General features: G+C 41.9%; 3 protein-coding genes across 16 annotated transcripts in view; 1 reads left to right on the forward strand and 2 right to left on the reverse strand.

Moving 5' to 3' along the window:
- Positions 1-5238: 5238 nt before the first annotated feature.
- KIAA1210 (KIAA1210 ortholog) lies at positions 5239-57070 on the reverse strand. Of its 8 annotated transcripts, none has more exons than XM_027645472.1 (12): positions 56872-57070; positions 28980-29056; positions 24289-24457; positions 19896-20025; positions 17806-17964; positions 17160-17225; positions 15737-15949; positions 15146-15248; positions 12513-14093; positions 11604-11752; positions 11012-11117; positions 5239-7375 (listed from the first exon to the last, which is right to left on the reverse strand). In XM_027645472.1, the coding sequence occupies exons 1-12, from the start codon at positions 56883-56885 to the stop codon at positions 7203-7205; spliced, it is 2940 nt and encodes a 979-aa protein (XP_027501273.1). In that variant the 5' UTR covers positions 56886-57070; the 3' UTR covers positions 5239-7202. The 8 variants fall into 8 exon arrangements, with proteins under 8 accessions (XP_027501273.1, XP_027501279.1, XP_027501270.1 ...); XM_027645478.1 differs by lacking the exon at positions 56872-57070 and adding an exon at positions 44783-44973 and having other exon boundaries at positions 12513-13988; XM_027645469.1 differs by lacking the exon at positions 56872-57070 and adding an exon at positions 44783-44973.
- Positions 57071-63552: 6482 nt separating this feature from the next.
- On the forward strand, positions 63553-69874 carry PGRMC1 (progesterone receptor membrane component 1). The gene is made up of 3 exons (XM_027645407.1): positions 63553-63898; positions 65709-65864; positions 67935-69874. The coding sequence occupies exons 1-3, from the start codon at positions 63580-63582 to the stop codon at positions 68033-68035; spliced, it is 576 nt and encodes a 191-aa protein (XP_027501208.1). The 5' UTR covers positions 63553-63579; the 3' UTR covers positions 68036-69874.
- A 2073-nt stretch (positions 69875-71947) lies between these two features.
- Positions 71948-72089, reverse strand: part of LOC113948113 (A-kinase anchor protein 17B) — a 10304-nt gene continuing 10162 nt past the window's right edge. For all 7 annotated transcript variants that reach the window (XR_003528000.1, XR_003527999.1, XM_027645441.1 and 4 more), the window contains one exon: positions 71948-72089. This exon is cut by the window's right edge and continues 1817 nt beyond it. The gene's annotated coding sequence lies outside the window, so the exon portion shown is untranslated.

Consider the following 72089-nt stretch of genomic DNA (forward strand, 5'->3'; position numbering starts at 1 on the left):
ATGTCAAGGCTCTGCGCCTGCAAGACGCAGCCGCCTGCAGAGTGTCTGCAGGAAGCCGAGACACTGATCCTGGCTGGGAAGGGCACGAGTGGCTCCCGGTCAGCACAGGCACTGCCGCGATCCTGCAGGAGGAGCTCGAGGCTGGCTCAGGCCGTGGGACTCCGGTACCTAGAGCAGCCTCCTGGTTCACCCCATTGCACCCAAGCCAGGTTTCAGGTTCCTGGCCAGGGCAGAGAAGGTGAAGCAGGAAGGGGAACGGGCTCTGGTACACCTGAAGTCCCCATAAAGAGTTCCAGGCATCCCACCCCTCCATCCCAGCCCCCTGTGTTATGCCATTAGCTTTTCAGAGATACAAACTGTCTTTCTAAAGGAATGGAGTGCTCTAAAAAAGAAATAGGCATGGCAGTTTCTCTATATGCTCTCACTTTTGAGTTACTGCCTTCAAAGGAGAAATCCACAAGAAAAAGGATGAAGTAAGATACAAACTAGCATAAACAAATTACATTCCCACCCAATTCCTGTCAATTCCAGTGACTTTGGTGAAATTGAGACCTTTGCTTCACTGGGCCAAATCAGTGTCTTGCAGTCATAAGGACACCTGTGTTGTAGGAAACCCACTGAATTAGATTAATTAAACATTCCATGGAACACACCAGAGGTCCCATCTGGACAATGACTGGCTGCAGCTCACTCACCAGAGTCCCTAAACTCAAGCTGCACAAACATTTCTTTCTCTGAATTGCAGGAGGGAGCCTCTGTCCCAACATAAAGCCAAATGTACTGTGGAGCAGGATGCCTGCTGGCATGGATGTAAACACACTGCGTGGAGCAGCTACTCCTCATTTGGATTTAAAGGACTCTCAGAAGTAACTTATCAAACTTGGCTTTAGAGAAGATGCATTTGCTTGGAACTTCTGACTGATGTCATCAGATCCTTCAGATAACACCATTTTGGGGTGCATTACCTAGGAATGAGTGAAGACCTTCACACTCAGCAAGTCTGAGCCAAACACACCTCCTAGAGGTGTTAGACCAATCACAGCCCCAGAGTCACACAGACCTGGTTACCAGACCTGGATTCCCAGGACTAAGGGGTAAGACCCAACTTTCCCCCCACTCAAGGGTAGTTGGACTTGAGACTGCAACATTACACTTTGTCACATCAACCCATGCCATTTCAACCCCCAAGTTATATTGTTTAAATTTGGATGACATGGTTGATTATCAAGAAAAATAACATATTTTTCTAGAAGTTTTTGTTTCACTTTGTTTAAACATCTCTTTAAAGGAGCCAAATCCAATTTTCAGTGTGTCCAGTCAAGAGCAGGACTAGACCTGCAGTCTAACATTTTACAGGCCCCACGGGGTCAGTCCAAGCCCCACCCCATACTGATCCATGCTAGAGGACTTTGCAGAATTTGTGCTTTAGTAGCAAGTCATACTCTGAAACTATAAAATAAATAGCAAATAAGAAGTGATGTTGATTCTCCTAGCATTTTACATGCAATGTGCATATTCCCCATAATTATTCTACCACCATATGTAGTACTTCTAACAGCCAAAGCTCCTATTTTGTAAACAATGCAAAGTAAGGAGACAATTATTTTTTAAAAGGGATCATAACACTAAGGATGCTTATGTAATAAATTGTTCAGTCAAAATGGAAATTAAAACATAAAATGAGACACTTCTGATTTCTTTTCATGCAACTACAGATCAGGTCACTCATCTTTGGGTAGAACTACTTTTACAAATTAAATGTTCTACTGAAACAGATATTTATTCCTCCTCTTTGAAATATGTATGACTCAGAATCCAAACTGAGTAAATGCCTCTTGTGTTTAAAACACAGCTCTAGTTTAATGTAGATATATCCTAATTTGTACATCTAGCTGTGACAGAAATGTCACTTTATTTACTCCTGTATGAATAAAACATACCTCCTCAGCTCACAAAGTCCAGTGAAGTTATTTCATCCCACAGGCACAACTGGTAAAATGCTGCACCTTTGGGGTGCACGTCACCCTTCCACCTCTTCTCTGTGACTGTCACTTTACCCCTCAGCCCACGTCAGCAGTGATGCTGGCATTTAGCACAGCCTGAACGACACACAGAGCCAGCCAGCAACATCTCCTCCTGCTTTGTCAGCTCTCAGCGGTGCCAATGACACCATTAGGGAAGGCTGCTGCATGGAATTTAAACTCTATGGAAACACAACACAGCCCCAGGACTTCAACCCTTTCCCATACATTGCTGCCGTTGCTACAGTGAACTTATTGTGTAACTTGGAAAAAGTTACCTCAATGCCACAGAAACATATTCCTAAGCATTGTGTACTGGTTCTAATTTTAAAGCAGCCAACCTCATCCTTCTGTGTTGGAAAAATACCTGCAAATCAAAACTAATTTGAGGTCTGAATGGTATAATAGGGAAAATGAAGCTTAACCATGGAGGTTAGGATGAACTTTGAACAAGACACTGTTGCCAGTATTGACAGGTATGTGATCATGGGCTTGTCAGCTTTTCATCCAAATTCTGTAAAATATGGCTGACTACAAAACAGGTTGAGTAAAAATCGGTTTTGATCCCACAAATGAAAAGTAAGAATGTTTAGAGAGAGAAGTGAACTATTGTGAGGCAGAGAGAAGAAAGGCTGGAACAAGAGTTTCAGATACCAAACAACCTTTTCCATGTAGGTTATTTATGTCAATCAATCCCTTCCTGCTGCCTTTTCATTTCTACATCATACAAAATTATATAAATAAAATACTCCACACTTCAGCCATTTCCATACCTGCTTCTTGTTTAGCAACTAACTTGGTTTAGACCAGTCTAAGAATTGACAGTTAATAATCCTGTTTAGATAATCTGCCTCTAGATTTTTCTTCTTTGAACTGCCTCTAAAAAATAAACAGCTATTAAAATAGCTTCTTTTTAAATCACTCCTAGCACAATAAGAATAAAAATAGCATCTCACATTTTCCAGTCAATAATCTGCCCCTCAAGACAGAGAAAGCTGCTAAACTTTGGCTTAGCTCACTCCTGAGAAGCTGCATTTTTAACACATGGATTACACAGAAATTCCATTTAAACTGTTGTGCTGCTGTGGACTTGACCAGCAGGTCAAAACCAGTTTTGATCTGCAGTGCAGTCATGGTGCTCACCTGCTTAATGTGGTCCAGAGCAAGGAACAAGGTCTGGTAAAGAAGTGTTACCTCTCCTGGGCCAAATGAAGTGGAAGTATATGGGCTGCATCAAATGAAAGAAGGAAAAAAAAAAAAAAAAGCCAACTCTGGATGGCAGTGGGCACCTCTGATGTATTTCTGCTCTTCACAAGAACACATCACATTCTGCTGCCTCATGTGCAGGGAGAAGAGATGCATGAAGAGCCACTACTTAAAGTCCTCTTTCATTACCTTTCCTTGGGCTTAGATCCATCCCACTATGGAAGAATAGTTGGAATTGCAGCTTCCCACTCTAAGCCTGTTGTTTCTCAGCTTGAACTGTCATACACTGCAACCCAGCCATGCCCCTTCAACCATCCAGCTGGAAATACCTGAACAAGCTTTTTGTTCTGGGCAGAGGAATGGGTTTGTGTTCCAAGTCCAGAATTTACAGTTTATTTCACCTGTGTACTTCCAAAAAAGACATAAAATTCATTTTCAGTGAAAAACAGAGGTTTCAGTGAACCTCTGCATCAACAACTAACTGAGGCTGTAGCCTGTAACACATATTGATACTTTGGGTGCAATACTTCCTGACAACATAGAACAGGCAGAATTCAACAACTACAAGCAAGGAGTCAAGGTCAGAATCCTAAACAGGTATTCCCCAAATACAAGAGGTTTGACATAATTATTAATATTTTGGTGATGGCTGATGAGACAAGTTTGTCAAATCTTATAACCTGATTAAATCTCTAACAAAATTGTAGGTAGGTTAACACACCCTGGAGGAAAAGACAAAGGAAAATGTTTGCTTTCTTCAGTAGGCTGCTAATCACATCTCTCATTACCTGTATCCTTCATATGTATCATCTTCCAGGAGAAGTTCTAAAGGATAGAGTATCTCCACAGGCTAATATCCTTCCTGTATTGATCTCAAAAGCACTTAGCAGAGCAGGTGGCACAAACTCAGGAGTCACAGCGTCGCTAAGCTTAGAATTTCTGCTGTAATGGTTCAAAACAAATTACATTTGCTATTTTAGACTGCAGCCCTTAAAAAGACATAACATAGCATGTTAGGGGGGCCCTCTCTATCCAAACTTTAACATGAGAAGGGCCAGTGTTTAGTGCTTTCCCCTTACTTTAATAGTGCACCTACAACCACACTGAAATCCGCCTTCTCCAACACTGAGCAGCCTCTGCGCCGCTCGGGGAAGGCTCCAGCACCCTCTGCTGTCACACAGCAGCACCAAAGCCAAGCCCCAGTCGCTGGACTGTGCACAGGGAATTCCAGGGACAGATTTCTACGTCCTCTGCCAGAGATTCCGAGGCACAAAACCTCACAGTGACATTCTGCAAAGAACTCCCCACTTCAACACAGCTCATTTTCAAAGACGGTGACTGTGTCTAGAAATAACCACCCAAAGGGTGCTTGTTATATTGGTTATTTTTACTGATCGAACACCTGAAAATCACACTTGGAAAACAGGGAATCAAAACCCTGCTAATAGAGTTACCAACTTTTATAAATGCATCAATAAATCCCTGATACTCCGGAGACTCAGTTTTGATGTTTTTGCTACGTGCTTTGTGTTCCCTCAGTTGAAGAGAGAAACTTGAAAACATTAATTTCAGAAATCCAAAATGCAAGTTAATTTCAAATGCAATATCACATGATTCTCTTGTGTTTTCCTTCTTTTATAAAGCACCTCCAAAATATTTTAGAGCAGCTTGTTTGAACACATTTGAAGAAGTATTTTCAGGGCTTCCTACAACCATGAGTGCTTGCCTTCAAACCAACCCTTCACTGGAGGAGCAATAACTCCAGAACAAAAGGAGAGCCATCAGCTCTCTGATGATAATTTTAAACTGTTAAATAGCTAGATTTAGAATAGTTTCTTAGTCTGACCAGCCATGTTGATCAGTCTTAGGTTACACAAAATCACCTCAAAACAAAATCTGTGCAGTATATCCATGTATAGAGTCTATATTGACCAAAGACCTCTTTTTTATTTTTTTCCTTAATGAATGAGGGTCATTCATCCCTCTTTTTTTCCCAGAAATTATACCATCATCACTGGCAACAGCATTTAATAGTAAACCAAATATGGGAATGGAATACAAACAGGGTTCCTTCAAGACAAGGATTACAAAAACATATATACATACCAAACATAAAAGACAGAAACAGTATTAAGATCAAAAGCAAACACAGGGAAAGAGAGATTATAGTATCATTTGCAGTACTTTGGATGAAGGATCACAATCCATATTAATAAAAAGAGAAGAGAGTTTACCGAATATAGAAACGCCCGTATTTCACAGGGTCAGTAAGCTTGTGATGGGATGGCAGCTGTAGAAAACTTCAGGAATCAAAGCTGAGTATGTTCATTTACATTACAGTCAAAAGTTTCAGAGAAATACAAATGTTTCAGTTCTTTGTAAGAGAAGATATGCTTCCTAAAGCAGAGAAAAACAAGTAATAAAATAGGCATTGATTACCAAGCCAACGTGAAACTCCTACTCTTTCTGGTGCTAATTCCAGAATAAAGAGTATCTATAGATTCTGAGCCTACTTGGGTAAGTTTTCACCTATATGAAAAAAAAAATTAAAAAATCACTGTCTACCTCATAATTAATACTGTTTTCAAATTGCTACTTATTAAATTCAGGCCAAGACTGGAAGATTAAAGTCTTGTTTGAGCTGATCTGAAACCAATTAATTTCATTTTGCAGTTAATTCTATCAATAGATATTATTATCCTTAAAAATATCTACCAGCTTTCCAGCTAAAAACAGTCCATCAGCCAAGTCAGCCTTCAAATCTTGCACTGACTGTAAACAAAAGCTACATAATGTGCAATGCTGTAACTGAATGGACCATTAAGTGCTACTGCCACTTATGCCACTAACATCATTTTACAAAGCTTCTTTTTCAAATGTCTGTGTCCTTCAAAGCCAGTAGCAAAACTTTTGTCAGTTTAAGTGACTGCAAGGCCAGGCCCTGAGAGAATAATCCTGCCCCAGCTGCACATTCTCAGACTGATGTTGAGTTACAGGTTAAAGACTGAGGAGACAAGAAGGAAAGCAGATGCCCCTTGTATCACTAATATTAAATACAACTGACTAAATACATATCCATATGAACATGGAGAGTGGCACTTCTTGAAAACAAGATGCCACCTTCTAAGGAGCGGAGTTCTCATCCCCAACACACTCTTTAACAGAGGCAATTGGCCGAGGAATCTCACACACACACAAAAAAATCACTGTTTGCCATAATTAAAGAAAGGATGGATTCTTTTAGCAGAATGTCTAAATTACCCCAGACTTCCAAAGGTGGAACCAAAAGCAGAGCATACACTACAGTGTGATGGTTTTCCAGTGCATGGGAGAGAATGGATGTGTGGCTCTGGGCCATTCCACTGGGTATCTGTGAGCAAAGCACCAAGACTTCAAACCACACAAAAGCCAGAATTGCTCTAACTCATAATATGTTTAGATCTCACAGCTATCACAAAGCAGATCCATTAACAATCTGAAGCAAAGTCAGACTGCCCATCCCAGAGCATTAGAGAAAGAAGTGTGATGACATCAATGCCCATGAGTCATGATGCGTCAGTGCCCAGCATTGTATCTATTTCATAGCATACATTAATTTCTTAGCTCAAAGAAACTGCACAAAATACTGTATGGTCTTTAAAAGAAAGAGTTTCTTTAAAAGAAACTTTAAAAACATATTTTGCTAGAGAAATGTTTCAAAAGCCTGAAGCATGTCCTCTTTGGAACATCACCATCAATGCATAAGGATATAAAAATTAATCAAGTTTTCCTAGTGTTTGGTAGTAGGAAATGTTCAGCTTCCTAATACATCAAATTAAGCCTGCAATGGCATTTCTTCATCATGTATTTACATACAACAGTCTGATCAAAAGCTTTAAGGCTCTAATTTCTCCAAAAAATGGTCACAGTAAAGAAGGGATTAAACGGAGTTAATGCAGCTATTGGCAATACAAAGAAGGATGCTCCTGTCATTTGCTATTGTACAATCTGGGGCATTTCACTCCATGCTTTGGCTTTCTTCTTGGCCAGGGACAGCCACGGTGGTTCAGCAGGACTGCAGGGTGTCATTGGCAGGTTAGAGGAGTGCCTTGCTTCCTTTTCAACAGCAGGAATCACAGATGCTTCCTGAGAAATAGGTTCAACTTTACCTGCCAACAAGAAGATATCCATCACTCATCGGAAGGCTAAAGACTCCATTTGTGCCAGTAATATTTCCTCATCTCTAAAGCAATTGTTTTACAGTTCAAAATGCTTGTGAATCACAAATAAGTCAGAAGATTTGCTAAACTGGTTATCTCTGGCACTATCTGGTCCAGCTACAGCAATGGCAAGGACCAGCTACTGTAATGGGAAAATCGGTAGCAAGCTGCTAGTGAGTAATATAACAATCTTCTCTTCAGTCCCAACAGCAAGTGTCTAAGCCCTGATAAATGAAGAAATTGTTCAAAATTCTTCAAATATGTGGAGACTATAGCACCAGTTATTTTTCTAATTCATATTCTCAGCTAATTAATTTCTTAATCTTTTCAAACACTTGACTTCCATTAAAGTGCACAGCAAGGAGTTCCACAGACTAATTCTGCTCTGCAAGTGCAAGAAAATCCAGGAATAAGACTCCTGAGTACACAGGAAAATGGAAGCAAAATATCTGCAGGATAAGGATCACCCCAGGCTTGCTGTGGAGTTAAAAGTAACTGGTATATGTTTTTCAACACTGAGAAGACTTAAAGTTTTTTTTCAGTCCTCACTGCTGGCACAAATATTGCTGCAGCAATATTATTAAATACTAGGTAGGGATCAAACCAGCGCTTTATATTCTTGGACTTTTAAGCCAAAAAGCTGGGACTAGGTGTTCCTCTTGATGCAGCCTAACAGAAGCCTGTCATCGTCACAAAGGAATGAGGAATACAGATAATGCTCCCTCTATGGCTTTGAGTGCCTATTTAGAAAAGGCCTCCTCCATTCATCTTATTTGAAATTTTTCAAAATTAATGCCTTCAGACAGACATCCCAGAATGGGGCTTCAGGGAATGCAGCTCTCATTCTTGAGGTATGGTTCACAAGTCTTTTCATCATCGTGCTCTCTCCATCCATTTCAATCCAGGCAGTACTTCATTTCTGCATCAGTCAAACTAAGAAAATTCAGACTTTTTCTCATACTTGACTAGTCTGTGTGTGGTGTGAGGCAGGTATGATTAGGCTGCTGTGCTCCAGCACAACAACAGAGGCCACATGTGGACTTAAGCCATGTTAAGTGCAAGAAGCTTGAGTTTGCTTTAGCAGAAATCAATGGAAAATATCCGTCAGCTCCATCAGTCACACTCCTGAGCAGAGCCAAAGTAGTTCCCTATTTCCACTCAGGAGGTCCCTTGTCTTTCAAAAATTCTGGCTGGTTGGTAGTTCTTGTGGGAGGCAAATTGTACTTAGGAATACTGGAGGAAGTATACTATTCATTAAAAACAGGCTACAGTTCTACATACATACACAACAGACTTTCAGAAGTATCTAAGAAGATGTAGGAATTTAGGTGTTACTGAAATTTTTTTTTTTGAAAATTAATTTCCACATTTTGGAAGACCTCCTTCTTTGTAATAAGCAAAAGTGACTCTAAAACTGTTTGCATGGTCTCAACAGTGTAAGGTAAAACAAAATCCCAAAACAGTGGCTCACTCCTGTTTGCAGGAAGACAGGCTTTGAGACCAACCTCATGGGGCTTAAGGTGAGGTGGGAGAGCAAGAGGAAACTTCCCTTGGTTGTGACATGGGCTGTCATGCAGCAGTGACAACACTCATTAAAGTAAGGAACTGATGTCTTGGAATTCTCTTCCAAACTTAGCTGACCTTGAGCTGTCCTGGCTCTTGCTGTTGCATGCAGCTTGTGTGGATCACACAGAAAACTTCAACCAGTCATTAAGAAAACTGCTAACAGTTAACATATGCCAAAAAGCATGATCCAAATTAATAATTCCTCTGGATATTAAATCTACATCCTGTTCACCACCAGCACCTTCAACAAGCCAAATTACTGGCTGTGCTAATGGGAATCAAATAAAGGGGAGGTTACATTTGGGATTCCCAGTTTCCTACTCACACATGGACAGTGCTGAACATTTCCTAAACAATAGGGCATGGTTTTGCAAGCAGCAGAGGAGCAGTGTTTTCCATAAACATCAGCACTAGTCAGAGCTTTTCATGATGTTCAAGGTGTGGAACACTAGAATATGCCTATAAATAAACACTGTCTCTGGAGGCAAGGAAACAGTTATCAAATGTCAGGAAACTAGGCCAATTCTTAGGAAGAGGTGATGCACAAAAACTTGTAATTCTGCTGCAAGGACCACAAAGAGTGCAAGTTCTAGTAAAGGAGTAGCAGATTTGTTTGTGAAGTTCTGGATTTTGACTGAAGGCTGCTGGCTTCCAAGGTTTAGATGATTCAACAAACAGAAATCCAGTCTGCTTGTGCCAGTCTTTCAAAGGAAGACCTAATCCAAGCAAAAATCTTGGCCTGTTTACATTTCATCTCTCACTTTGCACTTAAAAGCATAAGACAAAGCTGGCTTGTAACAGAACCCTTTCTAAAAGCTATAGTATGTTAGTCACACAGAGTTAATTGGCAACTGCCATCAGAGCTTCTGTGTTGGTGCACACATCCTGAGCCAGCCAGATATCTGTAGCAAGGGAGAAAGCTTATTTTGTAGAATCTGTAGATTCAGAAATGGATAACAGCTCTAAAAACAACTACTACAGGGAGCAGCATAGAGCTACCACCTAAAGTCTCTAGCACAACAACTCTGGATGCTGGCAGATTACAAGGGAAAAGTGGCCAGGTGCATGTGCTCTCTCTAGACAGCATCTCCTACTGTGTCAGCAACAGGAATCTGGAACAGAAAAGCCACAGCTCTGACACAGTGGGGCATTTCTCATCTTCTTAGGCAGTATCTGAAATCAATAGCTTTCAGCTGGCACAATATGCTTTTACAGCTGAAGAACCAGCTTATCTATATGTAGCTGGAGGTTTGGCACCACACTGAGTAAGCAGGGAGGGATAAGCTGCAGCCCAGCAGAAGCCTTGGAAGAGGTAATGTGAGTCACGATGTCTGAGTCACACTCTTCCCCTGCATCTTTATTATCCAGAAACTCAGCTAACAGATCAGGAGAGGGGGCATCAAGCCTCTGTTCACCTGAGGGTGAAACTCACTCTGCCTAAATTATTCTTGATACGTGTTTATCTCTTCAACACATCCAGCAATGGAAACTGCATACACTCCATATGCAAGCCACGCTTTTCTGCACTTCACCACTCTTATTATTAGATGGTATTTTCTAACATCTAAGCTAAACATCCCCTGGTGCATTTTAAGCTCATAAAGTCTTGGCCTCTACAGAAAATTCTATTGTCTTTTCTAGACTAAACAAATCCCCTTCTATCAGTATTTCCTGGCTGACTGGAGGTCTAGAAGTCCTGACCTTTTTTTGCTGCTCTCTTCTGGACAGTCTCCAACTTCAGCTGCTATTCTTTAGTACTGACCTTGGCCAGTAATAAATCACCAAACTGTTTATATGCCATTCTGTGAACTGGCAGTGGAGATAAAAGTTCCTCACTTGCTTTCTCTGCTGAACGAGCAAGCCATTATGTTGACTTATACACAAAGTACACTCTGAACGGGCCTTATGTAAAGTGTGCTGATTATAAAAATGGGTCTATCTTCCCCCATCACCTGCCACCCACACCACTTACTGGTATAAACCATAGCCACTATGTAAAGATGTAAAGAAAAAGAATACCTGTTGCTGCAGACACACTGGTCTTCATTTGCATTTTCTTCTCCTGAGAGCTCAAGCTGGAAGGCAGATTCTTCTTCGGTATGTTCTCACTAGCACAGATCCCTTGCTACAGCATGAGGGGAGAAGAAAAGAATGCAACTGAACCACTAGCCACTGGCATTCATAAAGCTCATCCTGGCAACATCCCAAACCCAACTGTGGAAAGGCAGCAAAAGCCAGACAAGGATGGCTGGGGACATCCTGTGGGAGGGAGGGAGAAGGCAGTGAGGAAGCTAATACAGCTCAAAGCAGCTCTTGGGCTACATAAATACATTCTGGGCAATAAGCAAGCTCAGAAAATGTTTGGGTTTGAGTAGTGCAAAGGAACATACAGGAGCTCTGAAACTAATCACTGGGATAGTGTAGGCACATGTGTGTTTGCTCACTTGCATCAGTTGTCTGTCTCAGTGTTTTTAGAGGCCAGCCCTGCAAATCTTTCTTTGGGTAGTGCTCACAACACACCTCCCATGAAGATGACATTGAACAGTTTGCAAAAGCACCCAGGCAACCTACGGCAGGATTCACACCCATGCAACATTACTTGGTACTCTACCTCCTCCTGATCCACTTTGGACAAAGCTTTGTCTTCAGCTTTATGTTCTTTGGCAAGAGGGTGGTCCTGGAAACCCTTTTGTTTTAGCTTTGCCATGGAGACCCAAGCTGGCTCAGAGGAAGCAGTTTCCAAATATGGAGTGACTTTTTCTACAAAAGAAGCATTTTTGAAGTAAAGAAGGGATTTAGGTCAAGTCAGACTAAAGCTAGTGTTTCATGTTTTAAATCCTTCAGCATCTGTAATACTCTTTGAACACTGTGGAGATGAAATTACCTTCCCTGATGATTTTGTCCTTGGCAATAACTACTTTTTCCTGTTTATTCTGGAGTTTTTGACCTGACTCCGCTTCCATTTAAGTCAATGGCAGAACTCCCACTAAGGTCATTGTGAACTGGATTTTGTCTTTGAAACAAAATCCTTATATTGCAGACTAAATTAACATGCTAAACATGATTTTTTTTCATGTAGGCAGTAAAATACAGGCTGCCTTGTCACTTTTTAAATATTTTAAATTAAGTCATTGTAGAAAAAAATAATCACACCTAATGCAACTTCTAGTTAAGGTTTGAGCAGATGCAGTCTGAATTATTAACTACCAAACAGTAGCAAGTTTTAAAAAACTGTGTTAAAACTCTGACTATATGCACAAGTACCTCGTACCAGAAATGTTTCAGATATAGCCCTCGAGCTATTGTTGTTATTCTTGCTGGAACACACTCCTCATTAAGATAAACCAAGAATTCTCTTGACTGGCCAAATCATCAAGCCAATTAAATTATAGTTCTGACAAACTCAAGGCTTAATTTGGTCCTCATCAAGAGGATTTTTATCTTTTGTTTGCCACTCTGCCAAGCCTATTACATGACCACTGTTTTCTACAGTGTCTGGTTAAAAATACAGCATAAATACCTGAAGGTTTATGACCATTTTGCTTCTTTGCCACTTCTTCTGATCTGGTCTTGGGGGGATTTTTGTCTTCTAGGAGATCAGGCTTTTTAACAACTGATTTTGTGCTGACAGGAAGGCCTGGAGGTGGCTTCCCGGTTCCCATCAATTTCTGATCCTCCTTGGTTGAAGCAGAAGAAGAAATGGGAACAGCTGAGGGGATCAGCTTTGGAGACTCTACATGGCTTTCACTCTGGTATTTTAGTAAAGAAGATGTTCTCCTTAGTCTGACCCCAAATGGGTTCTCAGCATTTTGTGTTTCATGGTCAGCCCACTCCATAAAAGAATTCAAATGCAGATCTCTGTCCTTACAGTCTCGATCAAATCTATCTGAACTGGTTTTTGCTGATTCCTGGATGACTGCATCAAAACGTGTGTGCTCTTTTGTCGTTCCCTCAAAGAATTCTGGTCTTATAGGGGATGTTGGGGAACTTCTGGAATAGGAATCTTCCTTTGAATTTGAACCCCCTGAGAGAGATCTTTGCCATGCTGGTGCAATGGTGAATCGGACTGGTTTAGCAGAAGGAGTCTTCAGTGGAGTTTTCATATTTTCATCTGAAGACTGATTGCCTTCCACTGTTTTTCTGTGAGAATCTGTACTGCTTATCTGGTACTCCCTACTGTCGTCATCAGAAGGTATATTACTCTTCAAGCCAGCCAAACTCAAAGAGGCAAGACACCCAATGGAAAGTTTTTCAGAAATGCATGATGTGCTGGCCTGTTTGTTACCCTTTGAAACAGGAATAGTTTCTGCTTTAAAACATCCTTCCAATTTACCACGAGGTAGCACGCAACCTGCTTCCGAGACAGATGCAGCAGTGTCTATTTTTTTTTCTGCATTGCCTTTGGGTGACTGAGATTCCATCATTTCACAAGTTTCTTTCTTATTTCTTGTTACTGAACTGTTTTCAGGCTCCAAAACAGCCACTGTCTCAACGCCACCACAAGACTCTGAATCAGCTACTGCAACCTGTGAAGTGCTTAGTGCAGTACCTGGGACAGCAGGGTTGGAATGGTTCTCAGCAGTACCCAAGCAGGTTTCTACTTTGCCAGTAAACAGCGGATCCCCCTTTTCCTGGGCTTTGATGTTTGGGTCCACAGAATTTAGTGAGGACACATTTGCCAATATATCTATGTCCTCTGTTTCTGCACCACTGCTAAACAAGTCAGCTGCTGGTATTTCTGGAGACACAGCAGCTTCTCCTTCGAGTTGTTGCAGCTCTGGAAGTGGAAGTACTTCAGTCCCAGTACTTTGCTGGTGTTCTTTCAATTCATCAGCAGACTCATCTGAAGAGCGCAACACTTTTGCACTGTGGTGTTCCTCCAGATTGACTGGGGAAGGCTCAGGTCTCAGAGGGAGTGTGGCTGCTCTGTGGTGATGGTCCATGCAGGGAAGGCTTGCATCCTCCTGCAGCAAAGCACAGGAGCCTCCTGCCACAGCTGTGGAATCACAAGAGTCACGGGCAACATCAGTGGGAGTTTTTACACCCAGTGTCTCCACAGAACTGCCTCCCTTTGAAAATTGTCCCACCTGGGCTGATAATCCTGTATTAAACAGAGAAGAGTGTGCACTTAAAGGTTACAATTCAAACACCATCTGTATGACTAATTCATTCCATCTGTATGACTAATTATCATTAACTGATAAATAAGGCTGTTAAAAGCATGTTTAGAAAAGGGCTGTCCAAGTGAAAGACTAATAAAGTTTTTAGTTTGAACATACCTAATTCAGAGAATCCTGGGAATGACTGAAAGTTGCTGGCTGCTTCAGGTATACCAAATTAGTTGCTGTTTAGTTGTTTTTTGTGCATATCCCTAATCGTAAGACTACTAGCTAGATTTCCCTAGACATTTCTTCATGCATATACCTAGAAAGGCTGCCTACAATGACCTGGAGAATTCTCTGTATATAAGCATAACACCTCAACATCAGGTAGCTCTGCCTCCTGCAGCTTCAAGCAGGGTTGTTGATCACCTGGATAGCTTAGATGTGCCTGCACACACAGTAACTGATGCCTGATAGCACTGGGCTTGCCCTGAGTTTGCCCTGACAACAAAGTGCCAGCATTCCCACAACACCATTGCACTACCATCAGCCAGGTAAGGCAGTGCTACAGAGAAAAGTCTTTTGGTGCTGTTTGGAGAAATTTCATTTGTTTTACAACTTACAATTGCGTTACTACTGGCAATTAGCTGTTACTCAGTTGATAAGGGGGTGAGTAGCAAAGGAAGCCCTAGTAAACACAAGCCAGTCAAAGTCACCTGTTACACATAATAGGTATAATGCTGAGGTTAAGGTTTTTCTTAGTGTTAAGGAACTCAGTTTGGTAGCCAATGCGACCCAAGCAGCTGTGTAGGAGAGGTACTTCTGAACATGGTGCTTTCACTTTATGTATTTTTTAATGCTGCCCTCAAAGTTCACCACTTCAGCACCCCTGTGGTAAGTGTACATGACTTTTTCCATCATAACACTTTAGCAGCCAGGATTGATTTTATGATATAAAACCAAAAGATAACTAGTTTTAAAAGACTTAAAATTCAAATAGGTCCTGTCAGAGTTCAAGCACCTAAAGCAGCAACAATTAAGTCTTTATTACCTTCCCAATCACTTTTATGTTTGTCACTCTCAAGTAATTCTGTTGAATTTTCCTTCTTTTCTGGAGTTGCAGGAATATATGCTTCATTTTCCAGCTGTTCCACCTAATGAAGTCCAGTAAGATCTTTTAATTAAAGAATCACGCACAAAGATTGTATTTTATACACATGAACTTGTATGAATACTCAAAACATAGACACAAAACCTCCACCCTGTAATTTACCAACACTGTGGTTAATGTACTACTCCAGTTAAGAACTAGACTTGTAGAAATAGACTTAAGCCTCTTCAAAACTGACAGCTAGCTTTTCAAACAACAAGAATGTTTTTACAAATGAAGCATAGCCCCCACCTTTTTGGCTAAATAATGAAAACCAAAACTTGCACTTTCTTCAGTTTCCATGATACTGAAGTTTTCTGAGGCTTTTTTTGGTTAGTTGGTTGGTGCTAAATAGGTGGTTTCCCTTCCTCCAACAGAAGAAGTAAATGAACATGGATAAGAAAGAAAAAAATTTAAAACTATTTAAAATAGTAGTTAAAAATTCCCATTGATTTCCTTCTGCTGAGCGATTCTTTTCCAGAAAACACTTACCTGGAGGGGTTGCTGATTCTTGTTGGTAAAGCCTTTCTGTTTCCGAGGGTTTATGGCAATCCTGTGCCTGGCTGCTGAGGTATCCAGGCAGCCCAGGGGACTGGCAGGGGTGGTGAAGTCAACAGGAAGGAAGCTGCTGCCTCGTGAGATGGAGACCCCCAGAGTGGCAGGGGAGGAAGGACTGATGGGCCTGGAGGAAGCTCCAGAAGGTGTCTGTAAAACACAAACACAGTGCTCTACATTCTGCTTGGCTTCCCCACAACTCTGGAACAGTTCCTTTGCTACCTCCTTCCATTTCAGAAGTCTGAAATGGCTGTGTTTTGGGGCATAAAACCTCTTTTTAAAATACTTGCCTAAAGTCATCTTTGCACAGATTACTCAGTTCTGTGTGTTCAGCCGTATGTTACACAGAGTGAGAAACAACTGTCTCTTACTTTCCCACAGTAAGAGCCTCAGCTTGCCTCCTTCCCATTTCTTATCTGAAAACCCGTTTGCAGTACATGCACACACCAGCAGGAGACACTGGTGCCGTTTGTATAGCTGCATTCCCATATCAGTTATGTGACAGTACAGGAAAACAGTATTAAAAAAAAAGTACAGAAACCACCAAAAGTAGCATGGGTGATTGTTTCTCTTTATCTCTAAGAAATTTGTCATAGCCACTTTTCTCTTTTAATATCCACTTTCAGGAGAATCAAATGCCTCTGTCCAACGAGTATCCCAGAACCATCTTCCAGACAGGGATGTGGATCTCAGCCTTGCAGCAATGCTGCTCTGGGGAACTAAAGAGCAGTAACCTTAGATTAGGCTATCAAAATAAAGGGTTTACACAAGTGTTCATAGAAACCCCCCTAAACATGCAGTTTAACTGGTTTTGCTACTGTTTTGAAACGTGGACCAAACTTTCTGGAACATCTGCGAAATGTCACAGACGTGCCAAACAAGCTTCATTCATAAAGCAAGGTGACACACAGCCATTGCACTGTGCCTGGCATTCAGATTTTAGTTTTGTTTCGGCTTGGGATATAACACAGCATTTAAAACATGTATGCTGATGAAGTTTTAGAGATAATGAAAATATCTTTCCATCCAATCTACAGAAATTGTCAAGGTTCATTTTTTTGTGTGTTTAAGATAGCTAAAATTTTTGTTGTGTAACTTTGCAGATACTTTGTCAAAGAACTGACTATGCTGTTCAAACAAACCACTTACCACTAGATTTCTGCCTGACTTTATTTCTTATTCAAAACTCAAAGAGGTACATTTTCATTGCTTGCCTCACTCTTGAGTGCTAAAGAATTGTTTCCTGGGATACACTGTACCCAGAATAAATTTTAAAAAGTAAAATGATTGTACTGGCTCCATACAGACACCACACATGCCGTCTCAGGAAAGTTTATTAGCAGGAAAAGTAGCTCTTTACCTGTTCATCTTCACTGTCTGTGCCGCCTAAACTCAAAGAGCTATGACGCTGAACAGGGTTGGAGGACTGTGGGATAAAATGAGGAAGAGGGTAAGTCAAGGGAAGTATCACACTGAATTATCTGGGACTGGATATCCAGTGCTAATTATGAGAAAACACAAGAGGAAAGATAAAGGAAGGGTCACTGAGTTCCTGCCTTACACAGTAGCTTTCATTTCTTTATTGGGATCAAACAAAGTAGGGGAGCTTTCTCCTGCTATGAGATTTGCCATGAAGGCTGACCACATGAGACAACATATTTTATAAAATTATTTTGGCTTATTGTTTTAAAATCTTCAAATTTACAAATGCTCACCTGTTCTCTGAAGTCCAAAATCATTCATTTGCTAATTATGTAGGTCACAACTATCTCAGTACTGGTCTACACAATAGCATGGAACATTTTACCCAGAAAGGGTATTTGTAAGGTCACTTTCTAGATATCCCTCAGAGTGACAAGTCCACAATCCACCTAGTTAATTTTTTCTGGTTCAGACTGATCCATACCATCACAATTTATCACAAGCAAGCAAAAAGGTCTTCCCCTTCTCCAGGCAGATTTTCTCTTTTCTTACGGGTGATCATCAAGGTGACGTGACAATTATACCTTGTTTGGTGAATCTGTCAGAACTTCACGAAGGGTTGAAATTTCAGGAGGGCTTCTAGGTAAACCATCATCCTCAGAAACAGCACCTGCATCTTCCAGTTTCTTTCCAGTTATAACAAGAGGAGGTGATCCAAGTCTGACATTCTGCTGCAGCTGAAGCTGTGGTTGAAATTTAGAATATAGACTTTCAATGGCATTATTTATAGGGAACATTTTGGACACTTTTAATGCAGTTGCTCCTATTAACAGCAAGAATGATAACAGCAGCCAGGAACAGCTTTGTTTGCAAAGGGATATGGGGATTCTTTTCCAAGATTGCATAAAAGAATGCTCTGGCAGACAATGAACCAAGAAAAATAAAACAAAGTCTGCAAACTCACAAGCAGCCAGATGTTCCCTCAAACTAAAAATGTTCAGATTTCAGGAAACACCATTACTAAAATTCTTGGCTTAAGTCTGTCAGCCATGTCAAAGCTGGAATAGAAACAAGGTCTGAACAGAAACTTTGTCCTTCAACTGAAAACATCTCTACAGAATATTCCCAAGATAAACATGTAGACTTGTTTTTTTTCCATTTCTTTGCTTATTAAACCATATTGGGAAATTCTAGGCCTAATTCTGTGTATTCTTGCAAGATATGTATTCATTTACATCTCTGTAAAATAGATCTAAATAGCTGCAATTCTTATTCAACAAGATTAATATTCAATGTAATTCCTCAAGATCTAACAGCCACACAGGGTAGCACAATGTCACCCTTTAATGCACCAGTCCTCCAGTTCAAACAGATTTCTAGCCCTTATTGCAATATATGGGCAACACAAGACATACAACACACCTGTGCACTTAATGGGAAGGAAAAGGCAGAAAGTCAATTTGCTTTGGTGTATTTGCACAACTTCCTATGTTAGATTTATTAAATTTGTCACATGCAGACAGCAAAGTGGTGTGGGGGAAACTCTGAATTTACAGTCCGTCTTCTAGTGGTAGAAGTTAATTTAGATTGCTAAGAAAGTAACAGCTTTTATTAGCGCTTGGCTTTTATTCTGACATGAGTCAAGCTCACAGAAAAAGGCTGTCTCTTACAGCTACAAAAATAGTGCTGGCAGTATTACATTACCTTGCAGGATGATGGATGGATGAGGAGAGGGCACAGTGGACTGGAGATGGCATGAAAAGAGCTTTTTTCCCCCACAACAAAGTTCTGTCATATATAAACATGATTTCTCCTGCTACTCCTATTGTTGTGCAAAAAATGTCCTGGACTATTTTGCAGTCTTATGGATGAACAAGCCCCTCCGTGCATCTTCAATTACTTACCATGTGATGCAATTGTGTTTGCAACATGAAGCTCACACTGAGCAAAAGAAGAATTTCAATGGCCTTTGGCTGCTTTATGAACCATTTGTATTTGGCCCCTGGAAAAACCTTAAACTTTTACCTCAGTGTTCCAAGCTGGGCAGTTACTTAAATGCATTTAATATAACCAACAGTTCATAAGGGAGCTGTCAAGGAGGGTTCAGTATAGCCTTGGAAGAAGGAAATGATCTAGCAGAGTACAGTATCCTTTGCTGGCAAAGACCAGAAGAATAATCATATAAATAAAGCTGTCAGAGCACCCTGACATATCCATCATCCCACACACGTACACAGTCACTGGTGATAGCATGTACAGTGAAAACATCAGAGCCAGAATTGCCAAAAAAAATAACATAAATAATATTTAAAGAATAACAGTGTAAGGGACACACTATAGTATAAATAAATGGCCTTAACCCAAAAGCAGTAGCTATGAAGTAAAGAATATAAATCCCACTGAAAGAGGACACGCTCTATAAGGAAAGTTTCCAAGAGTCCATGAACTGGATTCATGTCACTCCAACACTGTGAGATCTGGGCAAGGCTGAAAGCACCAGCACTGCTCAAAGATGCAGCTTCCAAGAGGCAGAATAGATCCAAAAGTAGTAAATCTGCCTTTGGACACTTTAGTCAGCAAAATCTAAAGGCACACAGCAAAGGAATCAAGAAACAGTTTCCTAGGAGACAGCTCACACAAAGCAGCACCACGAACGAGAGGATGATGTTCTCACCTGCAAAGTTTTCACTCTTCCAGGTATGTTTTCCCGAGACAACACATCACCTGCCACATTTCCTGGTGCAGATTCAAAAATGAAGACACTGTCATGGGACAAGGCTTTGTTTCCCATGCTTCCTTTGGGCCTGGGAAGGAAGGAGGGAAGAGTGGTCAGTGCACTGGGTACCTTCCCCACACTATTTCACCAGGGCAGAAGGATCATAGAGAGTTCCAGGGCAGGATGCATCTCACTTAACTTCAGATTTGTGCTTGTTAGTTGTTTAAGGTAGTCACTGCTAGCTTCTTTTATACTCAGAAGGGAGGAGAAACGCTTTTTAGGATGATGATTGAATGCAGATGTCTGTTTTCAGACTACTCGGCATCTGCATTGAACACAGATCAGTCTGTGTGAACTAGAGAGGGAGCCCAGGGTGATTAGTCTGATGGGATTTAGGTGGATGCACACCACCCTGAGAAATGTCTACAGTGCAGAAGGGGGCAACAGAAATCCCCTGCCCTCCTTGGCTGGCAATGGGCCAAGCATGAGACATTCAGGATACAACCTTTGCATCCTGGTGTGTGTCACACCTGCCAAAGATAGGGGATTATTTTTCTGCTTCTCACAAATGTGGGCAGAAAATTAAATTTTGTTACATTAAAAAACTTTATTCAAATCCTCTCATGTCCAGCAATAAAACCAGTTGTGTTCACCTGTATCTGGAACATCTCCAGATCCCAAACATATTAAAAAATATAGGTGGGACAAATGTCCATGTCCATATTTACACACCCATCCGTGGCCAAGTTAAAGTACCCAGGTAAGATATTCCTGCTCTGTTTCTGTGCTCACTGGGTGTTCAGCCCAGTGAAGCAATGATGAGTTCCCACAACAACTGTTAACTGAGTTGTAACAAGTGAGATTGATTTGGTTTGAGCTATTAAGTTGGCCAGGGAAAATTTGCCCTTGGCTGGCACGACAAGGAAGACTTCGTGTCATTTATTCACCAAGTTCCACCATCATAGGCAAGCACTATCTGTACGTTACTTTGTTCAGAAGACCATAAGGATGGCCTCTACCAGGATTTCATCCTAGCTTTTAACTAATATTCTCTCATCGTAGGCCATGAGATCAATAACTCAAGTTACAAGGATTCCTTGGCTCAGGAAATGCTCACTGCCTCTGGAAGTTTGATTCTGGGTAACACAGGATGATTAGGAACACAGCTCTGACAAGAAAAATCCAGGATGTCAAAACTGTTCTGCAAGAAAATCAAATATTTCTCTGTTATTTGCCCAATCACAGATTCTCTATTTAGAAGAAAGCCCTGAAGGACTGTGAGCTTTCATAAAGTAAATACACCATGCAAAAACACCCCAAAAATTACTCTTTTTCCTCCCACATCTCCCTTCTTTAAGTCTCCAGAGACATCTCCTTTAGCTGCTTGACTAACCCTCCTGTTGCCACAAAGGTATAGTCAATCAGTTTACACTTATATCAAGTCTTACAGAGGGCAAAATAATTTTGCTCCATGTTTACGTTGTGTCAAAGGCAATCTGAGGTCTTTCTCTCACAGCACAGGTCAGAGTTTGTGCTTCCTCCCATTACAAATGATGGTTAATGTCTGTGTTAGTCTACAGGCCAGCAGTCCTACACACAAGCAAGGCACTTGCCTTACTCCATGATTAGAGTTAATGAAGCCATCCCATCCTTTTGTGTGCTTGATTTTATAGTCCTTTTCAGCATGAAAGATACTCCATATGGGCAAGACATAATTTTACTGCATTCAGAAAAACAGTCATGCAACTTTTATTTACTGTAATGTATAATCATTATTACTTAGCATATTCTATTTACTGCAAAGAATGCATGTGCATTAGGATGTATTAACCTTTCCAGTGGGGGATTTCCTCACTTCCTTTACTTGGAATTCCTTAGCAATTGGAGGTAAGGTTTCCTTGTTCTTTAGACTGCCAGTTCAAGATCTGTTTCTTTTTTCCTCTCTCTGCATTGTTTATCATATGTGTTTGCAAGAGAATGACTGTATTTTCTTCTGGCAGTCACAAAAAGAGCATTAGATTAAACACAGAATTAACTGCAGCTTTAGTACAGATGAGTCGCTTATGTGCAAATCTGCATTCCTGTGTAATTCCAGGCAGTGTATTTACATTTGCACTGACGCTAACGATGCACTACCTAAAGCCCAGATGTTTTAACCACTGTGTCTCCACACTGATTTCCCCATACAAATGCTCGATTCATTCATGTGCATCTCGACATTTGAGCTGCCATGACTGAGGAATTGATGGGACTCTACAGGCAGCAGTAAAGCAGCTCCTAAACCCATTGTGGTCTGTGCTGTCTTCCCTTTCTTGTTGCTGTCAACCCTTTCTTGTTGCTCCTTTTATTAGTGTTTGAAGTAGGGGGATGAAAAGTGGTGGTAATTGGTGAGTGATCTCTCCCTGTCTGTATCTTGACCCACAAGCCTTTAACTATATTTTCTCTTCCATGTCCAGCTGAGGAGGAGAGTGACAGAGCAGCTTTGGTGGGCACCTGGTTTTAAAACAATGCTCAAAAAAAAAAAGAAAGAAAAAAAGAAAACCAGTACTTCTGCCTCAAGAACAAGCAAAGAGCAGCATTGTTCTAGAACTGGGTTTTATAGCCTGCATGCCAGAAATTGCAAAGCTCAGGGTTCTGCTATAAACCCTCCACAAGCTGTATTTCCATGGGCTTTCACGATCAGGTTTTCCATAGGATTACATGGTTCAGTCTCTTTAGGTAAAGTGTGCTTATGCCATGCAGGGTCTGGGTATAACAGGGTTTTTCAGTAGCATAAACATATCCCTAAGTTTTTTGATAGTCCATCTAATCCTATCTCTAAGGGAAAAAAGCAGAAGGGTTTTACTCATTTCCTGATCTCTGATCTTGCAAAACAGTTCATAATCACTGGAGGATAGCACTGAGGTAAACAGCAATTGGACTTGAAATATTTGGTTAAGGGCAAGAGAAAGAGTTTGCACCGACTGTGCCTCTGGAGCAGACAGCTGCCTCCTATGGGCTGATGGGGTAAACTCAGCTGTCTCTAAACTTTTTGGACTGGGCTGAGTCACTCTAATTCCCCTTACCCCAGGAGACTGGTTGTGTGGTCACTTACTCTGTTGCTGTTATGCTAACAAACAAAACAAAGAGATTGTTGTTTAGTTCCCAGATCATTTTCATGATACAGTTGCATAAACAAAACCGAATGAGTGGGGAAAGGTGGGGCAAGGAGGAGCCAGCACCCATGAGAAAGTAACATCTGTAAGTTTTCCACCAGAAGAAATGCAGTGTCCAGCTCCACCCAGTGCCCTATTTGATGATACAAAGCATCTGGCAGCAGTGTTGATTTCAGTCATGTCCCACTCTAATCACCTGTTCATGCCCTCTACCAGTGTCACATCTATCCAGTGCTCCCTCCAACAAAACACTGCAAACCATTGGACGTGGCCAGTGTTTTGTCACACTTTGTTAGCCTGTAGCTCCACAACCCGAGGTGTAGAGTAATCCAAAGAGAGACCTGGTTTAGTGGCTAACAAGGGAGGATGAGGAGGGTGGGGGAGCTGGAAAACAGCCAAATTTACAGGTTACCCGATACTGTTCCACGACACGCCTGGCAAGAGACACGACCATGCTCAGAGGGTTGTCCCAGCCCAGTTCAGTCAGAGATTTGCAATGTTGTGTAGTTTGGTGGTCTAACATCAGTGAAGCAGTGTTAGCAGTGCAAGCTGATAGCTTGTACAACACCAACTGAAAAAAGGACAAGGGTTTGAACTAACATCACTCAGGGGTCTGAGAACTGCTCTGGACACACCTTATGGACTTGTAAACCTCACTCACATGACCAGCCCTCTGGGGGTGGTGACACAAAACCAGGGGCCTTCAGTCATTATCTATGCCTAAATGGCTAGGTAAGAAAGTTAAAGAAGCAACCACATGCTGATAATATGCCAGAAATACTTCTTTCTCTTTACTGCAGCCATGATAGAGGGCACTGATGCTAAAAAAGCAACTCCACATGTGTTCTCTGTATTAACACTACTCAAACATCATCCTCTTGTAAAGCTGCTGATGATCAGGCCTTCCAAGACAGATTTCAAACACTAAAACCAATCAAAACAATCTGGGCTATCTGCAGTTCTAGACTAAGAGGCTGGATCACCCCTGCCCCTGGCTGCCCTCCCCCTCCTCTCCAGTCTGACTTTTCAAGCACTAGCAAAGAAAGAGGAAATTCCTGGAATTCCTTCATCAGCATTAGGGCTTGTTTTGCACAAACTTGGACAGAGGTTGCTCCTAAGGGGCCAACTCATGCTTTCATCCCACTGCTCTGAGAGGCCTGCTTTTATTTATTTATTTTCCTTCCTTGCCAGCTTACCCAGCCTCCTTCGGTGAATGAAGTGCAGTAGCGTTGAGCACAGCGATGCTGACATCACTGCTGGACTGGCAAGGTTTTAAATTACTTTCCCCCCTGGAAGGTGGAGGCTCTTTCCTTTTCTTCTTGGAAAAGAAGTTCTTGAAAGTCTGAAATTTGGATTTTTTCTTTCCTGCAAGATGAGAAAAATGAAAATTTATGAAAGTTGGTGGTATTGCTTAGCTTGGAGAATGTTATCTCTTAAATTCTGGAGCAAGCCTTAAAGCTAAGGCAGCCCATTCAGTTTTAGTCAGCTCCTTTTAAATTATTCAGTGCTAGAGTCCAGTGAAAGGTGAAGCTGCAGTTCTTACATCTGCTGCCTCTAAAGCAACACTGGCATTAAGCTGATAATAGTGGTGCCTACTTAGGTTCTAGTTTATGCAAAAATACCCCTTATATAGAGAATATATCCTGAACACCGATCATAATTGCTGTATTTTTAATAAAAAATTGCTGTCAATGTCTTTAACTCTTAATGTTCTTTACTTAGCTTGGTTTAGTTCTGCTTTCTCTTTGCTCAGTGCAGTAAGGAGACAACACCTGTAGGACATTCAAATTTGGCAAAAATATTAAAACTGGCAAAATAATTTATAAACTCTAAAACCAAAATATCTGTTTCCACATTAAACCACTGTCCCAGAATAAAAGCAAGTCCTTCAAGGACGATGGAGCAAACTTAAATTAAGACATTGCCCTGCAGGACACGAAAGTCCCAAACACAGCAGCACTAAGAACACAAATAGAAAACTGTTAATCTGGTTTCAAATTTTCCATTGTCTAAACAAAAATAACAAAATAAACCATATGAAGCTTCACTGACATTTCCTTTTTAGTAATCTAAGATACTTTAACATTCTTAAGTCTGCTTTCTTTCAGCACACAAGTACTGCATTTTGTCACTGACCCTTACATTGAGGGGTCACTTTAGAGTGGTTTGGGCCAAACTATTGTACTAAGACCCCCGTGATTGACTAAAATACATAGGCAGAGCAATAACATCATTGCAGATCTGAGCCAAGTTCTTCGTTCAATAATACTTTACAGCAGTTGGCATAATAAATGCCCACAGCTGGAGGATTCCTTCATAAGCCAGGCATTATTTCAACACAATTATTGTCTTCTCCCAGTAATGATTTAGTCGCCGATGCTCTGTCTCAGCGTGTGCCCTGTACGTGTAGGGACCTCTGCCAATGGGCCTTATCTGGGCTGAAACTGTGCCACTGCACAGCTGCATCAGACAGTGGCCACTTTGAGAAATAAACAATGATACTGAGGTCTACTCACCCTGTCTCCTCCCTGCTCTCCAGACCAGTGCCAGCACCACACGTCAGAACATGCAGGACACTGTTGCACTGTCCAGCGTGGACTGGCGACACGGCAGAGCAGCAGCAGCCAGCAAAGACCTGCACGTTGCTTTCCAAGGGACTTGGGCTGTCTCTGAGACCAAACTATCTTTCAAACTATCTGGAGCAAACCTGTCACTGGAGTCCCACTCATCTGAATAATAATGGGATGTGGCGCTTTTACAGAGGGTTTGTCAGTGGAAGGCCCTTCCATCTTCCATGGCTGCTCATCAGTGAATGAGACAGTCACAGCAAACATGCAGGTCATATTGCCTGGATCAGACTACAGAGCGGATCTCAAGGCTTTTGGATTTGTTAAGGCTCTCATGGGACTCAGTGAGCTCCACGCTGCACCCATAGCAAGAACTGGTAAGAGAAGAGAGGTCACACAGCAAGAATAGACCACAGAGCCTCTCAAAGAAAACAAGCATGTTGAGGGTGCTTTAGAGAGTCTTCAGAAACACTTCCTGACCATTCCTGTCTTTCATATCAGGAATTAAGACAATGTGCATGGTATTCTTCCAGGAAACTTGTCAAAGCTGATCTGGTTTATTTTAGATAGGCAAAGCAAAAGTTTAAAAAGTTTCATGAAAGCAGTTCCCCAAACCTATCAATTCAGCAATGTCTGCTAACACAGCCCAATGACTCAAAGAACAAAATGGCAAACTTTGATACAGGCAAAGAGCTCTGCAACTCAAAAGCTGTCTAAATGAGAAACAAGGACATTGTCACGTACACTGGTCAGATGACAGTGGTACAGACAGAAAGCAAGTTGGATTTTAGTGCAAGTATTACTGAGCTTAATTAGGTGCTGGTATTTCGGGAGAACCAGAGGAGTGTTAACAAAGCAAACCAAAAAACCACAACACAATAACAAAAAAGAAGTGAATCCATGGACATTTAAGAGAAACAGACATAAGTCTTACCACAAAGGCTAACATTGCCAAACACTACTCCAAATACTTGTCTAGATCAGAAGTGGTGCTAACTTTAAAGTGAAGCCTATGGAAAGGATTTGCAAAAACTGCCAAGGAGCAAACTTCAGCTGGCATGGGGCAAGGTTTGGGTATCATTGTGCAACAGAGAGTCCTCTGATGCAGACACATCAGTTACTTCAGTGCCTTCTCTAAGCCTCTAATTTATGTGATGTGCAAGGTACATCCCCTCCAGCAATAACTCTTCTTCAACCACGCTCTGTTCAGCCCCAAGCCTTCAGCTGTCTCAGATGAGTGAGAAATCAGTAAGTTTCCCTGGAGTTCCAGAGACTGGTGCTCGCCATATTAATATATTTAAAAAAAAGATAAAATCAATAGTAGACACTTAGTGCTGGATGGAAACTGTGGGGCTGCTGTGTGTGAGAGCATTTGGCACAAAAGGCATGGTTCAGAAGGACAGCACTCATATTTGCTTCCTGCTGTGAACAGCTGTGCACTGGTTTTGCACACCATTAAAAGGATGCTACATTTAAGTAACAATTCAGTGCACTGTGAAGCTGCTCAATATATCACTGAATTGGTAGAGTGCTCTCTGATACTTGAACTAATAATATAGAGAGGATCTTATTCCTTAAGATGGAAAAATGTCATTGCATAACAAAAATCCAAGCCCAGACAACTACATCCATTTCCCCTTCACCCACTGATGAACAATGACTCATGATTTTTGAATTCTTATGGTTACTAATCTTAAATTTCATGGCATTAAAAATAAATGACTAAACTTAAAGGTTACTGCCCTAAAAAGTAAAAGCCTTCCCAAATATTAGTTGCTTATGTTAACTATGATTTAGCCAACTATAACAGAAAAGGAGCAGGAATAACCATCTTGCTTTCTCTGTAAAGTTTGTATATTCTGTATTTTTTACTGTTTGTGTACTGCCTATTTCATTGTGTCTTCTGTGCACAGAGAATTAACACATGAGTTTCTGCTCTTTGAATCATTCTTTCCTATAACAGGATAGAAAAGATAGATGCTTATTCCAGTGCCAGACTGAGACTGTAAAAAGCATAAGAAGCATCTGATTTGGGAGTTCAATGATCATATTTAAATTAAACAGTTAATTTAGGGATCTTCTATGGTCTCTGACTTCCTAAGGTGCGGTCAGGATAGACTTTCTGGTTTTTTCCCTCAAATTCAAGGACGGGATACTTTCAACAATAAAAACACATGAAAACAAAAACCCTAATCCATAGACAAAATTTTCAGAAAATACCATTATTCTAACTCCATAAAAAAACACCTGATATTGCCAGACAGGCATTAAAATAATGGAATTCAGCAAGGGTAACATTGGGTGCTGACAGGTTTTGGTCAGTGACCTGGTTACTGCCATCAAGAAGGAGCAGCATGCACTGGAAGCCCTCTGCTACTAGTCAGAGAATAAGGCAGACCTCAAGAAATCAATTTAATTGACAGGACTGTGAAGGCTGAGGATTTTAGCCTCCTGGAACCTTTAGATCACAAACCAATTAAAGTTATAAAGAGGTGAGGCAATCCTTCATTATACTGGAAGCAAACAAAAGATCCTCAAATGGCTTTTTCCAGGTCCAGTCAAGTGTCTCTTGAATACCTTGGCAATAGAGCAGCAGCCTTGAAGTATTTTGCATTTTTGTTCATTTAGAGACAGAAATATTCCTGGTGGTTTTAGAGCCAACACTTCAGATCATGAGCCATCTCCTGCTTTCCCTGTCACCCAGCTCAGAATCTGATCCATTTTGCGAATCTTCTAGTGAACCTGAGTACAAAATTTTCATGCATGGGTTTAACACAAGCTCACCAGTTTGACAGGATAGCACTAGACTGTGTGACAAAGTAGATTACAAATTTAAAAAGCCAGCCATTGCTGAGCATCCATCATTACACTTTTTTCACCTCTCTCCATCTGCCATGCAGAGTTCAAATAACAGTCACTTTGCCATTTGCTTCTCTCTTCTAATAATATTTTGATGGTGGCAAATATTAGGGGGTATTACTACAGCTGCCACAGACACAAGCTGGCTAACAGGCTCAGCTCCAACCTCTGCAGGATCTACCAAAGCAGGCAACACAATCAGCTCTTCAAGTTCTAACATCCTGCTTGTAATAATCCAAGTCAGAACCAAAAAGAATATCCTCCACCAGGATATGTTGCTCCATTATCACACATTAAAAAACCTTTCTCATAATACTGACAGCTGACAAAGCCATATAGAGATTTTTTACACTACAAAAAACAAAACAACACTGCAAAATTACTCACTACAGACCCCTCTGCCTGAAGAAAATAAATTTTGACTTCCAAATCAGCTATACATTCTGGGAACAACCGCTTACCTGTGCACTCTTCAACTGTGTCTCCTGTTTCAGGTGACTGTGTGACCTCTGTGGGTCCCGTAGCCATGATATAGTCACTGAAACAGAAATAAAAGTGCCAGTTAAATTTTAGTCCATTGCCCCAGTAGAATATGGTCCCACTCCACATAAAGAAAGAACATGGCTGGATTCTTTCTGAGACCACATGCCCAAATGGTTATCACAAACATGGCTTGCACACTTTTTTGTATATTGGCCACAGAGCTTTTCCTCATTTTTTAGTAACAGTTATTTCTCCAGCCACAACTAACAAACCAGTCTAATTATTGCCAGTACCTCTCTCTTTTTAGGAGACCAGAATCAAAGTTTGCTTTCATGAAAGATGTCACTACACTTGCTCACCAAACACTGTAATGCTTCCCAGTCTCAGAATAATGAACCTTCACTAGAGAGTGACAGCTCCATGCTACTGTAAAAAATGTAAGTAAGTGCTCTGCTGCCCAGGGTTCATGTTTAACAGTGTCCTCACAGCAGGCACCAGGCTAGTCTGTCAGCATTATTAAAACCAGTTAAGCATCAGCACTAAAACATCATTCTGGGCTATGCTACATTTGTGGAAACCAATAGATCAAATTATTTTGGATACAGTGCAATCAGCTTTTAGCCACAAGCTCTGAAACCTTATCGCCAGCAGGGCTATTGATCAACCAAATTAGCTGATGGCATCATCTTCCTCCCCGATGAAAACAAAAGTTCAGCCTAGTTTTAAGATCATTCAATGTTAACTGGCTCCACTTTGTATTTTCCAAGACTCCTAAATGAGTGTCTGTCAGAGACAAAGGAATGAGGCAGCTGACCACGAGAGTTACAGCACAAATGTCAAGCAACGATGGAAATGTGACGGTTCAGCAGGGCAGCTCATAAATACTGTCCTTTGTTATGGAAGATACCTAGGTGGTACTTTTATATCATTAGCAGTTCCAATATACTGTGTCAGGACTTGAAGAGTAAGAAATCTTTACAAACAAATGAAATTACCCAGAAACAAATCCTGCTCCCTCTTCTGCATAGATCTCGTCTAAATATTTACCTCCTCAAAGTAGTGTAACAATATTGCCAAGTCAAGTACCTCAACAGCAAGCAAGACTGTGATTCTGTACTACTTTGGCCAATCACTAAACTATTCTATTTCTTCTGTATCACCCACATATTCTATAATCAGTTATGCCCAAAAGCACTGGGACTTTCCTATGAGCCCACACTCTCAGATAACCTTAAGGTGCACAGACTCAGAGGGAGAGGTGATGGGACTGTCTGTCTGAAAAAAAGAAAAGTGCAGTCCATGGAAATAAAAGGGTTCCTGCAGAAAGACAGGTTGTGGAGTAAGCTTTCCCTGTGTGAGCCATGCAGGAATGCAATCTGCCATGCTGCTGAACTGTGAGTGGGTAAGGGGGAGATACAAAGGAGAGGCAAAGTGCAGTCTAATATCACCCGCTAGCACTGAACACAGGAGAGCATTAACACACTGTAGTTCCAAATAATCTCACCCCAACTTGCTAAAAGGTAATGAAAAAGTCATTGCAGCAACCAGGACTGATTATACCTGTCCTAACTAAGATACACTGGAGTTGTTTTTGAAACAGTTATTAGACAATATTGAGAAGCAACAAAAAAATAACACTTCTAAGATTTTCTCCTTTTGGATGACCATAACCATTCAGCTCTCATCCCTTTTCCTCCATGTCTCATCATCTAACCATAAAAAAGTTTGCATTTCCTGCATATTTACATTAAAGCAGTCATCAGTAGACTTTCTCATAGACTCTTTCTCTGTATTAAAAAGAAATTTGGTTCAAATTTTCCCTCTCAACTTTATACACTATGCATATTGCATTAGATTTTTCTTGAGGGCAAGGGAAATGCATTTGAAATAAAACACCAAGAAAGAATTCAACAAATTTACAAGAACAAACTGGCAAGTCTCCAGACTTGAGTTTTTTTTCACAGAATGTGTGTGGACCTGGAATTTGGCTCATTTAGACCTCTAACTGCTGCTTTACCCACCTTCAATTAAACCAAAGCAAGAGAAAATTGCTGCTTTCAGATCCAACTTTGTTTGCATCAGTTCAACGTTTATTTAAATCACTCAGTCATCTCAGCTGCTCACTCAGAATCCTTCCAGGCATTGGAGATATTTTGACTGCAGTGTTTATTGTAACTGCAAGCATATATTTCCAAATGGTATATTTTTATACAAGTAGAATTGTAACTGCAAAGCAGTTCAGCTCTGGGGCAGTTTCTTAAGTCAAATCAGCTCCAGCATTAACTTGATTTTATAGTTCTCTGGGGCACATGGAGCTCAAGTGTCAATTACAAGGGTGCCCCATTTAGGACCTAATGGTTTGATGCCTTTCTATACCTCCTCACAGTATCACCTTTTTTCCAGTAAACTGAACATCACAGATTTTCCCAAGCTTTAAGTTAGTAAGTATTTGAATTAAAAGGGAAAACCATATATTTAAGTGGAAGTTCCATCATTAAAAACCTGATTACATACCTGGAGGAAAGTTAGCAATTAGATGACACATAGACTTCCAATTTCTGGTGGCAGTGAGTTGCACTTTACAGAGAACAGCTAGCAAATGTTCTGAGCCACAAACCCTACCCTGGGGGTCAATGTAATGGAGTAAAAGAGGACAAAACCCCATCAATACAAATACATGTGAGTGCACAGGCATTAAACAATTGAACCTCCAGACATTCACCACTTCAGGCCTTAATGACAGCAGACAGATGCAGTGTCAGGATGTATCAATACCATGTACATCAGTTCAACCCAGCTGGCACCCTGTGAGCTCTCCCAGAGCATTACACCATTAGAGACAAAGTTTTAAAGAAATCCTGTATGTGTATTGATTTTCAGTGATAAAAATAGCAGGTTAAATAAATGGCCTTTAAGAGCAGTGTTTCTGGTACCCTTCAAGTGCTACAGGACATCTGGGAGAAGGAGCTTGCAGAGGGATGGAGGAAATTGTCTCCTCAGTGCAACAGATATGGCCAGACAAGATAGTAGAGTTGTCAAGTCACACCTACCGATTGCTTCTCACTAGAAGTGGAACAGTGGGCACATTTTCCCATTCTACAACTTTCTAACCATGTTTTTAATCCTATGTCTAACAGCATTTGCTATGCCTGTATATGCACAGGCCTCTTGCTGCAGAGGTAAAGGGCAAACAAGATGTTGAATCTCTACCAGACCCCTCAAAAGTCAGACTTGGCCGTGTTCAGTAAGTCCACTGCATCAATTGCTGCATAGGGCCATGGAAAAGACTGAAAACTTACTGAAAGCACAGTATTTGCCTCTCCTTGCACAGGGTGATGGGCTGGATAACTACAACTATGAATTAATTAATTACTTGCAAACAGTGGTTTCCTATATAGATGCAATCACAAAAATAAAACTGACATTATTGGACCTTATTTGCATTGCTAGGGTGTACTTTAAAGCAATAAAACTCATACAAAGTTGCAGGGCTTGCTGTACTTCCAAAGCAGATAACAGGACTTTGTTAGCAATCATCACTACCCTTGCTTGGTTTGATGGTTTAGATCTAGGCTCCCTGCTATCCCATGCAAAATTTCCATTGATAGCCCTACTGTGTTGCATTCACTTGGAGCTCTTCAACTCATTACAGGAACTAATGAGCCTGAAGAGAAAAAAGAAATCTCCAGGAACAGGAGAAATGTCCTTGTCTCCCCTTTACAAACCGAGGCAACTGGACAAATATTTGGAGTGCTCTATAGGAGGGCAGTGATAGGGCAAAAGAATAAAGTTTCAGGATGGTGTTCTGACCATTCTCTTTTCCCAGCTGAACACATGACTTAACATGTACATGGGGGGTAGGAAAATGCTAAATGAAGGAAAGACAATTCCCTTTCAGTGCTTGGTTTGTGTATTTAGTGCCTCCTGGGAAGTTAACATTATACAGGACTCAAGTTTCCTGCATTTAACAAAGGCCCAAGACAAATGCTTTCTGCTCGGCCTCAGAAAAGGGACACAGCCTCCTTGCTGTCTCTCCAAGGGAGCAGGAGACCTGGAGACTGCACAGCAAGCAAGCTCCTACCCCACCTTTAGTGTTTCTTCAGCTTCAGTCCCATGGTTCTGTATAAGCATTCCGGAAGGCCTTATGACAGAGAGATCAAAGGAGATTCTGAGCCCTGAACAGCCTCTTTCCTATTAAATAAATGCTTGAAGAAACAAAGACTCAAGAATGTGAGGCACTGTATTCAGTTAGCATCTTCATAGCCTACAGAAGACAGACAATGGCAAGCAGCCAAGACAAAGAGGTGAAATTTTTGCCTCGAGCTATTAAAGACCAATTTCCTTCATGCTACAAAAATTATTTGAAATCAAGCTTATGCTCCAGATTTCAGGACACACATGTTTCACAGCAAGATGGATCAGCACAGGGAAATGCATGCCCCCATCTGGTCCTCTAGGCCACCACCCTGCAGCCAGTCTCCCTCAGAACATACTTCAAGCTACTGCAGGACCTCAGAGAAAGACCCTCTATTTCTCCTAAGAAGCAAGGTTCAAAAAAACACAGATTTCAGTATGGTTTAGTGTTCAAATTACAGTCTTCAGCAAAAGGTGACCAACAGATTAAATTTTATTCTCTCTCATTAAAGCACTTTATTCTGTCAAAATGATGGCTTTCCTCTCTGGGCACCCAACAAGGTAGCTATCAAGGAACTTGTTAATCCAACAGGTGAAGGATAAGTTTACCCCCTGTAGCTCCACAGAGCAGGATTTCAGAGTCAATCATGGAGCAATAGCAAAGCCAGCAAGATTTCTATTCAATTCCCACACCCCTTGAGCATATCAGAAACACACCAACCAAATATCCCTTTGCTCTCCATGCAATGAGATGAGTGACCTACACTTCAAGGCCCACAGTCACGGAACATGCTGAACAGTGTGGGATTCCACACAGAACTCTGTTGAAATGAGGTACAATCCAACACAACAGCAGGAACCAGGACCTGACCTTGCACAGCTGATCCCATTGCGCTCTTCTGGAGTGTAGTGTTTCTAGGATGAAATTCCCAGGGTTTCTTGCCAGCCCCTAGCTGGTATCTCCCATGGGGTCCCTCCCGTGACTGCTTTATGTAGGCACAAAAGAATAGCACAAACAGCATTAGGATTCTTGCTACTACCTCCACTGATAACAGTGAGGGGAAAAGTTTACCAAGTTAATGAATATTGCTCATCTAATTTTCACTGAAGGAGGGATAGTATAAGAAAGTTTAAGGCCCTTTTCCATGGATCACAAATAATACAGCAATAGTATCCATCAGGAAGTCTGAATAAGCATCTAGATAATATTTAATATCAATAAAATATTCTCCCAGAATCAAGCAACAGACAACATTCAGCTTCTGCCCTTGATGAGGTGTCCAGAGCCAACAACTGGTCACACAGAGAGATCTGTTCACAGCTTTCACACTTTGCATTCAGACAACATCCCCTCACCCCCCTCTGTCCCCACACCTTGGCTTCTCCACGAAGGCTTGCCAGAAGACAGGTCCCAATGTGCTGAACTCTTTTTACCTACAATCTACTTTGAGAAGCCTCTGACAGCGATTCTGAAGGATTTCTGCTGTTCAACAGTGCCTGAAGCATTATGTGCTGCCCTCCTAGTGAGTGTGTGTGTAACAGTAATGGAAAGCAGCTGGTGGGCTGAAGCCGACTTTAAAAAAAAAAAAAGTAAGAGGAGGAAATGCCTTTCATACAGTCACACAGGCTCAGTCTGTAATTGTGTGAGAAGCCAAGAGGATAAGAAGGGGGAAGGGTAAATAAGACAAATTCATAAGCACTGTTACGAGTCCAGGAACTGAGAGAGTCAGTGCCTGTGTTCCCTACACACTGCCCCACCTCCACAGGCTCCCTCCCTCCCAGCACTCATGGTATCTGCTGATTTAGCCCTGCAGAACCATCTCCCTGCATGTGGGGACACACCTGAAGGACACATACACAGACCTGTGCTACCTTACACCTGAGGCAGGTACCAGTAGCAGGGTAGATGTTAGTTTGTACTCAGCTTGAGAGGCCAAACTGCAGTCCCACCTACCAGAGCTTTGCAACACTTGGCACCCACACCAGACAGATTAACCTGGTTTGGACATGGCACTTCAGGCTGCCCTCAAACACCTAATTACTCCACAGTACTTATTAGCGTGATCTTGTGTAGCTGCTGTCAGTGAGAAGATCTCAGCTGCAAGTTTGTATCTGCTCAGGGAGTAGAGCAAATATCTACCTGCTTCCCAAAAGCCAAGGAAAATGTTTCTGAATAGCCCATCCTTGGTAATAATTTATTCCACAGTTTTTCCAGTGCATTTTCTGGTCAGCACCAATAAGGAGAAGTGTGACAGATCTTTGCTCAAATTGAGACTGGCACTAACATAGTCATGATCTAAACCATGCAAGAGCTCAGCCAAGATTTTGGGTCCAGACTGCCTCCATTTTAAAGGAATGTACGTTAAATAACACAGCTGAATTCCACCATTTGGCATTAGCATAGGAGTAGGTCACTGCTTTTCCCATGTAGTAATTCTTTTTCTTCAGACTGTCACACTAGGGAAACTTCAGGAAGCAGCTGGAATGAGGATCTTCTTCCACTCTTCCTAAAAAGAAGTAAAAGAAGCAGGAGAGTCTTCCAGCAACTGCGCTAAGGAGCCAGCAGTAGGACATACTCTCAGATCTACTTGACATGGATACATTTGAAGTAGTTTGGAAGGAGAGGGAACATGCATTTACAAATCAACAAGCATGTAACCAAAGGCTGCCTTTGCCAGTTAGGGAGCTACGCCCAGTATGTGCTGCTGCCTTTGGAAATGGTTTCAAGAGCAAAGCAACAGGAAATGTCAAGCCACTATCTCTGAATGCCTCATGCTAGCAGAGCCAAGATGTCAGAGAGTCAAGTATGGGTATAAAAGTCAAGTTGCTGTCTTCTGCCTCTTCAAGTGGTAAATTCAACAAATAAGTGTCATTTTCCATCCCAGATCTGGTGGTGGGTATATTTGGCCATATTTAGCTTGTGTGTGTGCTTTTTACCTCCTCTCCAAAGTCCTAAATTAATTTTGTTTCATCTGTGGCCTTCAAGCATAAAGTTAGATGACTGGGATCTGACCTGTGGTGTGCAGAGTCCTAGGAGTCCATAGGCTGCTTTTCAGGGATCAGCAAAAGGCAGCTAAGGAAAGGAGTTTGCCATCAGCTGGCTTCAACACGCTCTACAAGGGCCTGAAAGACTGTGTGCCTGAGAAAATGGAAATTGCCAATATCTGCAAACCATGAAGGTGACAATTATTAGTTTAGACAGTAACATCTATGAGACAGAGCTTGTCTTCAAATATAGTCTAGCAGATGGAGACTACAGGGCTGGACTTGGGTAAATTGACTGATTTTCCTGGCTCTATCACTGGATATCAGGGTAAACTACTGGATTTCTGACAGGAGCCTAGAGTTTCTTTACCTGTGGAATCAAAATGGTCACACTGAATGCCTGAAAAGCCTAATGAGCCCTATAGAAGAACTAAGTACTGCCTCTGCTACAGGAAGCCAGCATGCTGTAACCATACCCACTGACACTGCTAACAAGTGCTACCACTACACAGAAGATAAATAACAAAAAACCCATAAAATTTCACAATAATAGCCTGCATATCTGCCATGCCCCTGTATTTGAGTCACAGTGATTTCTAAAATGTTATTCTCACAAAATGTGAAGAATCATTACATCCTGAGCCTAAAAGAAGAGTCTGGAGGCACTTCTACCAAATTAAGCTGTCTGACTATTGCAGGGGAAATGAGGCTGAAACAATAGAGAACTGAACGCCAGAACTGAAACATGGAACTTTAGGCTATGTCTAAAGCTTTATTTTGTTAAGGTTTTTCCAAAACAGTCACTTATCCCTCAGTTTGGGGGTAAAGAGCAGCTTAAGGATGGGAAAAAATAAAATGAAGTTTTTAGATAGATCAAACTTCCCAGGACACGTCTCTTGGAAGAGAAAATAAAGACACTTAAGGGCCAAGAATGCAAAGTGCACTGAAAAAAAAAGGAGAGGCTAACAGAAATTTCCAGGACGAATTGTGTTACAAATTTTCACTCTGAAGATCAAAACATCATAAAAACAGTCAGCCATCTTTTGGCTACAAGAAAGCAAATAAAACACAGGCTTTGTGGTCTCAAAAGCTGCCTTTGGCAGGAAGCTCAGGAAATCTCTCTTCATGTGAAGTCCCAAAACCTATTTGGGGCAGTATCTACTGCCTGTACACACACACAAAAATAAAAACAAGGCCAGCTCCTTCCTAGGTTGAAACATACTGTGTCCGGTTGGCTAAATCCCCTGAGTTCCCACTGCCCGTGGGTATCTCTGTAATTCAGCCTCTATTTTGGCTCCTGATCAAGGAAGGCCTGAGGCAGCCTTAGTGCTTGCAGAGAAGCTTTTCTGCAGCTGTGTGTGAAGTTCTTTTATTCTAAAGGAAACCTCCTGCTGTCCCTGCTCTGCTTTCCTGGCTGCTCTCTCTAGAGCCTCAAATTAGGCAGCTCCTGAAGTACAACTGGTCTTGAAGCTCATGGAGAACTGTTGGAGCCAAGGAGTATCATCCATGTGCTCAGTGCAGTTCCTGAGCCAGTTCTGTCCCAAGGGCAACTACTGACCTTTCACTTTAGTATGAGCAACTGCTAAAAAGGGATCCTACTTCTCTGGGATTCCAGACACAAATACCTCTCTAAAACAGGATCATCTAAAATAAGATTATCTGAGCTAATGCTGTTTTGCACCAATGGAGTATCAAGCTGTATTCAACTGTGTTTTGAAGGTGGTGGTACAGCAGCATCAGAGAGCAGAGATGGTACATGACAGCAGGAAAACCCAGAAGGGTGACACCAAAGACAACAAAGACTTCAGGATGGGGTACTGAAAAGCAGGCAGTGAGGGGAAGCAGGGAGGGAATCAGACTGGGACAGACATTCTGTAAGGTCTTCATAGGCCAAGGCTGAAAGGAAGGAAGTAATAAGACAGTTGCAAGTTTTTGAGGGAAAGCAATGACATTTCAACTTCTGAAACATTCTTTTCACTAAACTGAGATGCTGGAGCGAATGAACAATTCTTCTGCACCCTTGTCAAGTCTGTATATTCCCACATACTCAGGTAGGTTGATGATTACCATGATGTCTCCATTCTAAATCTGAGCTGGAGCATTCAAACACATCCTATTTGCATCAGAACTACTGTGTGGGTCAGAACTGCGTTGCTAGATGAGTGATACCTGGAAGACCCAGCAGAAGCACACACTTACATTTTTCTGAGAATGAATAAGCATAAAGGAATTCATCATGAATAAAAGTCAAACATTTAGTTCACTAATTAGCACCAGATCCTTGAATCTCAGAGGCCAAAAGAAACAGCCGCCACAAGACTTTGAAGATGGAAAGCTGCCTTAGCTCTGGCTAGATGGTTAAAAAGCAAGATCGAGTGGCTTTGTCTGCACAGCCAAGTTTCTCTGTTCTGACCATGAGTGCTACAATTCCCTCTAAGAGCATGCTGATCTGGGCTGAAGTAGAGCTAATTTTCATCACAGGAGCTGGTAGGAGGCTGTGGCTTGGATTTGTGCTGGAAACAGTTTTGGTAACTCAGAGATGTTTCCTTTATCACCCAGCAACACTTACCTAGAGCCAAGGCAATTCTGTTCCTCGCCCCCCCCCCCCCCCCCCCCCCCCCCTCCAGTGGGGGGGGGGGGGGGGGCACAAGGATTTGGAAGGGGACAGAGCTGGAACAGCTCATCCCAACTGACCCAAGGGATACCCCAGACCATATGGCCTCATGCTCAGCAATAAAGCTGGGGGTGAAGGAGGAAGGGGGCAAGTTTGGAGTGATAGTGTTTGTCTTCCCAAGTCACCATTACCCATGATGGAGCTGTGCTGCCCTGGGAATGCTGAACACCTGTCTGCCCACGGGAAGTGGGGAATGGATCTCTTGTTTTGTTCTGGTTTCATGTGCAGCTTTTGCTTTACCTATTAAACTGTCTTGATCTCAACCCACAAGTTTTCTCACTTTTACCCTTCCAGTTCTCTCTCCAATCCCACCGGAGGGGGGGGGAGTGAGCAGCTGTTGTAGGGCTTAATTGCTGGAGCTAAACCACAACAGTTGCAAAGATACCAACATGCTCTAGCATGGGGACAGGATATGATAGACTACAGAACATTGTGGCACCTGTACACCTGTATGAAGGCAGCAGCAGCACACAGTGGCATAACAATGCAGTTAAAGAAACAAATAATGATGTGTGTGGCCCAGGTCTCAGCTTTTTCACATACATTGTGTTGGAAAGGTTGAGCTGCTGGCACAACCCTGACTATTAACATAGTGATGAACAGCATCTACAAGCCAAATCAAACAGGATATCAACTGACTGGGGGGTTTTCTTGTTTGTTTATACAGTGACTCCCTCAGTGGGGCCTTGGAGGGCCACCTGCTATCTTGATGTAAATAATTACGAATAAAATAACAAGATAGATAAAATGAGTCTGCAGCTAGTATTTGCTGTATCCAAAATAATTTTACCCAACCTTAAGACTCTAACAGATTTAATGCAGAACTATAAGCTTGAATTGCATTAGTGTGGAGCACCTTGTGCTCAATTGTTTTCTTACAGCAGCAGTCCCTAGGAGAAATGGGGGGGGGAAGTGGAAATCAACCTTGGAATTACCTTGCTGTTTTTTTCCTGTTTCCCCATGGACAGGTTTATCTGAGATTTTCCCAAGTCTGTCTGGTAATCAGCTCCAGCTGCCCTACACCAGCTCAGGTAGGTTATCTACCAGAAGTACGGTTTGGACCTACTACATTTTTGTCCCACATATCATCAAATTTCAGCTTCTAAAGCCAGTTCTAGGCCTTTAAATCACAGCTATTAAATTTTCTATACCTCTGCAAGAGGATGAAATGACAATCCCTCCAGTTGGTTGTAAGGGTACAAAGCTAGACACCTTGAGCAGCAGAAGTTTCTGTGTAAGAGACAAAGGCCAGAGTCTACACAAGGCAAAATTATGACACGATATTTTCATGGCTCAGTCTGGCAAAATAATGTAGACAAAAAACCTGGCAGTCAAATGATGCAGAAGAGTGAGGATCACATTTAACAGACTGTCACAAACCAAGAAGCTTCTGCTCCAGTGCAAGTGATGTAGGACAAGCAGCATTAGAGGTCCATTTGACAGCATGTCTGTCAAATACTCAGAACCTTGGTGATAGGGAAAGGGCTGAAACCAAACTGGCATGCCTGCTTGGAATTCCTCTGCCTACAGCCAGCAAACACACTGCACCACTGTGGCTGCTAAAACAAACACCATCCAGAGAGAAGCACGAACAGAATGAGGAGGACTGGGAGATGTGGAGTGACTCACTCGTGTATTAAGCCAGAAGTGAACTTCTTGCACAGAGATGAGTCAAATGGAATGAATCAACAAAGAGAAATAGTTGATTTTTTTGTTACTAATATAGCACCATTGTACTAACTGTGCCCAACTGCCTGCAGTGCCATGGCTCTGACACCTCCTGACTGCTTTTGTTTACCCTCTCTATCATTCTTGAGTAAGAAAACAGGACTTAAGCCTCCACACATTTAATACCAGGCGTAGCACTGAATGATCCTTGTGGGCCAAAACCAACATGCTCACAAATGTCCACTCTGTATAATTGCCAAGTACAGGAACATGCTCATAAGTTGTGTATTGAAAGATTCCCTTGAGAGACTCACAAGTCCAAGGACTCCTTTCACCTCAGCTCATCCTCTCTAACTTGGCCCCAGCTGGGAGAGCTCTCCACTTTCCACAAAAGCTGTTTCTTGAAACCTAATATTGTCACTCCTGTGTGGATCCAAGGATTGTCTCTGCACAGGTGAACTTGCTTTGCTGGGCAGAAACTACCTATCATGCTCAGATATTTTCACCTCAAAAAAACCAACACTGAAAAGCTGTTAATGAGTCATTCTTGCCCTTGTTGGGAAGCATTGTGTCAAAGAGATGTACAATAGAGACATGTAAACAGACATATTTAAGAATACCAAAGTGTTCATGGAAAGCATTTCACCACAATTCATCAGCCACACAGACAGATCCCTAGCTCACCACAGGACCACTAGTTCTGCCACAACTCCCAGGAAGCACCAACTCCAAAGCTGCACAGCCTTCTGACTGTGCCAGTGGCACTGAGCCCATGGACCACTGCTGAGTCAAGACAAGCCCAGATATGCAGGGGGATACACAGGCAGGGATGGCCAGGGAACTCAGTGTCTTGCTTTAAACAACCTTTGAGCCTTGGAGTGATGCTGCATATCTAAAACCATGCCAAAGAGCACAGCATCATGTACTGCAGGCAGTCAGTACACACAGCTACTGAGACCCCGTGGTGATTACATGGCTCCAAAAAGGGAGAGAGGCCACAGGAGGCGAATGAGCTGCTGACAGAGAAAAGCCAACAGTTTTAAACTGTCAAGTTGCTACTTCAGTAGCAGTCGGTGGAGCTTTAAACGACTTCCAATTCACTTGCTACTGTCCAAGCTAAAACTGCAGCTGCTTGCTTTGGATGGGGAGCAAAAGGCTCAAAGGACTCCACACACATATGAAAGCTGTAATAAAAGTGTAATTAGCCCCAAGGACAAAGGGATTTCTGGCACTCCTTCCACTGTCCCCTATGAGCTTCTCCACAAGAGGGTTTGGGGTGAAGGTGCAGGAGGCAGTGAACAGACAGCTTGGTTATCTGTCAGGTGGACAGAACCGTACTAACTATGAAATAAACCCAGCAAACACCAAAATCTCTTCCTGACACTCATCTGAACAGGCAATATAAACTACAGAAGCAGCACCTAACCTAGAAAACACATTTTACTGAATTTCACGGTCATAACATTGTTCTACATTTGCAATTACTTTCATCTCAAGTAATTTAAAAATATATTGAAAATTCTACTGATGTATTCCTTGATAGAGTTGCTTTACCCAAATGCTAAACTACTTTGCAGGACAAAAGTGCACATCAGCATTTTTTGACAATTTTGGACTATAGAAAAAGAACACGATTCCCTACTGGGAATGCAGAGCTTAGCATAGCAGAAGACATTCAAATTGAAATGTCCATAATTCTAGGATTGTTTGTGGAAGGCACCGTGAAATCCTGAGTGACCACATTAAAAGCAGACCAGTTACATACATTTTCTTATAGTCTGCTATACAAACCAGTTCTGAGCTGGCACATAAAACCTTCAGCCAGCTATTTTATATAGCTTCTAACACACTATTTTTGTCTTTGGAAATTGGCAGTTTGTGTTTACCATCAGTGAACCTTACTATTCAAGCAGCCACATTTTCAGCTTATAACAACATACTTGGCTAGTACCAAAAACTGAGGAACATATGAAAAGATTCCTCTACAGGTTTTAGAAAACTTCATCCTATCTGTCCAGATCTAATTTTTTTTTCTGACACCACACTTGGACCGAGAAAAAACAAAACAACAAGGGTGATGAGCTATAAACTTACCAGAAGAACAATTTAAGGTTATTCAGCTGGCTAAAGAGAAATACGAAAGCAATCTACAAGTTTTACTTCAGTGACTCACTGAAGTAAAACTTGTGAGGCCAAGACTGGAGCTGTGATGCAGAATTATCTGGATTAGGCTTTGGCCTTTTTCTTTATGTCATAAAAGACCATTAAAAAAACACAGGTACAAGACTGTGCACAAAGATCAGATTCAGCCACACATTATTGCACCAGGGCAGAGCCTTTGCTTTCTCTTGCAAAACTTGGGGAAGGTAAATGTGACAGCAGCACAGGAGAGCACTACCCAAAGCTGCTTTTAAAACAGCCCAGGTGCTTTAGCTGGACTCAGCAGCTCAAGGCCCTGGAGGGAACCCTCTCCCAGTGTCCATGGCAGGTTTCATGGCCTGCACTGAGCTCTGTGCCACTTTGGCCAAACTCCTGCTGGTGCCCAAGCCAACTGCTTAACACATAAAAGCCACTTCATTCCAAAAGAGCTTTCATTCAGAAAGCAAACTAACTCCTACAGGTCAAATGACCACGTGAGAACTTGGGGAAGCCATTCCAATGACGCATTTGTCCAGAAAGACAAACACTTCACATCAAACTCCAAACAAATTTCATCCAAAATTAGTCTCAGGCTAAAAACATCACTATTACTGCAACGGCTGTCTTGGACTTATTTTAACTGCTAATAACCACAGCCAAAGCAGCATATAAAATTTGCAAAGACTGTAAAGTATTAATAGTTGCACTAATTCACTTGGGAACACATCACAGGGCTGAAATAACAGGCTAAAGAATATGATCTGTATATTATCAAGTGTAGAGACCTAACTGAAAAATATCAAGAATGAAGAATCTGTTGAAGAAAAAAGCCCTGTTCCTCATAAATCAGGTGGAGATCTACCAGGAAAGAAGAGATGGTATACCACATGTAAAAAGCTTCATCTGCCAGCCTTTATAACCTCTCAGACTTTCAATTTTGTTTTAAATGCATTAGATGCTGGAGAATTTGGGGAGGGAAAAAAAGCCTCTTAGCATAAATCCAACTATGTAAACAGGGGGTTTTTTTGTCAATTCAAGTGCCAACCCACCTATCTTCATCAAGACTCATTCTTAGACCTTTTGCTAGTTATGATGGCATACTCTTCCCTTATTTAAAGCAAATATTAAATATTAATTCCCTGTTACAAATTTCAGAGGAGGAAAAGAGTCAATATGGAATGGAAATGCTAACTGAAATCCAATAGAGTTGTGTGCCTTTGAAAATGCACATTTCCACCAGAGTAACTTGAGACAAACTGTTAGTGTGAGGGATACAACCTTTAGGAGAGGGAAAAGGAAAAAGAATCCATCACCACTTTCGAACTATGTTTCCCCCTCTGCTAACTAGGACTTACACATTCAACTGTCAGCATTCACATCCTAAGCCTCAAGACACAGCTTCACTTGCATTCCACTGTGCATGTTCCCTGTCTGTAATCCCACACTGGGTGCAAGAATAGAGCCCTCTGCAGTCTGCTGGCGCAAAACATGATCAAACCACTGCTCGGGTTTGGCAGCAGGAAATTTTGTTCCATTCCTTAGCAGGGGGAATGTCAAAGTAGAAACAGAATGCATCTTCATGGTGGTTTAAAGCACAAACACTAACGTGCATTATCTCATTCTCTTCTCTCTTTATAGTCTGCTCCAACAGAACATGTCAGTGAAGCAATAAAAAAATATTTCTTTTAAATACAATCGAATCTCTCAACAGGGAGCAATTACAGAAACAAACCTCAGATTGCTTATAGAAAAACTGAGCACATCAAGTTCTTAAAGAGCATTTAGTGCCAGACTTCTAGCTGAATGCTTTTATAAAAGCCAATGTACATTTCCGTATTTCTCATTTTTATGTGTTAATATACAAACAATATAGCTAATCACTAAGGAAGAAGACATTTTTCCTCTTGCTATAGTTAAACAGGAAGAGATTCTTAATTCCTTTTTCAATATTTCATGCCTACACCTCCAAAGGAAAAAAAACATGACCAATTCTCACCACACTAATATTTTACTCAGGACTAATTTTTTGCACTTCTGCGCTCAGAATGGTGCTTCAGTCCCAAGGCATAAGCACTTTGCTCAGCGCTGCAGCTGCAATACAACAAAGACAGGTTTTCAAACTACTCAGTAGACTCAGTTCACTTTGGAAAGGTGGAGGGGAGGGCTCAGCATGGCACTTACTTTTTACTTTTCAGGCACCCGTAGAATCCAGCCATGGTGTTTCCCAGGAGGCGTGTGTGCATTTAATTCATCCCTGTGTGTGGATGCCAGCGAAAGGTTCTGCAGCCTTGTGTCGTGCTCAGCACTTGCCCACACGCGCGCACAAGGCAGCCAGCATGCCGATGCAATTACTGGCCAGATAAAGTTCCTGATCTGAGGCCCTCAGACTCTGCTGAACTGGGTCCAAGGAGGGCTGTGCCTGCTCCATAAATGGTTATGAATTGTTAACTCCCCCTTTTCCTGTCTCCTTCCAGCTCTTGGTACGCGCAGCATCCTAAGTGTAAAATACCATATGGCATTTGATTCTGTCTCGCTGTGGGACTAATGAGAGGCTTGGTTGTAATTAGGATGTGAAGAAGCCCTGAGGAGATTAATTGTTATTGTTATTTTTTTTTTTGACAGAGGAAAGCTACAGAAAATACTTGCAACATCTTAGAAATAACCAGTAAAAACTGTAATTATTCTCCAGCACATAAGGGGTGCACAGCACCTTCCAAAACAGGCATTATCCCAATTCACTGTAAATCATAATCTATTCTAACAACACATTAACAGAGAGGAAAAAACCCAACTACATCCCTGCAATATTGCAAGGTCAGGCTAAAAGCTCTAGAGTTTAAATTAGCCAGTAGACCCATATGACAAAATTACTGCCTGGTGATGACCTCTGACAATACACTAATGGTTGTTACTCACTATCACAACTAAGGACACCCTCACTGGGTGTGGAAGGAGGAAAATGCTGGGGAACATAAACCTCAAGCAGCTTCATTCACAGGGGTGACCCAAGTCCTGGGGACAACATAGCTGTACACATTTCTGACATTATATTGCATTAAATTCACGTGGAAATGAATTTGCATCATGGCTGTTAATGGCCTCTGTTGAGGTAAAAGCAGAGATATGAGGCAAGACATTGTTTGTGCTGCTTGCACACAACAAGGGAGCAGCAGCAGCCAGTAACACGTCAGCCTGTTCCTGGAGTCGCATGTCTTGCTAAGAATGTCAGCTCCTGATTTAAAAAATGCACATATATTTGAAAGTAGGAAGTTCATAACTCTCATAATAGCAAAGGAAATATTTACAGTAATTCCTAGAAGATCAGAAGAAAACCACATTTATTTGTGTTTCTTAGCTAGTACACAGTATTTGAATACTTGGCTCTGACAAGCCAGTAAGAGGCAGTATTATTATTTCTATATGAGCTCCTCTTAAAGGCATTGAGAAGCAAGACCAGATCTAAGGTGGAGCAGTTCTTCTGGAATACTAGGAAAAAAAGTATTTTGTTTTAATACCTTTCCGATAACAGAAACATGATGTTTGAGAAATGGGCCTCGGGTGAGGAGTCACATAAGTCACTCAGCTACAGCAGTTTTCCACCAGTGCAGAACTTTGAAACCTATGAACAGACAACTCCATTTCTCTATTTTCTATTAAGGTCCCTTCACAAAGGAAAGTCATGACACAAATTATAGATGACAGCAAGTGCAAGAGCCATCACAAAGAGGAAACAAATCATATTCTAGTCTAGTTTCCCACTTAGCAGGCAAGCAAAAGCCTCTCCAAGCAGCCAGCTTCAATGCCATCCACACAAGAACTGCAAATCAAATCTGACCTCCAGCAGGTACACTTTCTGTCTCTTGGGAAAAGACAAAGAAGCAAAAATACAGTAACACTGGTTGAAGTTCTACCCAAGGAAGTTTCACCATTGTCCTGAATTACTACATTTGTCACAATGACTTCATACTGAACTCCTAATCCCAACAGAAAAAGGCTCACTGGAGAGCATTAATCTCCACCCATCAGAGAAAGCCCACAGGAAAAAAAAAAAATGCAAAATCAAGGTTTCAGTTATTGGGTAACAACCACTGGGAAGGAATTCCTGGAGATTACTGGAGAAACCTTCTGACTGGCCTAATGTTCAAAACCTTGGATGTAGGATTGCATCTGAAATTTGCCTGGCATTTAGTTCAGAAAATGCTGCCAACAGAAACATTTGTAGTACAGTAAGAAATGAAGGAGACCTCATGAAAAATTCACATTTGTATTTAAAAGCTGGAAAGATCAAATGGCCTTCCAGCAGGAAGGCACAGTCCCTAAAGCCAGTGGAAGGGTGCAATCTTGATGGCTTTGGAAGACTTCATCACTTCACCTGGTGTAGAATACAGCCCACAAGCTTCAAAAGATTGGAGTTTTTGCTAACATGAAGTGGATTCCCTGTCTCCAAACCTCCTCAGATGGTTTGGCTTCCTTTCATTATTCTTGTTTTCTTTCATGCATTTTTGTCTTGAAGTGACTTACCTGAACATGCAACTCTTCATCTGTTGGGTTCCATTTAGGTCAGACATAGTCCCATTCCCAGTAACTGGTAGTTTAGCAAGACACATTGCACCATCTCAAAACCCCCTTACTTTCCAAGAAGCAAAAACTAGTAAACAGTCATTAAAAATAATTACCCTACCTCAGGATTTAATCCTTTTTGATTCTCTATCTTCATATCACTCTCCAAGCCACTTCATGTTAGATTTATTATTCACTGCTCTGCTTCTTTATCACTAGCACAGCTCCAAATGGCTACACACTGAGCTTTTTGGGTACAGGTCTGAAATCTTAGATGCTGATAAACATCATGGCTCCTCATCCACAGGTAAATCAGTGCAAGTAAGCAGTTATGTGCTGCACCATGGGTTTGAGAGCCAAACATTGTTACACTTACATTAGCTCTTCATATAAGTGCTGAAGTGAACAGGCTGCTCTACTGCCAATTAATTAAAGCTGGTTTTAACTTGGAAAGTTAGTGAACACCAAATAACCACAAATACAGACTTCGGCAAAGTAAAGATGGTTCTTTAAAGATAGGGAAGACAGCAAGTTTAAATACCTGGAAGTTGAATCAGATCTGGATTTCCTCTAAAGTTTGTGGCTTGGCTTGATTAAAATAGCCCAGTCCAGGCCTACTTTCACTTGAAAATTATGGCCTTCCCCATTTTAACTCACTGTCAAACTCACTGTCACTGCTTTCTCTCAACAGCCCAACATTGCACCACCCTCTGTGATCACTGCACATCCAAATCCACCTTGCTTCCCCTTCTGGGAGAACAAGCAGTCCTGGTGGGAAGCTGCCTTCCCGCAGTGGTACCAGCAGCAATGAATGGGCAGCAGCAGAGATCCAAGTGCCTGGTAAACGTCCCAACGAGTTTCTCAATTTCTCCAAAGGAGGGAGGCAAGTCTGAGCAAGGCCCAGGAACCCAACCACTGAAAAATGCTTGCACCAAAATACAGCTCCTAAAATTCATTTCTCAGGCACTGTGACCTGTGCCACGGTGAAAAAAAAAAGGCCTCTTCAACATAAGTAACCAACAGCAACTACTAATCCAATGGAGGACATTTAAATATATACATACTACAAATGCATAGGGTACACACCAGCAGCCTGACAGCAGAGGTGTCAGGAACTATACACACAACCAGCAATTCTAAACATGTTCCATGTCTGACAGAGCTACTGCTTTTTTTGTAGCCTCTTGCAACGGGGTCTCTAAGGGCTGACCACATCCTTGCCTCCCCGGCTCCCAGATTGCAAACACTTCCAACTTCACAAATTGCCCATCCAAAGCTGGCTTGCTCTGTCCATCAGGACACAGACACAGTGCACAGCAGCAGGGATGGACCAGATGTCACACAACTAGGAAATCCCATGATTCACAAATTGTATTTAAACATGGACATTTGGTTTACATTTTTTTAAATTTTTTCCAGAAAGGGACAAAAGTTTCATGTGAATTTTTCACTAAACAAATTTAGAGGTAGGAGTAAAAATCCCACAGCAAACTAATAGACCACAGCATTTCAGATTTCCTTTAGATTTCTACATCTCTGAACTGAATTCAACAAGGCAGACTTTAGTCTCCTGTTTTTAGCCTTCAAGCTCTACCAAAATCTAATCTACTTTCTTCTTTCCTAGTCACTGTAACATTTTGACTGCATTCCTCTGGTAAGTTTTGCTGCTTTGAAAACAGTGTCTATCAGGTGAGAATTCACTGAAGGAGTTTGCAGCTCCCCTGTCACCATTGTGACAGGGTGAGCCGTCATATACTGATCTATGGGCACTTGGATTTTATGCCATGAAGATTCCACGCATTTCTTACATGCATGTTGCATCTGTACCCCTAACAATGCTCTGCAACTGTGTGCCAGCATAAACGTGATTCTCAGAAAATACTTTCCTGAAAGATGAATGGATTCAGTTTTCTTACAAGTGAGATTCCCAGGCTGGCAAATCAGCCTGGCTTAGAAATTTTCTGTGAAAGCCCTTCAATTCTAACAAAACAACTAAACATGCACCGCTGTTAAAAGCTGCAGTATCAGAGCTTTAAACAAACAGGGTTAGAATCAAACACAGTACTCTGCAGACAACAAAGAAGTGGAGATAAGAGGATTTCTGCCTTGCAGAGTTTATACATCCATCTGTGATTAATATTAGAAGGAAAATGAGGGTCAAAGCCTGTCTCTGAAACTGAAAGTAGAGAGTATAGTCAGACACCTCCAACTATGCACTATTAATGGCTTTTTATTCATGCATATAAACCAGAAGAATTTGCCGTGATAGTTTATCTGGAGTCTAATTACTGTATGTTGCTCTAATTAAGTCTATTTTCACACTTTGTGTACAATGCGTGGGATTTGGGGGATTTTTGTTGTTGTTATTCCCTGTTAGAGGACTTCCTGCAATCTCCTTCAATAACAAGAATATTTCAAAGAAAGCAGCAATACATATAATCTCTTTGATTCCAGTGTTTGGTAACTCTGAGTCTGAATTGTTTCTTGCAGTTTACCACAAACAGACTGTCTTCACCTCTGAGGAAGGAGTGAAGATAAACTTCAGTATGGGATATCCAGTGCATTACTGAATTATAAAATACAGCCAAAAATACTGGTATTCTAAATCTATCCTTTGTGTCCCCACAGCCAAATGTGAACTCTTCCTGGATTATCTGGAGATGAAGGTCAGACCATGAGTCATTCAAAAGGTAATTTCCTCTAGATTTGCAACAGGATCACAGATGTAACCTCAGACTTCAGTGAGAGAAAATAGCAATTGACAAAAAAAGTAATACATATCCAGAGATAGATTGTTTGTTTGACATTTTACAAATGTACAAGGATTTATTTGCATATAAATATATAATTTACTAACAGAGAAGTGACAGCATCCCTGTATACACAGACAATATAGCCAGCATGTGCTGCCTCTCACGTTTCTGCTTTTTTCATCCAAGATCATAAATCTAAAGTCTAAGATTTTAAAGAATCTGAATGAAAAGCAGATTATTTTTGACACAGTGGAAGAGCTGGTATTTCCTGTGAAAATACTAGCACGGTCAATATTTTATATACTAGGAAACTGTGGTTCTTTTGTCTAAGGGGGAGTAGTGCAGAAGTTGAACAAAGGAGCTCTATTTCTGCAGATTCTGACTTAAGAAAACACCGTGTTAAAAATATTAAGTTCCAACAACACAACTTTTCCTTCTCAGTGTCCAGGCAGGCACCAATATACAAGACCATCTGGAAAGAAATGTGAGAACACAGTATGTAGCTACAGGCACATGGACCACTGCCTAGTCTAGATGTCGAACATCAGAGGTAACAGTTACTGAGTCTAAACAAATATCCTGAGATGATGTGAATAATGAATTGAGTTTTCTACGCCCCATTCTTCCCAAACTCCCCTCTAGGGATAGATCCAGTTAATGTCCTTCCAACACTCTCGCCAAGCTCCCTTGGAGACAGATCAGATCAACATTACCACTAATGCCTGTGCTGTGAACAGCAATCAAGTTTAATGACTTCCCATGTATATTAGTTTTGCACTAATGTAGACCCACCTCTTCAACAGAATTACTTCTGATTCGTTTGTGCAGGTATGAGCAAGAGGAGAATCAGGGACTCCCACATCTGGAATAATATTCCTAAAGTCATCAACATCCTGAATTTCAACTGCAACTGAAATAAAAATTCAAAAGCGAAGGTCATCTCTGATACCATCTCAGTGGCTGTTGGCTGAGGCAATAATACGGGAAATCACGGAAGCACAGCTCTGGGGAAAAGGCTGTCTGGCTCCAGAGCCTGCAAACACAAGGCTAAAGATAAGGTGACCATTAACCTTCAGAGAAGGGCAGTGGAGTCCCAGAATGTCCTGCCTGCAGGCTTTGTTGCTCCAAGGGGAAGCAAATAGAAAAATAAAAGTCAAACCGGCATATTCTTGACATTTAACTCAAATTAGTAGGCAATGGTAACATTGTGTTTTCTTTGTTATCTTTTCTCTGTATAAAAGCATGAATACTGTACCTGGTTCATTTCACAAGCTGCAAAATAACTGAACATATTAAGAAATAATAAATTTATTCCTACCACTTGATACCTGTGAGATACCAGACCTGTGTCCCTCTGCACAGAATGTACTATTCCATACTGCAGATACGGTGGGGAGAACCGAGGACAAGTAAATCAGTGACTATTCCAGAATCCATAAACTGCAACGGAACTCAAAAATTCCTGGTGCCTGGAACTGTGTTTTAGAGTCTTTCCCCATCCTCCCTTGCTCAATAAGGACAGCCAGAAAGACCCTACAAGAATAGTCACCCTATAAATACCCAAGATAACTCTAAGTTCACTAGCCAGCCTTCAGCCATGGGAACTCTTACAGGAGCACGGGCATCAAAATGCTGAGTTAAATTAGAAATCAGCAAGTGCACTGCATAATTTGACCTCTCATGTTCAGAGTTTTAAAATCATCACATAATAAAAAATACCTCATACTGAGCCAGTTTCTCCAGAACAGACCCATAGCACAGCAGAGTCCTTACACAGCAGCCTAACAGGTTACTCAGATTCAAGTTCTGGCAATCTTTAAGTATCCCAGTGTGCTCTCAATTGTCTCTTAAATATGCTGGAGCTGTTCCCACTATAATGGGAAGAGAAAATATCTAATAAATATCCAGAGGCAGGAAATAAGCTAATTGCAGAAGAATTTTACCTAAAGCTGTTGAATAAACCACAGTTCTGTGTCACTAAGTCACATAATCACATGCTTAAACTGGATCTCTGCTTGGTCCTTCCCAACCACAGAGCTTGGCACACACTTTAAGCTGTTCACTGAGCCGATGGGTCTGTCACCCTAGGATCAGTGGTATCCAAAAAAGCTGCAGTTAAGAGCCATGACAAACTTAAGTCCATTGTTCTGGTGTCTTTCTGCCTTACCACGGAGTTTAGGGGATACCAACAGCTTTCCTAGGATAAATGCCACTCTCAGCCTCACCACTCCTTTAGAGAGAACATAATTGATATCCACTGGTATTGGCATCAAGCCTTGAATCCTTGCTACTAAGTGGATCCTTCCATCCAGGTAGTTTTCAAATACTGAAATGCCAGCAACACTGTGGGTCCAAACAGAAAGAGGAGCAGTACCTGCAAAGTCACCTACCCGTTCTACAGGTTTTATCAGCACCTCCCCACAAAGACAAACTCAGATCCTCTCGTGAAACATTTATCATAAGAACCCTAACATTTTAATGTATTTTATTATACAATAAGATATCGCTTTTAATTATTGCAGAGCCCACAGCTTTAGGAGTTCAACTCATTAAATCCACTCTTCCGTCAGCACAGTAGCAACATAGTGATGGTGTGTGAAAGACAGATTCAAAAAAAGAAAATAAGCCATAAAAAAATAAATGCTCAAAGAAGTACATGCTGGTAGTTAACAAGAGGTGTATAAAAAATCTCATGTTCTTCTGTTCACTGTACTGCTCTTGAACCTTTAAAAGCACACAAACGTTGCATTGTGGCTTTGAAATTTACTTTGATGTGCTGCATGCTATGTCTCTTTCAAAGGACAAAAACCTTTAAAAAATTAAAGCTTTATGCAGCTGTAAATAAGGTCTTTCTTAACACATCTACAAACAAAGAACTAAGGATTTTGGAAAAAACTGTCATTACTATTGTACAGAAGGCAATTCCTAGATGGTATCACCAGCTGAATTTAGTCTCCTAATGCATAGGAGGTTTTCTATGCCCCATTCTCTATAAAATTGTGTTGACATCTCCCCCTTTTTAATTCAGATTTAAAGCCAATTATATAAATCCACAAGTTCCCTATGAGGTGTTATATCACTTGAAGGTAAACTGGAATACAACATATAGATTGAAAAAGCTAGAAAATCAAGCAAGCACCATTAATAAACACTCCTGGCTTCTATCATGTTTCTGGGTAATTATATTAAGGGTTTATAGTTTAAATTTGTAGAGAAACCCTTGGATCATTTCTCAAATGTCAAGTATACCACACTGTCTGCCTCTCCTGCTTTCTTTCACTCGTCCTTTCACTTCCTCTTACTGAGATAATGAAATGTAGCATATAAAAAAAAGGGTAAATTCAGAAGAGCTCAGAAATCCTGACACTGCTTTGAAAAACAGGATCAGAGGATGCATCTTCTCTAACCCTTCCCTCTCTTGTCATTACCAGTGCTTAGAAATATACGAATAGCTTCTTGAACAATGGGATAAAATTTATCCTGACACTGTGAGGAAGAGCCTTAGACCTCTTTTATCTGCCTGCAGTAATGTGCCACAGGACTGGGAAAAGATGCTGGTTTGCCAGATGCCAGAATCCAGGGAGAGACAAATATCCCCACATCACATCGCAAGGGCTGCAGCTCCAACTCTGCTAAGTCAGAAATCTCATTAAAAAAAAAAAAAAGGTGCAAAAAAGAGTCTTGGCACTCAAAATAGCAAAGACCCAGCCAAATCCATGAGCATTAACCCTTTTTGTGCTGGCAGGTATCCTTCCTTTGTAACCTAGTGGAATACAAAACAGTCTCATACAGTATTAACTGGGAGAAAGGAAAGGACACACTTGACCACAAGCTACTATAACATTTTCTGGCAAATGGTAGCAGTAATATTTAACAGACTCCTATGAATAATGGCAACCTCTTTTACTGGCAAATGTCATTTAAATTTAAGAAATGCATGTCCAGCAGAAAGAAGAGAGGGTGGAACAGCAGATGAAAAGCCAAAGAATGGCAGTGAAAGCAGGATGGGCTGTGTGACTCCTTGACATGCCATTTTGCTGAGGTCAGCCCTAAAGACAGCAACAAAGTTGTAAGCAAAATAAGTATGTGCACTAACTTCCATTTTTCCCCACAGGCTTTCAAGCAGAAATTTCAACAGAAGCTGTGAAATAAGATCCTCATTGCTTCCTACAGTTTTAAGAGCTTAGAATAGTGCAGCCACCCAAAATTCAGCATTCCTGAGTCAGCAAAATCATGTGATGCCTTAAACAAGCAGGCATATTGGAAATATTTGGTGGTCTCTTCATTTTCAGTTTCTGAATCATTAAAGATCCTGCTTTCAAGCTTTGTGGTTGGGCATGTATTTTGACAGTTTTGCCTGGTTTTGTTTGCTCAGAAGAATGTTCAGTCTGGCACAATCACCTGGCTGTGTGAGCTATGACCTGATGAGCTCTCATGGCATTTGGGGGGAACTGCAACAGTCAGCAGGAGTGAGGGAAGAATAGTAGTTACAACAATCCTTGTTAATACCATCAGCTGCAAATCTCAGTGCTGCTCGCCAAAGAGGTGGTTTCAAGTTCTAACCTGTAGCACTCCTTTCATTGCACATACAAGCTGTCAACTGAAGATATGGAGATAAACCTCTCCAGATGGAGAGATATCTAGGTAGCTTTATGCTTAAACTACACAATAGATTGACCTTAAACAGATGGAAGAACTGGCATAGAAACACATCTGAGGGAGTGATGAGGGGACAGAACTGCATTTCCACTAAACCCAGTGTTAAGTACCAAAATCTTATGCAGTGTGTTTGAATTCATTTAGAAGAAAATGATGAAATACAAATGGTATCTTTGCTTGTGGCACTGGCACTCCTTTTGAAAGCTATTTTAAACTTTAAGAGGATGTATATGTATCTGTGCACGCATGACTCAACATGATGCTGGTGGCATTCCAGTGAAGCCAAGCCACCGATTCTTGAGTTTGGGCCATATCCACAGCTCATTAAAATCAGTGACAGTCTTTCCACTGAACTCAGCTCTTCCCATCGTAGTGTCAGCCTGCAGTCTGATGTACCACAGAGACTACAGTCACACTGCTTTGTCCCCTGTTTGACTTACAGCACAGCTTGATGTTTATGTTACATAACTAAAGATATTGAGACCAACCACACCACGCACACTGTTCACAGTACAAACATAAGGATTACTGAAAATCCTCAGGGGGAAAAAAAAATCAGCTCCCCAGTTTGCTAAACCATGTGTACTTCCTTTTCATTTACATAGAGAGAGATTTCGTATAAATAAATAAATACATATGAATGAATGTCTAACACATGTCAACAGTATCAGATACAGTAAAGCATTCTGGTCAAAGTCATAGTGGATTTTAGCAGAGATTAAGCAGGAACAACTAAAGAAGTATTTGTTTGTATTAAACATTTCAGACTCCCACATACACAAAATACTGTCCCTGAGTGCCCATTTTCAAAGTTGCTCAAAATTGAGCAACATCTTAGCCCTTCTCTTAAGGCTTATGCATGATCCCAGTATTTGCACTGGCAGCGAGTGCTTTCTTGTGAAATATTCTAAGTAACCACTGATCTCTAAATAAATTAATGGGCCTGTATTAAGCAGGTCTTTGGACCAAGTATAATTTCTTGTTTCTTCTCTGACTGCCATACATCATCTTCTGGTAAAAGAAAACATAGGTGTGCATTTGCCTGTAGCAAATTCTCTGACTGGTAAGGTACGAAACAAGTAGACACAAATACTAACTTTGAAACAGAAACAAATGTCAGTAAATCTTCTAAAGTGGTAAAATTTAGCTTTTGCTGAATAAGTCTGCACTCCCTGGATCCCAGAAAAACTAAAAAGAAGCTAAAAGGGGATTTAGTTCCCACATGTCTGGATATAGCAAAAAAACCCTGTGCTGTGGGTTCCAAAGGACAAAGAATTTTGAGTCATCAAATCTGCCCTGGGCATGTCTCCATCACTGTGGTCACAGGAATCTGTGACATTTCATTTTCAGAAAACTTCCATCAAATCTTTGACAGAAACATAAACAAACAGCTTAAGTGGAAAAGTCTTCTTCTTCAGGAATTGGCCTGAACCACTGGCAATGTGGTCTCTATGTTATACAGCTAGAAGTCCAAACTATAAACAACCAAACAGTGCAAAAAGTAATTCCATGCTCATGAAATCACTGGATTAATTTTTCACTGTATTTGTTTTGTAACAGCAAGACAAATATATATTTGTATTTCCTATCTTGCAGTGTACCTGCAAAAGTATTGGAGTCCTAATTATCATCTATTATATAGTGTGAGGGAAACAGAAATAGAAAACTCACAATGGTGAAGCTGTTAATAAAAGATAATGTCACCAAACTTGCTTTTCTGTTTTAAAGGTTCCTAACAGTATACTTCAGATTACCTGGAAAAAGGGACATTTTAAATGAGAAACTCCTCAGTTTTCAAGAGAGGAGTTGGACTACACTATGGAAAAGACTGGAGGTGGTTTGCTGAGGTTCTTGGATATTTTGTGCTCATACCCTGCCTGCAGATTGTTACCTGGATGAAAGCACTTGCCCTTACATGAGCCATACTGACTTGTACAAGGATAGTTATCACAGGAAATTCACCAAAGTTATTAAGGTGTTACTCCTGCATACAGCTGTTTGTAAGATCAAGCTATGGAGAGTCTCAGCAAAACAAACAGGACAGAAATTACACAGTGGGTGTCTTTTCATCTACTACAGCTCATGTATCTGACCCTTTACTACTTCTCTCACGTCACTCCTTCATACCAGCTCTGAGATCACATGGATTCTCCCAGTGCCCATACCAGTGTTAAGACTTCACTCCTGGGAGACATCCGCCAATTCCAGCAATTCCACTAGCGCTGCAAGAGACAAAATAAACTCCAGATCATATTATCAACCATAACTACTCCAGCTAACTAACGTAGGGTTAAAAACCTGTTTTGGAGCATAAAATGCAGAGGTCCGACACAGGAAGCCTGCGAGTCTGTAGTTCGGGACGAGGATGCCCGGGGAGCGTTCGCAGCCGTAGGGAGCCGGTAGCCGGTGAATACAGCATCGGAACAAAGAATGCTTCGCAGAAAGCTCACGCCGCTCGCCTCCGCCACGGGAACACCCGCCAGCGTTATCCCAAAGCTGCCGAGCGCCCAGGGCTCCGCGTGCGCAACGCCCGACACAACCGAGGAGCTCCCCCGGCACCGAGCGGCCGGGAGGGCGGGGGCGGCGGCAGGAGCCCTTCCCGTGCCGGGGGCCGGGGCCGGGGCCGTGCCCCTCCCGGTGACCGCCCGCCTGCCCGTCCTCCCGGTCCCGGTCCCCGCCGCCACTCACCGCCCGCGCTCCCCGCACCGCTCAGCGCCCCCGCCCCGGGCGGCCCCGCCCCGCGGGCACCGGGCACCGGCCCCACCTCCCGCCACCGTGTTACCGCCGGGGGGGTCCCACGGGAGCAGCACGGACACCCCGGGGGCCGGTCCGACCCCCGCCTCCGCCCGAAACCTGCGCGGGGCGTCGGAGACCACCTGACACATTCGCTGCAGGAATTTTGTCTCTTTCTCACGCCTTTGCGGGATGGGAAGACTGTGCTACGTTCAAGGCTTCCTGGGCTTCCCGCGGGTTTGTTGCCCACGAAATCTTACAGACTCCGGCCTGAGGGACCTGTAATAATTCAGCTGTGAAGGCACGGCCTCAGCGCGATCACAGAGTAGTAGAATCATAGAATATCCTGAGGTGGAAGGGGCCCATTAGAATCATCAAGTCCAACTCCTGGCCCTACACAAGACACCCCAACATCTGAGAGCGTTGTCCAAACATTTCTTGAGCTCAGACAGGTTTGGTGACCACTTCCCTGGGGAGCCTGTTCCAGCACTTAATCACCCTCTAGGTGGAAAACCTTTTCCTGATACCCAACCTAAACCTCCTCTGACTCAGCTTCATATGATGGTAATGGCACTTCTGGAGCCCAGCTCCTGAGACACAATGTCTTGGGAAAACATTAACCTTGACCTAAGATGTCATTCAGCACATTGCCTGGAGGCTGTGAGTGCAAGGCATCTTCTCAGCAAAGTGACACAGGTAACATCGCTCAGGCTGTGGGGTGACTTGGAGGGTCTGAAAGCTCTTCCCATTGAGGACATCGTATAACTAGAGCAGATGGGAATTCACCAGGGTGCTTCCTTATCATGTTGAAAACTGCATTCTACTGAATTAGTACTTAGCATTGTGTCAAACTACACGTGTCAAACTGCATGTGACTGAACTGTCTTCTACTACTGAATAAGGTCTGAAAACCAAGGATAAAAATAATCAGACAAAAATTTGCCTTGCACATGGACGTGTATCTAATCTAGATAGACACTTAGATGATTTTGTAAAAAAAAAACAACAAGCGATAATCCTGCCACATGTCTGTCTCCCTTAATGGTTTTCTCTTTTTTACTCAGTCACCCCATCTTGTCTGTGCTGCTTTGGACTTGATAACCAAACTAAACCAGATTAAAGAAAGGTAACAAAAGCCCTCTTTGTAATCAAGTAGGGTGTTAGATGCAGATTACAGCTAACTAAACCGAGATGAGAATCCCTGTCTATCCTGTTGCATGTCTGCAATTAAATTGTTGCAGAAACATTGCATAGAAAATCTCACAGTTTATTGATACCTCCCTTCTTCTAACCTTTGATTCTATTAATGTTGAAGCTGGTTGCCAATTCCCACTGAAACAGACTGATCTACTCTGTAGCAGAACTGGCACCGCATCCCAGTGGCAGAGAAATAACAGGCCCTACTTCAGGGATACAGTGACACAAGTGAAGACGGTTCATGTATTTCAAAATACAAAGTAATGTCTCCAGTGTAAGTAAAAATTGGTCCTTGTGAACAACACATGTACATGCAATGGATACCATTTCCCTATCCAAAACTAACGGAGCAGAGAGAACATTTCCTACTCCCTCTAACAGTGCTACTGGTTTGACTTGATCTGGGAATGCACCAAGTTTCCTTCACGTCATCCAATCATTTCTGACACATAAAATCCTTCTGGCTCATCAGATCTGTAAGCAAATCCAAGTTGTTATTTTCAGGAAGTCAGGGATTTTGTTTACTCTTCCAACGTAAATCAGTGTGCTTTCTAGGGATACTGGACCTCTGACATTGCAAGAATCACATGTGGATTTGTGTTTTCTTTTCCTTGCCTCTTCCAGAAGTATCTGCAGCTTGTGCAGATTGGTTTTGACATCTGCTGCCTTTCAAAAAAAAGAGCCAATACTGAGAATTCACACCTAGATTTTCATATATAGTTAAAAGACACCTCCAAAAGTTCCTAGTGTACTTGCTGTACATACTGACCCAGCAAGCTTTCTTGTCATGGTGACTGTCAGTCCCGTTTGACATGATTGAATCAACACCCATAATCCTGGCAGCCTAAAAGACAAGCAAGCAAGGGGGAAGATAAGGCTGGTGTGGGGAAGATTTTAGGTGCAAGCTCACAACAATGTATTTCTGAGGAAAACAATTCTCCAGCATGAGCGGTCTCTGCATTTCCAATCACCTTCTCCAACACATTTTCTAAAACTTGGTAAAAATTCCCATCTGGAGCTGTTTTATGCTGCAGATGTGTACACATATATCTGCAGGAATGACACGGTCTTTATAGCCTTCAGCACAGTGTCATCTTCACATTGCACAGTCATTTCTTCTCCCACTTAGCTGGATGGAGAGCACAGCTAGAAAGACAGAAGATGCAACTGAAAAAAGAAGCAGAAATGTGGCGGAGATGGAAATAAAAAATAAAAAAAAAAAGAATTGTCCATCAGAAAAATGCTTGCTGCTTTTGATCTGAGGACTAGAAGTAATTCAGGGCATTCCTAGGTCTGCACCTGGAACAGATCCACTTCATATAATGCCTTCTGCCAGCATTAGTACATTTGACCTACTGGATCTCTGCAGTTTAGGGAGGGGTTCTGCTTCCTTGGCATAGGTAGGCCCTAGTCAGTAAAAGAAGTGTGAGATTACCCCATCTCATCTTTCCTTTCTTTTTCCTTGTTAGTAAGTTAAATTATTACTGAGGGCAGGGAACAGAGGGGAAAAAAAGAGGGAGATGTAATAATCGTATTACACCAAACTAGTCAGACATGATAGAGCTTGCCTACGTAAAAATATTGAATGGTCTCATATAAGATATTGTCTCTCTAGAATGTTTGATTTCCTGGTGTCCTTGTAAGGCACATTTAATCTTGCTTTTTAAATTCTTTACTTAGGGAAGTCTACAGGTTCCAAGAGGCCATTGGACCACAAGGCAAAAATCACCTCTCTGTGGCTACTTGGTGTCACGAGCTGTTTGCACTGCAATCCTACAGCACGTTCCTGAAGTCTCTCAAATTCTCAAGTGGGAGCTACAAATCAATCTTTAGTCTGGGAAGCAAAAACCACTTTGCCAGGGGTTTTATTTGTCACCAGTTCTCAGTAATTTCAAAGACTAAGATCTCTGCTTCAGAAACCCTGGGTCCTTGCAGGTAGAGTGAAAGCCAGCAATAGTTCCAAGTGACCAGCAGCTCTGGGAATCAGCTCACAAGTAATGCAAATTAGGCATTGGTATCTTTGCAAACTTTGGAAAACTTTCTTGCGGTCATAGATTAAATTAAAATGGTCAATCAGGTAATTCAAAGAAAGGAATTCCTGTGAAGGCCTTCCAATGAGAGAATGTGAGGCCCCAAACCAGCTTGGCAACAACGATCCCCAGGTACTTTGCCAAGATAAAATGTACCATGGGCAACTAGGCAAAGCACACTTTGTTTAGAAGCACTAGATATGCTCTAAAAGATGCATTACATCTACCAGACAAGTTCCAAAATGGAAATAGAGCACTAAGAAGAATGCTGAGGTGTAGTAGAGCTACTTTTCCTTCAGCTCTAACAGATTTATGCTGCTTATAAAAAAATACAAGTAGGAATATTTTAAAACTGATTGAACTACTTTGATTTGCAAGGATATGAAAGTTGTCTGAGTTCCAGTGTTTTCTTCAATTAATAAGAGCATTTTACTAGAACTGCTCTATCAACCCATCTCATAGGTGTTAACAAAATGGTTTCAAGGAGGAAGATATTGTCTATCGAATGCAGAGGAAAACCTGTGTGGGAGCATGGCTGATGCCTGAGGTATTTAACTAGAGCTGGGGCCAACTCTTCTTTGACTAGAACCTGTTTAAAGGAATTGACACACAGGCTTGCTAGAGAGAAATGTGTAGTGAAGGGTACATGAATTTAGATAATTCTGACTGATGTATCATAATTTTATTCATACCCACTTATTTCTAAATGTCTGTTCCTATTTTTTTTTCTTAAGATGCATTCTTAGGCATATGACTATTTTTATATGTTGCAAGGTAAAAAAAGAGCTGGAAGTTGGGCCACTGTAACTTGTAGTAACAGTGCTCGTGTGGCAGATAACTTGAGATTCCATCAATCTTGGCAATGTTTCCTGGCCCTTCTTTATCTAAGAATGAACTGTTCTTGGATGGTTTCTCTAGGATACTAGGCATAAACAAAGCTTCTTTTTCCTTGACTTCAGTGTCTGGTTCAAGGTCAAATTCAGGGCTGGGGTTGTTTTGCAGTCTGGGGTTTTTTTCCTTGCTTTTGAACAAAACGCGTTGTAAAAAAATGAAAGAAAAATCTTCCACCAAAATTTCTGGGTTTTTTCTACATCTATCCCTATAACATGTAATATCAACACAATGAAGTGTAATAGTGTCATGTCTACACTGAGCAGAATTAGCTAGGTAATACAGCTCCCAGTTTGAACAAATCTGATGTTTTGGATATTTCTCTAGTATACTAAATAGGGCCAAAATCCAGAGCTACTTTATTAACAAGTACAAATCTCAGTCGTCAGATCAATGAAACAAGTAGTTTTTCCAGTTACACAGCAGGTGGAAGCAAAAGTCAGTGTATACCATGAAAGGACAGATTAAAGTTCAAGTGCTGATCAATAAAACAAGGAGCTTCCCAAAGGAGACAGCAGATGGAACCAAACACCCTCCCTTGCAAGAGCCAACATGTTTAAATGTCTTAGTGCTCAGAGGTTTTGAGTGTATCCCAAAAGGCAAAACTTCATCAGTATCTCCTGTGGCCCACAGAGTTAAAATGCTCCTAACACTTAGAATTAGAAAGTAAATGAAATGCACTGCTTTTGGTTTTCTATAAACAAATGTCCCAATGCTAGGTTCAGTAAAACCTGCCTCCTTCCTCTGAAGCAGTGATGTGAGCCACCTGCCATGCTGTAATGCAAGATAAGGTTAACAATTAGACTCGATGATCTTAGAGGTACTTTCCAACGTTAATGATCCTATGATCAAGCTCAGTATTCTACAATTCTTCTCTACATGTACCCTGAGTGATGTTACTGACTTGTGTAGAGGGAATGACAATATTCTGGCAGGGTATTTGTTTGTGTTCTTTTTGAAGGATGGTGAGGATACAACTTGCAGAGATCCAAAACATCATTTCTGTTTTCTGACAGCAGATATGAAGGAGCAGAAGACACCAGGGGTACAAAAAGGTATTCAGGGCTCCAGTTGCTCCATCTGGACACCATATCAGGTAGATACATCCAGTTAGTGCTTCCTTCACCTTAAGTTTTACTTCACCAAAATCTACTCAGAAGAAGCCTGAATAAAGAATTCCACAACAGGACACTTTTCCATGTTACAATAATACATTGTGGCTGTTGCTTCTGTAGTTTTGGGTGGGGCAGGGTTATTACCTGAATGACAAAACCCAAGAAGTTTGTTATTTTTGTCCCTTTTCTCCTACGTTGAGTTTGGCACCATTCCTAGAGAGCACCCCAAAAAGTCACTGCCCTGCCAAGAACACGAAGATGTTCCCTGGCACAGGTGGAGCAACTGCAGGGAATCACAGAATCGCTGAATGGGACAGGTTGGAAGGGACCACAGTGGGTCATCCAGTCCAACCTCTCTGCTCAAGCAGGGTCATCCCAGAACACATTGCACAGGATTGTGTCCAGACAGTTCTCCGGAGGGGGAGACTCCACACCCTCTTTGGGCAATCTGTTCCAGCAGTCACACGCACAATAAAGTTCTTCCTCATACTCAGGTGGAACTTTCTGTGCATCAGTTTCTGCCCATTGCCTCTTGCCCTATTGTTGGACATCACCGAGCAGAGCCTGATCCAACCTCCATCCTTCATCCTCCGTCCTCCATCCCGAAGGGCCCGGCGGCTCCCAGAGCCCAGCGCGACAGCTCTGACATGGCTCTAACGCAACGCAGAGGGGTCTTTTTTCCGGAATTTCTATGGAACCGTGTGCCGTGGAACCGTGTTCCACGGAGCCGCCGCGGCCTGGCCTGACCCGCCCCACCGCCACCTCGGGGGGGGCCAGCGGCCGGCGGGGCCGCCCCCGGCTCAGCTGCGCGGTGTCCCCGGGCAGCGCTCGCCATCCCGGGCCCGTACCACCACCTAGTGCCGGCGAAGGGCTCGGACCGGGCCTGCCGAGCCCGCCCGGCCCGGGGGCGGCACCGCTCCGCCCGCCGCCCCTCCCTCCTTCCCCTCCCACCGCCCCCGGGCCCGCCCCGCCGGGCCGGCAGCGCTCGGAGCCGCCGCCCCGCGCTCTCACACCCGCCGAGCTGCAGCGCACCCGGAGCCATGGCCCGCGAGGAGGCGGCGGTGGCCGGCGAGGAGGCGGCGGGCGAGGCCGGCGGGCTGCTGCTGGAGATCGTGGGCTCCCCGCTCAACCTGAGCCTGCTGGGCCTCTGCCTCTTCCTGCTCTACCAGATCCTGCGGGGCGAGCGGCCCGCGGCGCCCGCGGGCGAGGCGGACCCGCCGCCGCTGCCCAAGATGAAGCGCCGCGACTTCACCCTGGCGCAGCTGCGGCCCTTCGACGGCGTGAGCGACCCGCGCATCCTCATGGCCGTCAACGGCAAAGTCTTCGACGTGACCCGCGCCAGGAAGTTCTACGGGCCCGGTGAGGGCCGGGGCGGGCCCGGCGCGGCCACCCGGGTGTTGGCGGGGCGAGGCGGAGCCGGTGCTGCCGGGAGCGCGTTCCCTCGGTGCGCGGTCAGCGCGATCCGCGCTCCTGCCCGACCCGCATCGTGGGCCGGCTCCGGAGGTTTGGGAAGGGCCCGGCTGGCTTGGAGCCGGGAGGGGCGCGCACACCGAGCTGCCTCCCGGAGAGGCGGAGGGCAGGGTTACCGCTGCCGCTCGGCCTCCAGGCTCGGGCCTCGGTGGTGCAGAAACTCCTGCTTTGCGAGCTAGCGTTGCTTCATTATTCTGTGTGTTTGCCCATGGCAGGTTACAAGTACCGTAAGGGGTTGGGCGGCTTCGTCGGCCTGAGGTGCCTTTGCCCGATGCCAGGCGGCAGAAGCCAAGCGTTCTCTGAGTGTTTACATTCCCTTCCCAACTTTTAGTGGACATCACTCTATTGCATAATATTTATACTAAATATCTACCAATTTAGATTAAGCCAGCTTCCTAGCAGGAGCATAGTTCAAACGTGCAAAGATTGAATAACCTATGCTCGTAGAGCAGCCAGTGATGAGAAAGGTGGGAGTATGTACACCCAGGTGCAAGAGTTTAATCACCTCCACGTGGGCGTGGGGGTTTATTTTTAACAGAGGCTGCCTTTTAAAAAGCCCCACTCAGGCTTGCTGATTTGTACCAGGACCTGTCTGGCATAACCACTCTTGAGCTGTCCAGACAGCTGGTAGCTGCAGTAGTGAGCTGCCAGTGCTACTTAGAGACAAGAAGAATAGTGCAGAATACACAGTGTATTTGTAAGTGTTATCAGTTATACTTTTGGTCCATACATAGACTGGAGACTGTCACTGAATGATGTCAGACTGTAACTTTGCATTCTGCAGCAGTCAAGATGATATGTACAGATGAGTTAGATGTGCAGTTTTGTATTTGTGCAAACTGAAAACCACTTAAAGTCCATGCTTTGGATGCTGCCTTCCCTGACAACAGTAAAAGCTGCCCCTTGTATCTAATTTGGTAATTGCTGAATGGTTCACCACAGTGTCTGGCTGGTTGGGTTTTCATTTTAATGGAAACGTAAGATTCTTTTGAGGAATTTAGGAAAAAGCGTGCTTTGGGAGGAGTGGAAGATGGCATGTGCTCTACAGTAACCAGCGTTCACATCTAACTTACTTAAGCTCCCTTAAGAAGAACTTTGAATGTGTAGTTGCAACAGGCAATATCTCAAATTTTGGCTTGTCATGCAATCAAGTTAATCATTAATGAAGTTTATCAAGAGTCTGTCTTGGTATCTCTGATGTTCTGTGAGTTGCATGTTTTGGTAATTTGAGTTCATCTCACATTTTGAAAGTTTTAATAGATGTTTTTTCCAAGTTAGTAATTTCTAGCATCTGCACTATTTTTTCTGTCAAGCCATCCTTTCATCTCTTTAAGTCAGGAGCATCCCTTGGAAAACTTTCATTTCACCTCAGACTTAAAAACCCTTCCTCTGTTCCTCGTTCTGACGATGTGCTTCCCAGTTGGTGCTTGTCCTTCCCCTGTCTGTATGTGCCATGCACCACTGTGGTGTAGCAAACTCAGTGTCTTTTTCCCATGGTCTTGTTTCTTGCCCTCTTCCTCTGTTTTCCCTCATTACCAAGTAGCATAAAACTTAAAAACATTTCAGAAGCTTGAGGCACCTCTGACCCACAGGTCAGGGTAAGAACTCTTTATCTGTTTTAGTCTCAGGACTCTGATCCATGAAGATCACACACCATCCATTATCTCCGTAATAATGCAGCTTATGTTTTTATTTTAAGAGGGTCCATATGGCATTTTTGCTGGAAGAGATGCCTCCCGAGGTCTTGCCACTTTCTGCCTGGATAAGGAGGCACTGAGGGATGAGTACGATGACCTCTCTGACCTCAACGCTACCCAGCAAGAGACCTTGAGGGACTGGGAGTCACAATTCACTTGTAAGCAATTTTAAACCTATTTACAAAGAAGTCAGTAACTGGTGTGTAAGAGGGGAAGCAATGGTCAAAAGGCTGTTACCAGCTGAAAGCATCAGTCTGGAAATTAATACCTTGGTTTAATATTACTAGAATTACTGTTACTAGAATTACTGTTACTTGGAATTAAGAGAAATGTCAGGTTCTCCTGCATTCTCCCTCCCTCTGTTCCTTACTGAACAGTAGCAGATACAAGCACTCTATCACAGCGTAAGATCTGTAAGACCACCCAAAAAGTTGACAAGATATGGAAATAAAGACCGTATTTTTTTATAAAGTTAAGACTCCTTTTACAGAGACTGATAGATTTTAATGCTCTGAAAAATGAAGCTTATGTCCCATTCAGCTTCTCAGAAATAACAGTAACATTTTAATTATTACTTCTTGGGGTTTAGTATTTTTGAAGACTTCCCCTTGGAGCTCTTGATAGAACTTTTTCTACTCTCAGTAAGTTATTCTGCATGGCCTTGCTGGTGGCTGTGGCAGATTCACAGACAGCTCTATTCAGTTGACTTTCTTCCCCAGAAGGTGATCAGGAAAATGGGCAAATGTCCCCTCTGTGCTTTCAAGCTGCCTGATGTCTACCGTGCCAGTGATGGCCAGAGGAAAAAAGGCAACTTGAACACTTGAGATGTTTGCTCTAAAATTAACAGGAGGAAGTCACTGTCATAGTAGCCTTGTTTTATGCTTAGTACTAAAAGTTTAAAAAAGCAGTTCCAACTGGTTTGTGTCATGTGTCTCAACTTGCTGCTCAAAACCAACTTCAAACCACAGTTTTATGGAAGTTGCTGTTCTGACCTTGTACCAGGGCATGTCCACTAGTATGATTTTTTTCCCCTCCAATTGCATATCTTGTTGATGAAGAATAATTTCTCCATATCTCATGATGCCTTTTAAGTGAGTGAACACTAAGGCAATTAGTTCTATTCATATAAGACAAAAAATAAATATGTCAGTTGCTTGTCGTGATGAATTTATATATATATATATCTCCATGAGGGAAATTGCATATACCAAAAAGTAGTATAGTGGAAATCAAATGTGTTTTGTTTTTACATCTAGTGTTCAAAGATTTACTCTAACTGGCTACAGTGGAGTTTTCCTCCACATCATGTCATTAGAACATCTCAGTCCTGACCTGATGTGCCCCTACTATTTTGGCTCTCTTCCTGTCTTAATCAAGACTGTTAATCATGCCACACTGAATGGCTGTTTTATTATGCTAACAAGCACGTAGCAGAAACCAGAACTGTGCTACCAAATATCTGACCTAAACTCCTGTTTAAATGTACCTGTACAAGAGTTGAGCATCAGGACTGACAGTGAACTGCACTCTTTTTATTACTGTGTTTCTGTTAAATATGCCAATTAGTTGCTTTCAGTTCTTATAAATTATAACAGCAATGCTAGGCCAAGATACCTGTAATCCTGGGCATCTTTTGCTCTGTTGAAGTTGACACATGGGCAACACAATATAGCTCTCACTTCTTACATGTATATGATCTTGGTTCAAAAAGAGATATAAAATAAATCAGAGGCTTAATCACATAATTGGATAATAGATCCATCTTTATCTTCGGGAGAAAGAATCTCCCTTCTGTCCTATTGGATATTTTCAACACACAAAAAATAAAACCCCTTCAAAGTTGTGTATATGGCATGTATATGCATATATGTATGTGCATGTTTAAGTAATCTGACAATGCTATTGGTTGAAAAACCACCTTTGACACTGGCAAGAGAAATAATCTAATCCAGGATTCTGGTTTTTGTCTTTCCATTCATTCACCTTTTGGCTTAGGCAATAGAATGAGAATTACAGTTACATTCACTTGGCATGATTCTTACACTTAGTACAATGTTAATAGTAATTCAGGTAGTTGATTTTGGCTCTTCTCCTTCCCCGCAATGTTTGAAACAAGTTGCTCAGAGTTATTTTATTATAATACAGGCATTTTGTTAATTCAGAAAATAGAGTTTAAAAAGGTACATCTCCAGGGCAGAATAATTACTTGGATTCTTTTTTTTCCCCAGTTAAGTATCATCATGTTGGTAAGCTGCTGAAGGAGGGGGAGGAACCCACTGTGTACTCTGACGAAGAAGAAAAAGATGCCCAGAATGCAAAGAAAGAGTAGAGATTGCAGTGAGGAACAATCTGTTTTTGAATCGTAAAGGATCATTTGTAACATTCCACTTCTGTTTTACAAGGTGCAGCAGCAGCAATGCTTACAAAAGGTCCAAGAGTTACAGTGAATTGTTTCTCTTCAATGGTTTCCTTTCCAAATTCAGTGGCAAACTACTGAAGATTTGTCTTCCTTTAAACCCACATAATCAGAAGCGTGCACAACAAATATCTGTGGAAAGGTAAACTGCAGTTTTGGCAATAAAGGACTATTACTGGTTTTCTGCTATCACCATTTAGTGCAGAGTAGGTTGAAATCCAGTTTTTCATTAACAACCTACTACTGTGGACACAAACACGAGTAACTTCACCTATGCAACACAAATTCCACTAAATCTTCTTTTGTTTTAGCTTCTGCAGGGTCTGGCCCTTGGGTTGTAGTTCCTCTAGGAAAGGGACTATATTTTATTTGCCCACAAAGCACTGTACTCATTTGTTGTGCAATGTAATTCAATATTATATAAGATAATTTGGCTTTTAAGGGTTGTGTTAGCGGTTTACAGATGAAACACTAACTGCTTTTAAAAAATATCAAGAATTTTTCAGAGGTTAGATCACTTTTAGATACTTAAAAATTAATAAGGACTGATGAATACTTGATGTATTCAACATGCATAATTCTGCGTGGATTAATATTCTTTGTTCACATCTGAAGTGTTACAAAGGTTTAGATACTGAGTGGAACTAGGCATCCCTAGAGGTACACCATGAAGTGTGACTGCACTGGACTACTGTTCATTCAATTTTCTTAGTAAAACTCTTCTGTTAATTTCAATAAAATTATGTTAAACATGGAAGATCAGCTGCTCTTGATTCCTATGCGTAAGAAAAACAAAGGTTGCTCGTATGGCATGATTAACAAGTGCTCTTCTATATGCAGCTTTAACTAGCAGAAAAATGTTACTGGTCAACATAATTTACACAAGTTTCCTGTACACAATAAAATAACATGGTGTAAGCCATTCTGTGCTGAGGCCCTTGTTGCTTTGGAACTTTGCCATTAAAAGAAATGGCACAATCTAATTCATAACCAGCAGTGGGGACCTGACCTTTGAGTTGCTTTTTACTTATTTGCTCTCTTTCCTCACATCTATGCTTAATTACTACGTGACCTGCCTCCTACCAGAGAGGGCTGGGTAAATGGATCTGCCCAAGGAAAAATGTTAATGTGCTTCATCATCATCCAAAATACTTCTGTAAAACCTCCTCATAAACTTCCAAGATCACTGATGATTTGCTGATCACCTGTAAATGCATTTCGTGTCCAGGTGATTCTGCTGGTGCAGAATATCCCAGGGTGCCTGTCTGGTATAGTTCCCTCTATTTCATTTCTCTGGCTTGGCTGTCTGGTCGTTTCAGTTTGGCAACACGACCAAAATGATGAACTGAATCCTGAGTGGGAAGGTGTAAACTTCAGTGTTCAGAAGTAGAGTGCGTTGCACAACAGCAGCTTTCATAAACAAGTTGACACAACATGTTTAAAGTGTCTGATACCATCTGTGGTGAGAACAAGTGACTTTCCCTCAGTCCAGACACTGTCCTGGCATTTTCTTTAGGTTGCACTGGGCCTTCCAATGAAGAGCATGATTGTTTGACAGCATGAATAAAGTGGTACTGTATGAACTACCTAATGAAGGTCTAGAGACAAATGTAGATCTTGTCATGACCTTTGTGTTGCTGTTTTATTTTTAGAGACATTTATACTCTTTGCAAACTACTACTAATGGTTTACCTCAAATTGGAAATGTGCTTTTATTTGTTTAAGGCAGAAAATAAAATACTCTTGCATAATGGTGGTGTTTGTTTTCATTAACTGCAACCACATGTGATACTTAACCCTCCTCTAATGTTTCCTCTTGTCTTTCTCCAATGTTTTACATTATCCAACACATGGATCAGTATAATACATTCTAATCAAATGCCAGTAAATGCAGTTCTGTGTAGCATAACTTTAGCAGAATATTAAATAGACAACGTGTTCATGTTGTACAATATGCTTTGTTGTTGCAAAAGCAGAGTCAAGCAGAAAAAAACCCCACCAAACAATTGTTAATACTGAGCAGAAGATGGGTAAAGCTGTCATGTGGTGAAACTAGGCTAGGCTGTAACCTACCCTTCAGCAGACCCAACCACCTTACTCTTAAGTTACTCCATAAAATATCCTAAGGAACTGGACATTAAGTATTAATCTATACATTACAAGGTGATGCATCAGAAAGAAAAGTAACAAAAACGATGCAGAAAATGGGCAGTAACACAAGACAAAGCTTAATATCTCTTGAGAAGGAGGTATGACACTATGGTAAGATCACTACTTTCATCAGAATATGAAAAGGGAAGAAGCAAGTCACAAAAGCATGAAGCAGCAGGCATGGATTTTTACTTCCTTCTAAAATGTTGTAGAAAATGGATGGCTCTTAGCTTCTTTTTTACTCTCTGTTCATTGCAACTTGATCCCTTCCTTCAACAGTGACTGGCAGCAATGACTATACAAAAAGAATCATGCCAGGCAGCTTATCAGGCTGTACATTAACCAGGTAGGACATGATGACACACTAAGTGCAGAGACTGTCACCAGTCTCCCTCATCTGAAGTGTCCAACACCTTTTAGGAGTGTCACAGAGGAATATTTGAGGAGCTCCTGGACAAACCAAAACAAATGAATAGCATCTCATTTCCAACCAGTTCTGTCATAAGGTCAGCTGCTTTGTAAAATTCAGATATTCTTTTATCTGGACTCTGCCTGCTCTTAATCACCACTATTTGTTCTTAATTCCTGCTGTTTCAGCTAAACAAAAGTTCAGTAATGAATGCTTCTGTTGAGAGTTATGTAAGGGGCTTTACAAAAGGTGAGGCATTTCTATGCATTGCCTGGAACCCCTGGATTAAGAAGAAAGGGCTTTATATCATAATTGCTGTATTGTATTTCAAGCAGATGGACTGATGTAATGGGCTTTGTGTATTTCTGCTTTAAAACCAGCCTTTAGGATTCTGACTTCAGAATTCAGCACAAGGTACAACCCACAGGTCAGGTATTTTCAGTAACAAAGCCTTGTTCAACCAACTTCCCTGAGAGGACTTCAGTTCTTACCAGCTCTATGAGGAGGCATTTGCATTAGTTCTGTACAAAAAGTCAGATTTGATGGCAAGGTCTGCAGCCTCAGGGCCCTACTTCATACATGTCAGACTAAACTGTTTCCATAAAAAGAACCCAGCCTCCTGAAACACCAGCTGGGCACAACAGCACACACCAGGCTTGAAATGAAAGGTGTTCTACATTGCCACTGCTGAACTATATAAATGCTGCTTTGAATGCATATTTTCACCTAATAATTGTTCTAATTGCCAAAACATTCGGTAACTTCCATACTTGAGATGGGACATTTATTCCTGTAACTACTAAAATCCAATCTACAAAGCTATGTATTCTAAAAGTTTTAAAGCAAGCTATTACATGTCTCTTTAAAGATTAGACTTCAGGATAATATAATTTACTGAGCAGTCCAGCATATGAAAGGATGGGGCTCACATTAAATGTGCTGATATGAAAAAGAAATTCTTGACTGTGAGGGTGGTGAGGCCCTGGCACAGGTTGCCCAGAGAAGCTCTGGCTACCCCATCTCTGAAGGGTTCAAGGCCAGGTTGGATGGGGCTTGGAGCACCTGGTCTAGCGGAAGGTGTCCCTGCCCATGGCAGGGGGGTGGAACAAGATGGTCTTTAAGGTCCCAATCCAAACCATTCTATGATCTTGTGAAAAGTAGTGAATTAATATTAAAACACCTGAAAACAGATTCTAAATAATGTCACCTATAAACAAATAGGAATCATAAAAGTTCTCTTTCAGTATGAAGATTACAATGGTGTCTCAATTTAAAGTGCATGCATATTTTATTTACTAACGAGGTTTTACATGGAATGAGGACTTGGAGACAGAGGATTTGCTTTATCAGTTTCAATCAATGTAGGTGAATGCAAGAAGCAATTGCAGAACTGGAGTGTTTATTTGT

Source organism: Corapipo altera, unplaced genomic scaffold (assembly GCF_003945725.1).
Source record: "Corapipo altera isolate COAL_440 unplaced genomic scaffold, ASM394572v1 65, whole genome shotgun sequence".
Lineage (NCBI taxonomy): Eukaryota > Metazoa > Chordata > Aves > Passeriformes > Pipridae > Corapipo > Corapipo altera.

Coding starts and splice junctions, on each gene's coding strand:
- KIAA1210 (XM_027645469.1), bottom strand. CDS start 44,844: ATGCACACACGCCTCCTGGGAAACACCATGGCTGGATTCTACGGGTGC. Junction 20,026..24,288: donor CATTCACCGAAGGAGGCTGG/GTAAGCTGGCAA, acceptor CTTCCTTCCCAG/GCCCAAAGGAAGCATGGGAA. Junction 15,249..15,736: donor AGAATCAGCAACCCCTCCAG/GTAAGTGTTTTC, acceptor GGACTTCATTAG/GTGGAACAGCTGGAAAATGA.
- PGRMC1 (XM_027645407.1), top strand. CDS start 63,580: ATGGCCCGCGAGGAGGCGGCGGTGGCCGGCGAGGAGGCGGCGGGCGAG. Junction 63,899..65,708: donor CAGGAAGTTCTACGGGCCCG/GTGAGGGCCGGG, acceptor TTTTATTTTAAG/AGGGTCCATATGGCATTTTT. Junction 65,865..67,934: donor CTGGGAGTCACAATTCACTT/GTAAGCAATTTT, acceptor TTTTTTCCCCAG/TTAAGTATCATCATGTTGGT.